The 71,776-nt window shown below is 32.9% G+C and overlaps 11 protein-coding genes and 1 non-coding gene across 12 annotated transcripts; 4 read left to right on the forward strand and 8 right to left on the reverse strand.

Moving 5' to 3' along the window:
• Positions 1-4,592: 4,592 nt before the first annotated feature.
• Positions 4,593-5,064, reverse strand: LOC122510932 (histone H2B). Its single transcript, XM_043625895.1, has one exon. The coding sequence runs from the start codon at positions 5,000-5,002 to the stop codon at positions 4,631-4,633; it is 372 nt and encodes a 123-aa protein (XP_043481830.1). The 5' UTR covers positions 5,003-5,064; the 3' UTR covers positions 4,593-4,630.
• A 145-nt stretch (positions 5,065-5,209) lies between these two features.
• LOC122510960 (histone H2A-like) lies at positions 5,210-5,699 on the forward strand. The gene has a single exon (XM_043625926.1). It carries the CDS (start codon positions 5,277-5,279, stop codon positions 5,649-5,651), a length of 375 nt encoding a protein of 124 aa, XP_043481861.1. The 5' UTR covers positions 5,210-5,276; the 3' UTR covers positions 5,652-5,699.
• A 3,088-nt stretch (positions 5,700-8,787) lies between these two features.
• Positions 8,788-9,550, reverse strand: LOC122510959 (histone H1B-like). The gene has a single exon (XM_043625925.1). It carries the CDS (start codon positions 9,459-9,461, stop codon positions 8,841-8,843), a length of 621 nt encoding a protein of 206 aa, XP_043481860.1. The 5' UTR covers positions 9,462-9,550; the 3' UTR covers positions 8,788-8,840.
• Positions 9,551-11,663: 2,113 nt separating this feature from the next.
• LOC122510939 (histone H3) lies at positions 11,664-12,134 on the reverse strand. Its single transcript, XM_043625906.1, has one exon. It carries the CDS (start codon positions 12,111-12,113, stop codon positions 11,703-11,705), a length of 411 nt encoding a protein of 136 aa, XP_043481841.1. The 5' UTR covers positions 12,114-12,134; the 3' UTR covers positions 11,664-11,702.
• A 26,578-nt stretch (positions 12,135-38,712) lies between these two features.
• On the reverse strand, positions 38,713-39,338 carry LOC122510935 (histone H1A, sperm-like). Its single transcript, XM_043625901.1, has one exon. The coding sequence runs from the start codon at positions 39,270-39,272 to the stop codon at positions 38,730-38,732; it is 543 nt and encodes a 180-aa protein (XP_043481836.1). The 5' UTR covers positions 39,273-39,338; the 3' UTR covers positions 38,713-38,729.
• A 10,319-nt stretch (positions 39,339-49,657) lies between these two features.
• LOC122510947 (histone H2B) lies at positions 49,658-50,142 on the reverse strand. The gene has a single exon (XM_043625914.1). It carries the CDS (start codon positions 50,073-50,075, stop codon positions 49,704-49,706), a length of 372 nt encoding a protein of 123 aa, XP_043481849.1. The 5' UTR covers positions 50,076-50,142; the 3' UTR covers positions 49,658-49,703.
• Positions 50,143-50,286: 144 nt separating this feature from the next.
• LOC122510946 (histone H2A-like) lies at positions 50,287-50,856 on the forward strand. The gene has a single exon (XM_043625913.1). It carries the CDS (start codon positions 50,363-50,365, stop codon positions 50,735-50,737), a length of 375 nt encoding a protein of 124 aa, XP_043481848.1. The 5' UTR covers positions 50,287-50,362; the 3' UTR covers positions 50,738-50,856.
• A 739-nt stretch (positions 50,857-51,595) lies between these two features.
• Positions 51,596-52,357, reverse strand: LOC122510934 (histone H1B-like). Its single transcript, XM_043625900.1, has one exon. The coding sequence runs from the start codon at positions 52,267-52,269 to the stop codon at positions 51,649-51,651; it is 621 nt and encodes a 206-aa protein (XP_043481835.1). The 5' UTR covers positions 52,270-52,357; the 3' UTR covers positions 51,596-51,648.
• Positions 52,358-54,598: 2,241 nt separating this feature from the next.
• On the reverse strand, positions 54,599-55,098 carry LOC122510940 (histone H3). Its single transcript, XM_043625907.1, has one exon. The coding sequence runs from the start codon at positions 55,046-55,048 to the stop codon at positions 54,638-54,640; it is 411 nt and encodes a 136-aa protein (XP_043481842.1). The 5' UTR covers positions 55,049-55,098; the 3' UTR covers positions 54,599-54,637.
• A 3,318-nt stretch (positions 55,099-58,416) lies between these two features.
• LOC122510970 lies at positions 58,417-58,536 on the forward strand. The gene has a single exon (XR_006302477.1). It is a non-coding gene; the product is annotated as a 5S ribosomal RNA (ribosomal RNA).
• A 419-nt stretch (positions 58,537-58,955) lies between these two features.
• Positions 58,956-59,484, reverse strand: LOC122510938 (histone H2B-like). The gene has a single exon (XM_043625905.1). It carries the CDS (start codon positions 59,467-59,469, stop codon positions 58,999-59,001), a length of 471 nt encoding a protein of 156 aa, XP_043481840.1. The 5' UTR covers positions 59,470-59,484; the 3' UTR covers positions 58,956-58,998.
• Positions 59,485-59,572: 88 nt separating this feature from the next.
• On the forward strand, positions 59,573-60,176 carry LOC122510945 (histone H2A-like). The gene has a single exon (XM_043625911.1). It carries the CDS (start codon positions 59,645-59,647, stop codon positions 60,017-60,019), a length of 375 nt encoding a protein of 124 aa, XP_043481846.1. The 5' UTR covers positions 59,573-59,644; the 3' UTR covers positions 60,020-60,176.
• Positions 60,177-71,776: the final 11,600 nt, after the last annotated feature.

A 71,776-nucleotide genomic window follows, 5' to 3' on the forward strand; every position in this document is an offset into this window, starting at 1 on the left:
GATTACAATACTCCTCTCAACCTTAAAAAATGTGTACCTAAAAAAACATTACTGTCAAAAATTTAAAAAAATAGATCAATAAACGTCCATTCAATTGTAACAAATGAAAGGCGAAATAATCTTTTAAACTCATAAAAAAACATAATCACAAATATTACTTTTAAGTGAACAAAACTAAATCCTATACATAAACTAGATTTGCCAAAATTTCACTTTAATTAGAAGAGATAGACCAATACAATATTAGGCGGAGGAGTTGCACTTCATTACTCATAAGAAAAGACCTTAAATTAAACAAATAATTCTATCGGAAATAGAACAGTTTCAGAACTTAGAAACTGTTATTATAAAAATCCCTTTACCAAACAATCAAAGGCTTTTTGCATATCTCTTACGCTGCTACGGAAACAGATTAAATTTTAATCAAGAAATTGATAATTATTTCAAATTCTCAATTAGACGATCCTGACAACTTTTTTAAATGACAGGTGACTTAAATGCTAAACACACTATTGGTTAAATGAAAAATTTCAACACAAGAGGAACTTTTTTACGAAAATGGATAGATGACAATGAAATAAATTATAAACTAAAATTATACACTCCAAGTCTCCCCTCCTTCCCCCGAGGAAATTCATATCTTGACTTAGGAATATTAGACTCCAGACTTAAGGTACAAAAATACAATAACACAGACAAACTTGAAACTTTACAATATGACAGCGATCACAACGCAATTCTATTGAATGTTTCTTACAACACACAAATAGATTTTATTTTAGAAAAAGCTACACATAACCACAATTTTAATTATAGACGAGCAAATTGGGAAAAATTTGAAAATAATTTAGACCAAATTTCTGACATTAGAATACCATCCAATAAAAATCTATCAAATGATGAAATTGATAATTATTTAAAGGATATTAATGAATGTATAACAATAGCAATGAGTAACTCATTACCAAAAATTAAAAGTAAAAACTCTATGGAAATTTACCAAACACCCGTTATAAAAAGAATTCAAAAAGCAAAAAGTAAATAATAACACAAATAAATATTATCTATAGAAATTTTCAAAATCAGAATAAAATAAGAGAATTAAACTCTCTAAAAAACAAACTAATAGCATTAAAAGCTCTCCTCAAACAAGAATTCATTAAATCCATAAATAATTATTGGTCAGAAAAAATAAAAAATATTCCTGCAAACGATCCAAAAAACATGTTTCCTCAAGTGAATAAATTATTCAGAACCAAAGGTAAAGTTGCCATACCCCAACTTAAAATTGATAATCAAAATGCAACCCTACTACTAGAGTCGGGAATACCTGCACAAAACTTACCAATGACAACAATAACAAATACATAATTTCCATAATAAAGATAAACTCAAAATAATCGGTACACACTTTAAAAATACACACACAAAATTTTCCAACTACGGAAGAGAAGGACTAAATAAAATCATTAAACAAAAAATTACCACTTTAGAACAAGAAATTGAAAATGATAAAATAAATAATAACTCAATAGTTAACTTTGATAATAACTTGAAAGCAAATGACATTCAGTTACTTGACGAAAAACTTCCAAATTATTTTACATCAGGATACAAATTATCAAAAATTTTTAGAAACTTAAATAATAAAAAATCATCAGGCATTGATGGAATTCCTAATATTGTATTAAAGCATTTAACACCAAAAATAATAGAGAATTATTGCATTCTTTTCAATAATATACTTAACAACAGTCATTTTCCAACTGACTGGAAAAAGTCAAAAATTATTCCTATCCCCCAAGAAATAGGAAAAAACAGTATACAACCGAGTGACTTTAGACCTATAAGCCTTCTTCCCAATATAAGTAAGTTTTCGAAAAAATTGTTAAAGACCCTTTAATACAAATATGTAGAGAGAAAACATTATCCCTGAACAACAATATGGCTTTAGACACAAGCACTCCACAATCCATGCTATTAACAAATTAACGTCAGACATTTCTCAAGCTCTTAACAATAAAAAATGTGTAGGAGCTTGTTTTAATTGATCTTGAAAAGGCCTTTGACACTGTTTGGGACAGATGGATTAATATTTAAGTTATTAAAAATTCTTTCCCTAAACATCTAATAAAATTATTAAAAAATATGATAACAAACAAAAGTTTTATAGTAACGGACGGTACCACAACATTAATAAGAGAGGTTCTTAGTTAAAAACGGTTTACAACAAGGAACAGTTCTATCTCCGATATTATTTAACATCTTTATTACGAAATACTAAAATGTATGACATAAATATAAGATGAAAACAAAAAAGGTATCGCATTTGCAGACGATATGATAATATACGTCGTTGGAAAAAAAGGTCTCAGAAATACAAGAGAAACATTACAACAACTTTTTGAAAATGTACAATATTACCTTTACACGTGGAAATTAAAAGTTAACGTCTCCAAATGCGAACTATTTTGTTTAGAGGTCCCCCTCTCCGAAGCCAATCGAAACGTAAAAAAATGCTGGAAAAACTTTTCAAATAAAAGAAAGAAAAGATGATGGCGAACCAGTGCCCTAATAAGAAAATTGTAAAATATTTAGGACCTAAACATAGACCAAACACTCTACTTTATAAAACACATAGACACATCAAATAGAAACATGCAAAACACGTTTTCAATAAATTTAAGAAAATTAATGTATAGTAAACATTTAAATTATAAATAAAAATCAACTGTTACATGTTATTCATAAGACCCATATTACTATATGCATGTCCTATTTGGTACAATTTAAGTGCATCCATTGTAGAAAGAATAAGAGTATTCGAAAGAAAATGCCTAAGAGTATGTCTAGGAAAATATAGATCAGCTGAGTCGAATTTCCAAAAATACATATCGAGTAAAGTTATTTACAACCTAGCTAATATTAATAAAATTGACACACAAATAATTAAAATAACAAGGAATTATTTTGCGAGTATAAGAAATGTAACTGACAATAGCTTAATTTATTCTATGTACTATCCAAATGACAACTATTTTGAAAACGTAATAAAAACCAATTTTGTCCCTCCAGAAGCGTTTCCTTACCTGGACAAAAATGGTTATATACAGGACACCCACGGTGCCCCAGTAATATACCATTACAAAAGAAATGCTAGGAAGAAATCGTTTCTGTACGACAAACACTTAGACACTACTATACCAAATGATGAATGGCGATATACCACTTTCATCACAAACAAGGAAATTAAAGACAAACACAGACAAAACATCAAAAAATATTTTTGGTTAGACGAATAGCTAAATTAAAATCCCATTCTTAAAATCAAAAACAAAAAATTAAATTTATAACTATTAAGATATTGTAAATAGTTATTATTCTAAGTAAAACTGTAAATAAGAATTAGAAACAATATAAATCTACCCTTATACTTCTAATTATTGTAAATATTATCCATTATGTAAAATATGTATTAACTATTAGCCAACCAATTATATTAATTGTATCTTATTAAAAGAAAATCATCGATTAACATTGTAAATATTCTTAGTTCATAAATTAGTTTAATTATTTATCTCATTTTTTTCTTATTCATTGTTATTGTTAAATTTAATTATTATAATATAGTTTATTCAGGTTATTTTCTTTCATTATTATCCATAAAATAAAAACAAAAATAGCGAAATGATCAGTTTTCTTAAGCCCTTTCTGATCGATAAAAAGCAAATTGAATATTTCTCCTGGGAATTAGAAAAAATATCTTTAATATAGAATAAAAATATTAACTAATATATGCATTCGTGGGCATAAAATATTGTACGCGACTTCGAGAGCTTTGTATTAGCCAGTAAGTCCTTTATAATAATGTAAAAATGATTTCATCGTTTATTGTGAAACCTTGTATTATTATTAATTTTGGCAATAAATAAACAATTACAAATGCAAATGCAAACCAGTTCTCGTCCGATCACTGAAGTTAAGCATCTTTGGGCGCGGTTAGTACTTGGATGGGTGACCGCTTGGGAATACCGCGTGCTGTTGGCTTTTTTTTCTTTTTCTATTTTTAATAAAATAGTTACAATAAATAATTTTCTTTCCGAAGCCTTTTTTACGTGTCTCCAACAGGACTTGTGTAAGAAAACGAAATTTTCCTGGTTTTTTCGAACTCTTAGAAATTTTTTAAAAATAGTGTCAGAAAGTAAAATATTATTTCTATGATTATATGCATTTCAAAAATTTTAAGACCTTACATCTCAAAAAGAGAATACAACATTACATTTTTTCTTAGAACAGCTAACATCAAATTTCTTTTATAAAATTAAATACATTAATCACTAAGTTATCAGGTGGGAAAAATTGAAAAAAGAGAAAGTATACAGTGTAAGAAATGTCAGACATTGGGTCATGTATAGCTTCGAATTGTTTCTTAGAATATATATGTGTAAAATGTATCGATAACCATGCACCGGGCGAATGTAAACATCCGGAACCCACGAATTAGTACTAAGAAAAATGACAACACTTTGCATACACAAACTGTGTTGTTGTAGAACCAAATAATTCTTTCGTAAAAATATTTGTTGGCCCTGAAAAGGGCCGATTGTTTTTCGAGAAAGGTGGACAGAATTTACTTGGAGCTGGTGTACTTGGTGACAGCCTTGGTGCCCTCAGAGACGGCGTGCTTGGCGAGTTCACCAGGAAGGAGAAGCCTGACGGCAGTTTGGATCTCCCGGGAGGTGATGGTGGACCTCTTGTTGTAGTGGGCCAAGCGGGAAGATTCGGCAGCGATGCGCTCGAAGATGTCGTTCACGAACGAATTCATGATGCTCATGGCCTTGCTGGAGACTCCAGTGTCGGGGTGCACTTGCTTCAACACTTTATAGATGTAGATGGCATAGCTTTCCTTCCTCTTGCGCTTCTTTTTCTTGTCGGTCTTGGTAATGTTCTTTTGCGCCTTGCCGGCTTTCTTGACAGCTTTACCACTTGCTTTAGGAGGCATAGTTGTTTTCAGAGAGTGTACGTCTGAACACAAAGGCAATTCAGGGTGAATTGATATTTTCCGCAGGATCGGCATCGTATTTATGTCCGCCTGCAGCCTTTTGATTGGTGCGGGCACTCACTGCGACCATCTGCCACTCACGACAAAGAGAGGGAAGCGCAATGGAGGGCGTGGCCTGTGGGGAGAGCGTAAATAGGCGGATTTCTCGCGCATAACATCATTCGCTTTGTATTCTTCGTTGTGTGTACTGCGTTAATTCAAAACTAAATCAAAAATGTCAGGACGTGGCAAAGGTGGCAAAACCAAGGGAAAGTCAAAGACCCGCTCCAACCGGGCTGGACTCCAGTTCCCAGTCGGTCGTATCCATCGTCTCTTGCGCAAAGGAAACTACGCCGAGCGAGTTGGTGCTGGTGCTCCAGTTTACCTAGCCGCAGTTATGGAATACTTGGCTGCTGAAGTCTTGGAGTTGGCCGGAAACGCAGCTCGTGACAACAAAAAATCCAGAATCATCCCTCGTCATCTTCAACTCGCCATCAGAAATGACGAAGAATTGAACAAACTTCTTTCTGGAGTCACCATCGCCCAGGGTGGTGTTCTCCCTAACATCCAAGCTGTTCTTTTGCCGAAGAAGACAGAAAAGAAAGCTTAAACTTTCCATATACTCACCCTCACACAAAACAATCGGCCCTTTTCAGGGCCAACAAATATTTTTACGTTTGAATTGTATGTTCTTTGCATTAATATTTAAAAGCAGAACCAACATTTTTTATATATAAATAGAATATAGTAACTATTATTGAACGTGTGAGTTTTTTTTACTTTTAGTACGAAAGTTTTCAGGCCCAGGATGCAAAAAGTTTGTTTACCAAGTGCAAAATTTTCCTTTAGTATGTCATATACATTTATGTATTTTAGTGTATCTCAGAACATGATTTGGAACAAAGTGGGGAACTGTGAAAAATGACTGATATTACAGTAATTTTTAACTGATTTTCAGTTAAATTCTATTGATTCAAATCGCGAGAATAGAGTCGGCGCCGAAATGTCGAATATTCGACATTCGAACTAGGCGAAAAAATGCAAACAGTTCGGTTCGAATTATTTTGCACAGCTCTAATGCACACATTTATAATTTTCTGATTTACTACAGAAACTGAAAAAGACTTTAGTTGCTGCAAGAAAACATAACATCTAAATACACGTTATTTTTGAGCAGTAATAAATTAGCACAAACGCGCTGAAAAACATTTTTTTTTCAATGTAGGAAATATTGGTTGTAGTGTTGCAGACAATTTTCCTGACAATTTACTGACTAAGGGTGGCCGCAAGTCAGGGAAAAACTGAAAATCAGGGAATTTTTTTAGTCAGGGAATTTTGAAAATAAAATTTTGCGGCCACCCTGCTGACATTAAAATGACTTTACCTGACAAAATTTTTTTTACAGGAATATATGAATGTTTACAGAAAATGGGTAAAATTTATGAATTTGAATAATTTCTAAAAATTGCAATAATTGTATTCTCCAAGAATTCTAAAATATTATTTTTGTATGTATTTGAAGTTTTGGAAATATGTAATTGAAAATACTGAAAATATTGAATTTTAAAAAATTAAAAGCTAATTTTCATTAATTTTCATTTTTAAATTTACCTTTAAATATTTTCTATTAAAATTTTTGATATTTCAATTATTTTCAAAATTTGCAATTCAAATTCTTCAAAAATTTTAAATAAATACTTGAAATAAATTAATATTTTTTCAAAATTTCAACTACTCAAAAAGGTTTTTATTATAGAAATATTTGAAAAATTTAATTATGTTAAAAAATGATTCAAAAACAATTTCTTAAATATTTGTTTATAGTTATTTTTCGCATTATAAAAATCAAAATAAGTTGGACTTTTTTAAGTATTAAAAATTGTTGTACTTTGTTGCAATGTTTGGAAGAAAAGTCGAAAAAATTCACATTTTATTAATTTCCCTGACGTTACTGACAAAAAATTCGTTTCCCTGACTTTACTGACAAAAATTTTGTTTCACTGACATTTGACATATTCAACATAAGGACATAATACTTTTTTGCATTCTTTGTGCAGGGTGTCTACTATTTTTCAGTTTTTGAATTCCCGGTTATTTCCCGGTTTAAGATATTAACGTTTTTTTCACTACAATTATATGATGAAGCAAATAACACCTTCAATATTAATGTATTAAGTGATAATTTAATATTAATCATAATAAACAAGTATAAAACAAAATTTTAAAGAAACTAAAAATTTGTTTTTGTTTATAAAATAACACCGTTTCATTGTCAATAAATAATTACACTTGAAAAGTATACAGAATTTTACATATATAATTTATTTAAATTCAGGGATGGCAACCGAAACCGTTAACTGAAAAAATAGAAATTTTTAAAAAACCGAAAACTAGAAAGACGAACAAATTAGCAGATTACAAATAATTAATTAAAAAAATTTTCTTAAATTAATTATTTCGATGGGTTCTAAATGAAAACACATTATTCGCGAGAGAAATTATAAAACACGTAACTCACGAAAACAAATAGAAAAAGCGTTATTCATCTGAAATCGTTTTTAGGCTAATTTTTAAAAATTTTGTTATTCATTTTAAGTGAATATAAAATGCCAAATAAAGAATTTTTATTATTTAAAGTTAATTTAGCTTTAATAAAACAATTTTATTAACTTACATTTTTGCAATTAGTTAACACTTTAAAAATAATAAAAATTAAAAATTGTCACACAGCCTTAAAAAATCTGTCATTTTAAATAAGCATATTTTCTATTTGTTTTCGTGAGTTACGTGTTTTATAAACGCTCTCGCGAATAATGTGTTTTCATTTAGCAGCCATCGAATTTGTGATCAGCCTGTAAAAATACACTAATATACCAATTTTTAGCTAATTAGGTCAAATAATGTAAAAGTTAGGGAGAAAAAACGTTTTTTCAAAAAATTTTTAGAATTTTTTTTTTCCTTGACAACGCTATGGCCATTTTATAAAATATAAAACAAATTTATAAACAAATTATGAGTAATTATTATACATATTTAATTCTAAATAATTAAAATGCACACAAATATTTTCATTCATATATTGTCCGAGGAAAACAACCGAAAAACCGAAAGCTTTAACCCAAAAATCCGAAATTTTTAAGAAATCGTAACTGTAATTATTTACATTAAAAACCGAAACCCAAATACAGAAGCCCTAATTCTTTGAAAAAAACCGTAACAGAAATACCGAAACCGAATTTTTTTTAGAAGAATACAGAAAAGTCAAAACCGAAACCGATAAAATTTCGGTTGCCATCCCTTTTTAAATTTAATACCGTACAGGATTTAACAATTGAACGTCATTCTAAGTAAATCTTTTAAACATTTTAGTAACACTTTATAAATAAAACAGAAATTTTAATTTTATAATTTCAAACACAAGAAAAATTATTTCCTCTAATACTCAATGCTTATAGGTAAAATTCTCCGAGCAAAAGATTTATTTTTCTTGTAAATTTTTTAATGACCTGATATATCGACCAATGACAGTTGTTCCCTTACATAGCACACGATTTGATAAAAATTTTATTTAGATATTTCGTTTCCCGGTTAGTAGACACCCTGTTTGTGTTATAATCGATATGAAAAACGAAATTTAAAATTGCAAAAACTTTAAAATAAATTATTTTCAACTTGATAAATGGAGATACCATTCTGAATAATTATGTTTGAGACAAAGAAAATTCTTTCGTAAAAAGTAATTGGTGGCCCTGAAAAGGGCCGTTTGTTTTCAATCATCCACTATCAATTTCTTTTCACTTTACTTCTTGGCAACCCTCTTTGCCGCGGGCTTCTTCGCTTTGGGTGCCGCAGCTTTCTTGGGCGAAGCTTTGGCCGCCTTCTTGGGAGCAGCCTTGGTCACCTTGGGTTTGGCGGTGGTGGACTTGGCCTTCGGTGGCTTGGCCGCAACCTTCGGGGTCTTCTTCTTCTCGGCGACGGCTTTCTTGGTCTTGGCTGCCACGGCCTTCTTTGGAGAAGCTGCTTTCTTGGCCTTTGGTGCTGCAGCAGCTTTGGGTTTGGCGGCAGTCTTGGTCTTGGGCTTGGCTTTGGCCTTGCCCTCGGCCTTGGCGACGTTCAACTTGAAGGACCCTGCAGCGCCCTTGCCCTTGGTCTGGATCAGAGCCTTGCTGGCGACTGCAGCCTTCAGGTACTTTCTGATGAAGGGAGCCTGCTTCTCGACATCGACTTTGTAGGTGGCAGCGATGTACTTCTTGATGGCTTGGAGCGAAGAGCCGCCTCTCTCCTTCAAAGTGGCGATGGCCGCGTTCACCATCTCAGACGCTGGTGGGTGACTGGCCTTGGCACGGGGCTTCTGCGCCTTGGCTGCTTTCTTCGGAGTTGCCACTGCAGGTACAGCTGGGGATTCTACCTTGTCTGCCATTGTACTAAAGTTTTTTTTGGAAAACTACAAAAAGTGTTCAATAACTTGGAGATGCTTTCAACACAAGCGTTCAAACAGTAATAAACACAATTCCCTGCGCTCATCGACATAGTAAAACGCACGGACGGTGAAGAAAGGCCCCAGCGCTCGTTGGCTTTCTCTCGTTTGAATTCTAGGTAACTTGGGTACACCATTCAAAACTTTATTCACCTTTTTGATCTTTAATTGTTTTTCTCCACTTGCAAATAGATTTGATTTCTATTATACGATTATTCTAGTTGTCTAATATTAAGAAAAAGCATTATACTGTCATTGTGTTTTTCTGTAAAAATGAGCAATTTTCAAGACTCTGCTTTTAGTGATCATTCTCAACAAGTTCAGAAAATTATAAAAAACAATGAAACAAATTGAATTGTTAAAAAATTAACCTTTTAATTTAATGCTCTATTTATCTCCCTCTTCGGATAAAAAACTTTTTGTACTTTAAGTTATAAATTGAAGGAGGTACGGTTGCTTCAGTTCGGGTATGAGTTCTTACTTTCGGCACATAATGCAGTGGGATAGAGTGCATTGTCTAGATCAATAATAAAAAGTTTTTAATAATTTTTCAACATCATTTATGTATAATTTATTAAATTTTTAGAATAATTTATTATATTATTGAAATTTACTATGAATGATTAATTTTAAAACAGTCAAATGTATGTTTTCGTGACGTATAACTGAATTATCAGTTTTGTACTTTCTTGTATACCTGTACTATGCTTGAAAAAAGTTTAAATTTTTTTTTTAGTTTTTATACTTTGTACAATTAAAAACTAATAGGTAAAAACCTTACATTTATTATTTGAATGTTCAATAATTCTATAAATTTGTAAAAGAATAACTTTTATATTTAAAATAATTATGGCGACGGGCCAGTAATATTTCACCAAGTTGTAGTCCACAACGTTGATCAAAGAAAAAAATTGTTCACTAAGTAAATTATTTATAAATAACGCAGCCATATCACCACAAAAATATTTATAAAAATAAATTCATGTTTATATTTTGATGATAATTGTTTTACCATTAAATTATAAACAATATTTAAATTTATTGAATAGATTTCTTTCAATGATCAAAGTCGTGGACTTCAACTTCTTTATTTCAAGCCATATGAATTTACGCTGTTTATATCTTTTCTAATATTATTGACAATGTTAAATTACGTTTTACATCATGGAAATTTAGAAAGTAAAGAAATATTTAATAAATTTGCTATTTGAATCCAAAATTGTGGAAAGAATTCAAATTTTTATTTTTATTATTTTCTTATGGAATTGTTTTTTAACTTTTATTTCATTGTTTTGAACAATCAGTCATATGGATTAAATAATTTTTAGCTTTTTCAAAGAATAATATTACTAAAAAATAAGAAAAAAGTTGAAGAAAATTGAAGTTTGGCTAGAACTTGAAATTTGATCCTAAGTATTGAATATAATATAAAAAAAGAATTTTATTGTCTTTTCTCAAGTTGAAATAAATCCACATATTTTTTATTGAGAAATAAAAACAATTAGTGAAATTTCAATAACTTGGAGTGAAAATAACTGTAAAACATTGAAATTTCCATAGATCTTAATTATTACTGATTGGATGCTGTGAAAATTTCATGAGTTCAAAAATAACGAAATATTTATCGAAAAGCACATTTAATTATATTGTATAACTTTTCTAAATTCAATTTTGTGGGCAAGTACGAACTTTTTGTTTCCAATTTCTAAAATTGAAATCAATAATATTGGTAAAGTAGTCAAAAATGTAAATTTGTAGTCAAAAGTCCAAAGGCATGAATATCTTATTTTTAGCTAAAAATTATTCAGAATGTCCGTTACAAATTAAATTAGTAATGATTTTATTAATCAAATAGTCAATTAACCTGTAGTTTTTGTCAAAATAGTCAGAACTTTTAGTAACTTTTCAGCCTATTGGCCCAGAAACGGACTTGGTTTACATTATAGTAACTAATTAAACCAGTCTTTGAATATGTTAATTATTACATTGAGTTTATTAATATAAAATATCCAACCGACGACATTTTTCTATAAAATACTCGCAGAACAATAAGAAATAATAATAATTAATAATAATATATATTTTTATTTGTACGACTACCTTAGAGAATCAAAAATATTTCAACGTAAAAAAATTTGTTGGCCCTGAAAAGGGCCGATTGTTTGTTCTTGAAGGTGAAAGAAATTAAGCACGTTCTCCTCGGATGCGACGAGCCAATTGTATGTCCTTTGGCATGATGGTGACTCTCTTGGCGTGGATGGCGCACAAGTTGGTGTCTTCGAAGAGACCGACGAGGTAGGCCTCGCTGGCCTCCTGGAGGGCCATCACGGCGGAGCTCTGGAAGCGCAGGTCGGTCTTGAAGTCCTGAGCAATTTCACGGACCAAGCGTTGGAAGGGCAGTTTGCGGATGAGGAGCTCGGTGCTCTTCTGGTAGCGACGGATCTCACGGAGAGCGACGGTTCCGGGCCTGTAGCGATGGGGCTTCTTCACTCCACCGGTTGCAGGCGCACTCTTACGAGCGGCCTTGGTGGCGAGTTGCTTCCTTGGTGCTTTACCACCAGTGGATTTGCGCGCGGTTTGTTTAGTACGAGCCATTGCTTACGACTTTAAAGTACAAAGGACGACTGGAAAATGGTTTCGGCGATATGAACGCACATATTTATAGCTTTCAGAAGCTCTTGCACCAGTTAGTCAAGAGGAAGGGGACACTGACATCCTGATTGGTCGGTCAGATCGTGGAGGGGAGCAGTGGAACTCCAGAGGGAATAAAACAGCGCACTTTCGCCGGCTTAGCATCATTCCGAGTTTGTTCTCTGTTCTGTTTGAACGTACTTAATTAATTCTCTGCCAAAATGACTGGTCGCGGAAAGGGAGGAAAGGGATTGGGAAAAGGAGGAGCAAAGCGCCATCGTAAAGTGTTGCGTGATAACATCCAAGGTATCACCAAGCCCGCCATCCGTCGTTTGGCTCGTCGTGGTGGAGTGAAACGTATCTCAGGATTGATTTACGAAGAGACCCGTGGTGTCTTGAAAGTGTTCCTTGAGAACGTGATCCGTGACGCCGTCACTTACACCGAACACGCCAAGAGGAAGACCGTCACCGCCATGGACGTCGTCTATGCTCTCAAACGTCAAGGCCGCACCCTTTACGGTTTCGGCGGTTAATTTTCATATTCATCATCGTCATCATTCAAAACAATCGGCCCTTTTCAGGGCCAACAAATGGTTTTACGTTTGAATTCAAAGTTCTCTGCATTCTTTTTAATTTGTTTTTATTTCATTAGACAGGCCTCGAACTGAGTACATAAATTAAGGAAAAGTACGTAATTTTGACCATTTCGAATAAAAATCAAAATATGTATACAGATTGTGAATAAATATTTAATTATGCCTTCTCTATTTTTATTCACATTCACTTTCCGATCAATCCGCTGACGGTGATCATTTTCAGAAACAGTGATTGGTCGAAAACGAAAGTCATATTTTGTTAATAAAGGGTTCATACCACTATGCATGCCTCAAAATTTAGCTTTTTTGTAGAATTTTTTTACGATCCATGTGAATTTTATTGATCTAGGTATTTTTTTTCTTTTAACAAAGACACTCTTTAACTATATAGAAAACGTCGTTTTATTAAAAAAAATATTGTTTAATTATTTAAAATTTAACAATAGAATACACAACATGAAAAAATGTGAATTGAGTTACTGATAATATAAAAATTTACTGATTCAACTAGTAACTATGTAAGTACATAGCCTTTGTACGCGTTCAAATATCACCTAAAATAATATATTTAAAGTGCTGAGATCTTTCTAAAATTTTACACAACATTTTTGAGATATTCTATACTTTTAAAATCCGTAAAAAAATTTAATTTGTTAAAGTTGACAAAGTGTTATGAACCCTTAAAGAATTTCAAAAACTTCTTAATTTACAGTTCTTAAGTAAAATTTTATCATAAGAACATATAAAATATTATTTCAATTTTAAGATTTTCTAAACTAATAAAAATATGTTGATTGAAATCCATGTAATTATTTAAACTTTATCATTCTATTTTGCGATTTAAAGTTGGCACTTTAAATAAAAAAATTACAAATTTTGGTACGTAAATTGTTCACTAATTTTTCCTTTCTTGGTACGTAAAGTACGTAATTTTCAATGCCAAAGGCAGTTCGAGGCCTGCATTAGAGTATCTTTTCTTTTTAAACACTATAATTCCGTCCCTTATTTTCATAATTTATATAAGATTTCGATAATTTCCCAAGTAAAGAAAATCTGCAGATATTCTTGGTCGTTTGAAAGGCTGTAGACAACAATATTATTTATTGAAAACTAATAGATTTATGATTATCCTACTCAGAAAAATTAATAACTTGAGAAGTTGATGTTAAATCGATATCTTGGAACACACCCTTACAATGAAAAAATATCCTTAGGATATCCTGAATAAATGTAGGATATCCAAAGGTTATCACCATGTTATCCTAGCGTATCTAAAGGTAATCCGTGGGACATCCAAACTTACGATTTGTAGGATATATCTATGATTTCAGTGCGATATCCCTCAGGTTATCATGATGATATTTTCAGGATATATAGAGGACATCCTCATGATTAATTTTATTTGATTCTGTACTTATATAATTTATATTAGAATTTAAATGCGTTAATTTGTATTCTACAGTATATGCTTGTGATAAAACAGATTCTATTTAATATCATAAGTTTCTAGGAGATTTAGAACTAAAATGTTCAGATATTGGTGTAATCTTTATATCATGATGCTCATTATATTAAAGCTGCAGGTCTTGCGTCTTTGTTCTGTAACATGATTGCATTATAATCCTTATTTTTGTGATTCTTTTGGTTTAAATTTTTTTTCGTGATCTGTATAATTATCTACTGTTTGTATTATATACATATGACGCTCCACGAGAAAAGGGACCTTATTTACTCTTGCCATAAGGTCCCTTTTCTCGTGGAGTGTCACATATATATATATTGTATTTGTTGTAAATCAATTGTTGTTCTCATGGTTCTCCTGGGACAAAATAAAGAAATTCTAATTCTAATGATATCTCTAGAATATTATCGGGATTTGTAGAAGACAGGATATCCTAAGGATATAATAAAAATATCTCTAGAATGCCCTTTCTCGTGGAGCTAAAATATTATAAACTGGGTCAAAAAAGTGTAACACCTTTTCATCAATTAAATCAATTGTTACTCGGGGGTTTTTGGAGTCGCTGATTATGAATTTGAAGTTAGATTTTCAAAATACAAAATGTCGGACAAAAATTTCAAAACTAATTGGATTCGCTTGAATCTCGTTACTTGGGGGTTTTTGGGGTCACTGATTCCGAATAAAGAGTCGGATTTTCAAAATTTAAACTACTGAATCCAACATTGCAATGAATTTGATATTTTATGAATCTAAAAATTATTATTATTAAAACGATTATTATTATTTCCTTTTTTAAAACAATGCACGTAGAACCTTGCAAGTTACTTCTAATTTTGCAATAATACTTAGCTTGATACATTGCAATATTATGAAAAACTGCAAGTTTGTAGGTTTTTGCAGCCTTTTGATTGGTGCAGAAACTCACTGTGACCATCTGCCACTCACGGCACAGAGAGGGGAGCGCACTGGTGGGGGACTCTACTGAATCGAACGTAAATAGGCGAATTTCAGGTGCAGAACATCATTTTCCTCGAATATTTCGTTGTGTGTACTTCGTTAACTTACAAACAAATCAAAAATGTCAGGATGCGGCAAAGGTGATTTGTTTGTTTTTAAATTTCTCCCAAGAAACTCTCATATAACACACACTTTTCACTTTGTACACATCACTGATTTTAACACTTTTGTCTAATGTCACTAAGAACAAGGGATTGTAGTTTTGGGGATCACTTTTTTGTTTCATTTTAATTACTTCTGCTTTAATTCCTTGTTCAAGCAGCGATGATTTAACGTTTTCATCTGCAAAAAAGGCTAGTCCTCGTAGTACCATTTTGACAGGTTTCTCTTCCTTTTTCTCAAAAGTGTAGTAAGGTATTTCTTTGGCTTTCAATAATTGTTGAATTTTCATATGATCTTCTTCTGCATCAGGTAAAATAGTAATTTTGGTAGATTCCTTATTTCTAGTAAACACAGGGTCGCCTGAGGTTACTTCGTGTATGAGGTTGATAAAGAATCCTATGTCATCAATTGTGGTTTGAATTATAATTGGTGGAATTTTTTTGTTTTCTTGGTAATTTTATTTTTAGTTTCACTTTCAGTTTCAGAAGGTTTGTTATCAGATTTGTTTACTTCATCCTGGTCCATTTTTTCATTTTCTACTTTATGACTACTTCATAACGATTGCTCGTTTTGATTTGATTATTCTCCACATTGCTCCTGTCATAGGGTTTGAATTTCTTAATATTTGGATTTTCCCAGTCTCGGACTAGGAGTCTATCATATTTATAGCAAATTTGACACCCGCCAAACGCCTTTTCAAATTTACTGTACATTTCATCCATATGCATGCATAGAGAAAGGTAGATTATGCGATTGCATAATTTTTTAAATTCAAGTAGAAACATTATAATATTATGTTAATTCATGTTTTAAACCTTTTACAATATGTTTCTAGAGCGCATAATATTGCATAATTTTTTACTTACTGCATAATTGTACTCTTTTTGCATAATGATCGCATAATAGGCTCAAAATTTTCAAAATAGTGCCTTTTTTAACTAAAAACCATGAAAATTTTTTTCAGTTTCTTTATTTTTAAAATATTTTTTAAGATTAAATAATAAATAAGTTTTTAAACTGTTAACTAACTTGTTAAATGTTATTGAAAAATTAAGTAAATCTTAAATTTTAAAAAAAGCAGTAAGTGCTATATATGATGAGTAACATCGTTTCCGGTCATTTTCTCGAAAGGCCGTGTCCCGAATTTCTAATTTATCAAATGTCTAAAATCTCGAATACTTTTATACAAAATTTTATATAGAGATGTTTCCGTTGTTAAAATTTTTTTCGGAATCTTAAAGAAACCACAGCAAAGATTTGTTTAGTGTTTGCCTCATTCAATTTTGTTTGGTCGTTCAAAAGTTATTTAATTATTATTTAATACCTGTTTTGTTTATAAAAATTTGTATAAACATAATATAAACAATTGTTTTGTTTTTTTTGCTGAATTAAGTGTGGTGGAAACATTTCTTTTTATGTGTAGATTAAAATTCCTGAATTTTATTGCAATTGGTTTACTTACTCCAAAAAAACTAAATTCTTAATAACTAAATTCTTACTTGGAGTCGCACATATATATCCATTTCATAATAAAAAACAAAAAAAAATTTAGGTACATAAATCTTCGGGAAGAAGGTATTTGTGATTTTAGACATTCGAAATAGAGCCTTTCGGGAAGTTGGTTTCGAGAAATAACCAGTAACCGTTTCAAATCAAAATTTTTTTTTAAATGCAACATAATTTTGTAAAATGAACATTTTTTAGCGCATAATTGAAGCAGAATTCTTTTTCATTGCATAATTCTGCATAATCATGCTCATTTTAGCGCATAATTATCGCAGAATTCATCTTTTTAGTCGCAGAATTATACACAATTTAAGCGCACAATTCCGCATAATTGTGCACAATTTAAGCGCATAATTAGAGGGACTCAAAATGCATAATCTACCTTTCTCTACGCATGCATAGCAGAAAGGTGATGATCGATCAATACTTTCCGCATTTTTTTGCATTTGAAGAAAATATTTATTGTTCATAAATTACAGTTTTCGCTTTACAAAGAAAGTTTTTATAAGTTTTATAAGATACGTTTGAATACACAGTTCACTTGGAACTTTAACTTCATTAGATATATAATCTTATTTCTTGTAGTTGTTTTATTTTTGGATCAGTAATGATCATTAGATGTAAAATAAAACTTGGTATCTAGAGTTTTTCGTGGTCGCTGATTACAAATCTGAGGTCAGATTTTCAAAACTTAAAATGGCAATATAAGAATATTTTATAAATTTAACAATTCTTTAATTGTTTAAACAAATAATTGTTGTTATGTACTAACTTTTTACAAAAAATATCTAGAAATGTGCAGCTTTTTCCTAATTTTGCAATTAACTAAGCTGCATTTTGAATTTTTTTAATCTGAGCTCAGATTCGTAATCAGCGACCCCAAAAACCCCTAGATACCAAGTTTCATTACAATCAAACAATTTTTTAAAAATTCATCTGCCATCTTAGATCCGCCATTTTGAATTTTTTAAATCTGACCTCAGATTCGTAATCAGCGACCCCAAAAACCCCTAGGTACCAAATTGTAGAAAAATCCAACAGTGTGAAAAATTTGTGCATTTGGAAACAATTTTATGGGTGAAAATAGGTACGCAGGAGGGTTAATTGGTTCAACATTACAAATAGTATGAATTTGACTATTCTTATCTTTAGGCGTAGCTTTACATATCATTCTTAAGCATTTATTTTGTATTATTTGTAGTGTGTTTATGTTTGTATCACAGGTACTAGACCAATAATGGCTACACGGGGAAAAGAGAAACGTTGATCTAACAAACTGAGCCTACTTCACAGCAATAACATTGAATTAACACAAGTCCACCTGTTAAATCAACATACCACGATAAGTTTGCTTGACCAGAAATATGTCTGCTTGCGCATGCGCAGCGCGTGTGTAATTATGACTGATCAGCTAGGTTATGGCCGTATATGAAAATTGACTGATCAGCTGCGTTTATTTTTATATAGTCGTAAATGTTTTTAATGATTGCGGAAATTATCTTTCATAATGGATTTGCCAAGAGATTCATGTTTTAAATAATTATTTCTCAAATATTATTTATTTTGATGTATAAAATGATATAGTACGTTAATTCAACGGCTAATGGTAAAATGAATCAACACACCATCGCCTGACAGTTACTTTCGGAATCAAACTCACTTACGAGGTGACATTGATACAACATACATTATACTACAGATGTCGTGTATGTTGAAACAGCACCGAAAAACTGTTCATCCAATCTGAAATCGGTATTAACCCAACGTTTCTCTTTTCCCCGTGTAGAGGGTATAACTAGGGTTGCCACCTCATCGCGGCTCTCGGCCCGGAGAATTTTTCTTGACTAGTGACAAGGGGGGGAGGAGAATTAATATAGCGGGAAATTCAAATTTACTAAAAATTCAATTTATTTAAATGATATTGAAAATTAAAATTACAACTTACTTTAGCTTCCAAGAATATTTTTCATTACATACTTGCAACTTTTTTTAACAATTCTTTTTGTTCAGGTTGCGATAAAAATTTCTCAAATTCTTCACAGCTCATGTTAAAATTTAATTTAGTTAAAAGTTCTGCTTTCACTAAGTTTACTCTCATTCGATTTCTTAAATCTGTCCAGACATTTCCCATGACAGAGAAAATTCTTTCTGTATAAGCATTGCTAATAGGAATAGACAAGATTTTTCCTACAATCTTTGGCAGTTCTAGAAATTTGTCAGTCGCAGATAAAATTTTAGCCCATTTTAAATCTAACGGCAAATCAACTTTTTGGACTGATTCTAGTACTTGTGAAACAAGTTCAATTTCGTCGTAGAGAACATCTTGATTAATTGTAATTTTAGCAGCTTCGGCAGCACGCATGAAATCTTGAAATGATAGCGATGCCTGTTTTAAATTTAATACTGTGAAATGTTGAAAAGGCGTGTTATCGTAATCATAAAATTTTTTTATATAAATTATTGTTCTTTCGTAAACAGACAACGCTTCCCATTTAAATTTTTTTAATTCAGATGAACTCAAATGAGGCAAACTTTTGTTGACTTTCTCCCCAAAATATTCGTCTTTTAGACGATTTTCTAGGCCTCTCTTCAATGCAAACATGATTTCGTGTAATTGAGTACTCATTATACTCGTATTTTCCAGAGATTTAATATTAGTCGTTAACAATTGCATGAAATGGTGCACAAAATACAAATAACATTCCGCAAGGGTTAAGGGTGCGTTCAAATCATCATTTAATTCGTCTTGCTGGTCTTTTATAAACTTCCAAATAGTTTTATCGATGTCGCGTTCATCCAGTTGGGTAAAATATTGTTTTATTGCTGGCCATTTTTTTATTATTCTCTCCACTGCTGGTAAAAGAGATAGCCATCTAGTGATCACGTGCCTAAGAATGCCTTCGTATTCCATTTCAAAATCTTCAAAGCATTCCTTTAGCTTATCGATGCGTTTTGCACTGTCGGAAAATTCGGCCCAAATTTTAAGAACCAACGTTTCGACATCGTAAGATAAGATCTTGACACCGTGTCTTCCAGCGTTATGAATAACGTGTGCATTGCAATTACTTTTTAATATCTTTGAATTTTCAGAAACAAGTTTCTGATAAACAGAATTATGGATCCCATAATTTACATTTGCGTTATCAGCCGAGAAAGAACTCACATTTTCAATTTTTAGGTTATACTTTTCTAAGCATTTCGAAATTTGGTTAAAAATTGATTGTGAAGATTCTTCAGAGTCTTCGTAAAATTCTATGACTTTGTCCCTCGTTTTGTCCTTGACTCCATGTTGAACATCAAAATAACGAATCGCGATGGGATAGAGTTTTCTGTTTCCTTTATTGGATGCATCTGTTGCAATAGAGAAGTAGACTGGATTTTTACTGCCAATTTTAATTTCATTTAAAGTAATCTCGATTGATTTAATAGCCAAAACATTTTCAATTATTGCCTCAGATTTTGTCCTTCCACATTTTTGCATTTTGTCTATAGAACTGTCAGGATATAACTTAGGTAATAATTTCATTCCGCAGGATGACAAATTCCATGATAAACATTGACAACTTCAGTTTTTGCCACATTCAATTGCTGTGTTGAACCTGAGAAAAATCAAACATAAATAATACAATTGTAATAATGGCTGAAAAAGAAAAAGAAATAAATATATTATACCTTTTGAAGGCATAAACTCAGTTAAAAGTGAGTTAGTAGCAATTGTATTGCTTGTCTTTTTGTGGTTTTCACTATTATAATGTTTTTTGACTGCTTTTTCTCCAAAGTGCTTTACAGTAAATTTCACATTACAATTTGAACACTGAGCAGTGAAATCATCGAGTTTGACAAGCCATTTTTTGTAAATTTCAATGTTCATCCAATTGTCCTGAAAATGGACAAAATAGGCTTTTTTCTTTCTTGCTGGTTCTTCCGACATTTTCTTTATTTTTACATGTGTAAATCTAATCAAATTCAGAACCTATTAAACTTGTTTTTATTTACAACAAATCACCTGAAATCACCACTGCTCGGAAGTATTTAAGCTATGTTTGTTTTTTTAGCTATTAAACACGCCGAACCCTGAGTATGAAGCTACATTCATAACGCAACGCAACATCATGCTGATTCCACAATTATAAAGGTTAAGTCCCATGTTGGCGTTAAACGTCAAAGCGGCGACGTCAAAGCGTAAATGCATGAGACTGAAAGAAACTAATTCGTTCACTCACATACTTTTATGCCGACGCTTTTGCGCTACTTTTATGCTTCTACTATACAATAAAGAATAGGGAGAATAGTTACTAATTCAGTCATGATGTGTTATCGTTTCAATATTGTAACGTTAATTTTAAATAATCACGTTATAAAAACCGAATTTAGTTTTCGCCGAAACTTATTCAGTTATAATTCTTGATTAATTATTATAAATTAAATGCGGTAGCCAGAATCGAACTCAACATTTTACTTTATTATTATCTTGTTGAATTGTATAGAATCAATATAATACAAAAATGTTGAGTTGTATAAAAATCATATTGTTTATCTCAAGAGAATTCCACACGTTTTGGTTGATTAGAAAACACAATGTTATTTATTGTTATTTAATTATCAACTGACCGAAAATGTGTCAACAATTAATATTAATCGGCACAAATCTACTGTCAACTGGCAACCACCTGTCATAGATGTTGGGCCTGTAATCATGCTGCTGGGGCGAACCCAAGGTGCGCATGACATATATACGGGACCGAAGCAGGATGTCAATTAACCTAATTTCGACAGTTCGTGCCTGGCTGCCGATTAAATTATACGGTTTCACCGCGGTTGACCATTTTCATTGTCCAAATCCAGTGTCCATCTTCCTCGTTATCTTGGGAATATCACCGGTGTACGGTGTGACCGAGAAATAGTATCGAGAAGGAAGACCTCATGGCAAGCCGATAGGACGCCGCCATTTTCGGTCGACCGTCGCAATCACCGGCGTGTGGAAGTTCTCAGTTCTCTTCACAAAGTTCAAAGTTTAAAATAAAAAGAAGAGTGATTTAAAAGAAAATAATCTGCTTGTGTGTTCTTATAATTTTCTTTATTCATTTGTTTTATTTGTGTGTTAAATTCAACTTGTCTCTCTCCTCTGTGTGCGGTACTCGCGCCCTATTATTTCAATATAAAACGTAACTTCGTAAATAAAATATTGAGCTCGGTAAGAGCTAGTCCGGGAAAGTTCTTTGTTTTGTTACAGCATCGTGATCCGGGTAGTTTACCTACCTGGCGCCGGGGAAGTTCCCTAAAACGGGTCATCGATGGTGTATTATAAGTTCGAAGTGTGGAATTTATAATTCGGCAATTTGGAAGCAGTAAATTGCCATTTTTGTAACGATTCGCGGGTAAGATCCGCAAGTAAACGTAAAGATCGTTACAATATCCAAGATAACACCTAGAAATTTTGCTTGAGTTTTTGGAATTATTTTGTGTTTAGCGACTGTAAATTCCGGTATACTTTGTTTCCTAGTCATATGACTGAAGAAAATCAATTCAGTTTTACTTGAATTGACTTTTAATTTCCATTTATCAAAATATTCGAGCAAAACTTGTACGTATTCTTGGAGTTTTGTCACAGCTACTTACTATCGGTGCAAAATGTAAAGTCAGTTGGCTTTGACCACTTATATCTTGAGTAAAAAAAATCGCATAATATAGAAACAACTTGGAATCAGTAGCTACAACATTTCTACGTTACTGTAGAAAATAAAGGAAATATAAAAAAATTATTTCGAGAGTTATTAATTTTTGAAACAGAAAAGTACATGTTTTTTGGCATCATTTTCACAGGGTCCACTTTCGGACATTGTAGAACGTTCATTAAGAATCATATCGGGTTCATAAATTATTTTTAGACTTATTGAACCTTTCTGAACAATAATATCTAAACTATTAACAATTATTATAATAACTATTGAGATTTTTAAACGAAATAGTAGTCATGTTATCTTTGTTGGAAATTAAGGTATGAAGATAAGACAAAGCACATGTTACGGAGAATACGACACTTATTACGATTCATCAACGAAAGTTTAAAAAAAAAAATATTTCAAGAAGTTATTTGCAAAACTATTTTCAGTTTTTTGCTTTATTGCACCATTAGCGGTAAGGTGCACACCATCATAAACCATTTTCCATAGGCGTCGACATTTTAAATGCGAGAAACTGTATTATTGTAGACATGAGCAGGTAAGTGAGGACTTCAGGTCACTTCTACCCAAACCTACATACAATTTTGAATTTCTTAAGTCAGGAAAAATATTTTGGGTGTTTACACCTCTGTACATCCTTAGAAATGAGATCTTTAAAGTTATAAATCAGTTTCAACCACAGAAAAAAATGACCAAAAAAAAGGTAGTAGTGCTAAACTTGGAGTCTTGGACAAAAAGACTTACAGTAGTATGCACCTGACTGCTAATGGTGCAATAAAGCAAAAAACTGAAAATACTTTTGCAAATAATTACTTAATATAATTTTTTCACAAAATTTCTTTGGTGAATCGTAAGCAGTGTCGTATTTTCCGTAACGCATGCCTTGTCTCATCTTTGTACCTTAATTTTTAACAACGATAAAACAACTACGGTTTCGTTTAATAATCTCAAAAAGTTATTATAATAACGGTTATTTGTTTAAATAACATTATTTAGAAAGATTTAAGGAACATAGAAAAAAATCAGGAACATCATAGGACTCTTATTAAACGAGTAACATGTTGCCAAAGTAGGCCTTATTGAAAATAGTGTCAAAAAACATGTTCTTTTTCCCTTTAAAAATTAATAACTTTAAGAAAAAATTTTTCTTTAGTTTTTAATTTTCTACATTAACGTAGAAATAAATTATTTACTGATTCCATCCAGTTTCAATATTGTGCGATTTTTTTCATTCAAGTTACAAGCCTTCAAAGTCAACTGACTATACTTTTTGAACCGATAGTAAGTAAAGATACATACGCTGCTGTATCATCAGCAAATAATGATAATTTCACATCCTGACATCGAGGTATATCATTCATATAAATTATATAAAGCACCGGGCCTAAAATAGAGCCTTGTGGAACTCCTGCTTCAATAAATTTTTCACTAGAATCTACTTTGTTTGCCGTCACAATAAAAGATCTGTTTTTTAGATAATTTTGAACTATTTTAATAATATAGAGAGGAAAATTGTAATGATGTAATTTGAATATTAGTCCTTTGTGCCACACTGTGTCAAAGTCTTTTTCAATGTCAAGAAGCATTAGTGCTGTTGATTTATTAATATTGGAATTTTTACTAATATGGTTTGTTACCCTAAAAAGCTGTTGTACAGTACTTTTTTTATCGCGAAAGCCAAATTGTGGAGGAATTAATATTTTATTTGCAAATTCGAATTCTTTCATTCTATTATGTATTATTATTTCAAATAACTTACTCAAAGTGGGTAACAGGCTAATTGGCCTATAACTTTGAGGAAAAAGTTTATCTTTTCCATGCTTGTGAAAAGGCAAAATTCTTGCCTTTTTCCAAGTAGATGGAAAATATGAGTTCTCCAAGCATGCATTGAATATGTAAGTAATCTGTACAAAAGCCTTTTTGGGTAATTGTTTAAGAACTATATTTTGTATGTTATCAAGACCCGGTGCTTTCTTTGGTTTGGTTCTAGCTATAGCTTTTCTAATTTCCCTAGGAGAAGTTAACAATATATCATTTACATTTATTTGCTTAGTCCTAATTTCTTGATATTTTCTGTTGATGAGTTTTTCGGTAACAGAATCGCTCATATCTTGAGTAAGTTTGTGAACTTTTTCAAAATTATCAGCTAATGCTTCTACCCTCTCTTCATTGCTCATGAGTAGACCGTTCATGCCATGAAGAATAGGTATTATATATTTTCGGTTTTCTTTGTGAGGCATTTTGCCATTTTCCACAAGGAATTATCTTTAATGTTTAGTGATTTTAATTTTTCACTCTATTTTTCATTTGTATAGCAAAAAAGTTTTCTTTTAATAGTATTAGTTAATTTATTTTTAATTTTCTTTATTTCGGAGCTTCTAGTTAATTGATAGATTTTTCTAAGTTTATTTCTAATCGCGATTAATTCTTTAATTTCATCAGTAATAAATGTGATTTTATGTTTAGTTTTTACTTTGGGAACAGACGTTGATATAGTGTTCTGTATAATACCTACAAACTCATCAACAGCGTCGTTAATCTGTACAATATTGTGTAGGTTGTTTTTAAGTTTTAGGTTAAAATTTACATTTTTTTTGAATTTTTTCCAGTCTGCTTTCTTATAATTTAAAAAATTTTGTTCTTCGGTTGCTATGTTATTTAGTTTGTCTAACAAGATAAGAACAGGTAGGTGGTCTGAATCTAGTTCTTCTAGCGTATTTGTTGTAATGTTAAAGCTACAATTTTTACTGATTCCTATGTCTACAGTACTTGGCGCTGTATCATTATAGGGATACAGTGTGAAATTCTCTGGAAAGTGAATATTGAAAAGTTTTTTACTGACAAAGTCAAACAAAATTTTTCCATTATTATTATTTCTGCGACAGTTCCATATAGTGTTTTTGGCATTAAAATCACCATATAGAAGTACTTTGTTACCCGTACTAAAAATTAATTCTAATTCTTTAACATCAATTTTACCATTTGGTGGTTTATATCCAGAGACAATCACACTACCATCACTAAGCTTGATGCCAACTGTTTCAATGATTTTAGTTTGAATATCAATTTCATGAAAGTTAATAGTATTTTTAACAAGAATCATTACTCCCCCACCTGTTCCTAAATTATTCCTGTCTTTTCTTATACAAATATAACCAGGAATTTTAACTTTACGTTTAGTACTTAGTTTAGTTTCGTTAAGAAGCATGATATCTATATTGTGTGCAAAGATGAAATCTTTTAGTTCTATGATTTTACTATTTAATCCGTTAATATTAAAATGACATAATTTAAGTGTATCGATATTTTTATTAGCCATTGCAAATGTCTATGAAAACTTGTAGCCTGGAGAAATCATCTTTGCAGTCTACTAATCTTTTGTTAAGTTCTTTGACTAGCCGCAACATTTTACTTACATCACAAAGTTTATTTAATTTGTTGATCTCTGACATCAGAGATTGATAGTTCTCGAAGATGTTTTCCTCGTTGGTCCTCTGCTTCGTTGGCATTGTCCACGCTGGTTTATGGTGTTGAGTTTGGGTTTGAACTGGAACATTTTGGTGTCCGGTCCTCAATGGTGTAAATTCCCGAAGATTCAGGATTTGTGGATTCTGCTGCTTGTTGTCCATTCGTCTTGCGAGTTGTGGTTGAAGGTTATAATTCCTTTTTGCTTCAATTTTTCCCAGATGTTTCAGATACACCGGGCATTTGGAATAATTTGCTGGATGTTCACCTCCACAGTTGGTACACTTTGGTGGTTCTTCACTTTTCTTGTCACAATCTTTTGTTAAATGTCATTTGTCACACTTGACACATCTTGCTTTATTTTTACAAAACATGGTGCCGTGTCCAAAATTTTGACAATTGTGGCACTGAGTCACTTTTCTTGAGTTCTTGTATTTTTCCCACTTCACTTTAACACGGCAAACATATTTGATGGCCCATAATGTCTTTAGGTCTACTTCTTTTTTTAAAGTTATCATATATATTTGATTGCTGTCCGGTTCGGGATCTGCCTTCCTTTTACTAAGGATGGAGACCTTTTCACACGGAATTCCTTTCGTCAGTAGATCTTCTATTATCTCTGGTATTGGCAAAAGAGGAAGTCTCTTTGCTACAATATGCTTGGGACGAGTATGTTTTGGGGCATACGTAAAAAAAGGCACATTTTCTGTTCTTAGTAACTTGGCTAATTCACCAAAGTCTCCTAAGGAAGTTGTAAACACTCGGAGTTTTTTTGGATTATAATCAATCCTGGTTGTTTTGTCTTTGCACACACTTAGTATGGTTTGGATAAACTTGCTGTAATTATCAATTTTACCGGTTATCACTATTGGAGGCATCTTTTTGGGTTTAGGATCAGTATTAGTATTTGATAAAGAGTCTTCTTTTTCTTCCATACTGCTGTCTAATAGGTCCTTTTCTTCGAGCACTCCGAAGCGATTGAAGATTGGTATACCTCCTGCGGTATTGTCATCACCAAGTTTTCGTCTCTTGGGTCCATCCGTTTTCTGCTCTCTACCCATCTTGAAACAAGGCACAGATTGACGCGCGCCACACGCCTTCGTCACTTCACCAAGTTGCACAAGAACAGAAAATATACAATTTCAAGAATCTCCTTCAGCTAATCACAACGCGCGCCTAACGCCTTCTTTGCCACAAGTATAGAGAAAAAGAAAGACAGTTATAATAGCACAAAATATATCAGTAATCAATGATCTAGAAAATCAAGCGATCTATATCCGAAGCGGTCTAATGATCGACTCCTCTTCATGATCTGATCTGATCATGATCTGATCTGATATTTTCCATTTTTCCATTTTAAACAGATTTATTTACGTTGTAAGTATGTGAAGAACTACAATTGCCTAAGAGTTTTGAGATTGTTCAAAGGACCATTTCATATTATAAAATTTTGTCCTAACTAATTTTGTATTGTATTGTGTAGTGTTGATAAGTTCTAAATTTTTTAAATATATTCAATGTGATTTATTTAGTAAAAATGTGTAAAAAACTAAACAATATTGTAATTTCAAGCATAATTAAATAATATGAAATAAGCTTAAAACTAGTTAACAAAATAAAATTGGTAAAAGAAAACAAAAGTAGAATGCTGAGACATTCAATTGCGATCACATTAAGATATCATAAGGTAATTTATAAGTATTTCTAAAGGGGAAATCACTTTTATTATTATAAATAATTAGTTCTTCTTTTAATTCATCTATATTCTTGATATTGTCATAAAAATTTTTTGTTTGTACGTAAATATAGTCTTTAATTAGTTCGATATCACAGATTTCGTGCACAGTCTTATTTGAGGTTTTGGGACCAGCTTTAATTATGTCCCTGAGTATTTTATTTTGAAAGACTTGTAGCCCCCCGTATTGGGTTTCACTTGTATTTGACCAGATCGCCACTGCATATAGAAGGATCGGTCTTACAATTTGCTTGTATAATATTAATTTATTTTTTAGAGAAAGAGTACTTGTCCTACCTATTAAATGATGCAGCATCATAACAATGATATAGGCTTTATTCTTTGTTTCTTTAATATGATAGTTATGTGATAATTTATGATCCAGATAGTAACCCAAATATTTAACATTTCTATTGATCTCGATTTTAACGCCATCAATGATAACATCTTGTTTTTTCTTTTCCTCTTTGATTGCGTTTGAGAAGACTATCAGCTCCGTTTTATCACTGTTTATTTTTAATTTCCATTTTTCATAGTATTCAACCAAAATGTTGAGATACTCTTGTATGTGTTTCAGAGCTAACCATCTTCTCAAACTGGCAACATAGAGAGCAGTGTCGTCGGCAAAGAGTGCCACTTTAACACATTTATGTGTGGGCAGGTCACTCGTGTAATAGATGAAGAGACAAGGCGCAAGAATACCTCCTTGCGGTACTCCGTCCACCACTGATTTTTTCGGATGACTCCGCATTATTTACAGTGACTACAAAAGTTCTATTTTTAAGATAATTTTGAATTATTTTAAGAATGTATAGAGGAAATGTAAAGTTGTTTAATTTGTGTATGAGTGCTTTATGCCAAACGGTGTCAAAGGCTTTTGCCATGTCAAGCAGTACCATTGCAGTATGCTTATTTTTATTAAATTCTGTGCTAATGTAATTTGTTAATCTAAAAAGTTGTTGAGTGGTGCTTCTATTTGGTCGAAAACCATATTGCTGGGGCTGAATTATTTTGTTATGTTTTTCAAATTTTGCAATTCTATTGTAGATTATTTTTTCAAAAAGTTTACTAAATGTTGTTAATAAACTGATAGGTCTGTAACTTTGGGGAAAGATTTTATTTTTACCAGTTTTTAATATCGGCAATATATTAGCTTTCTTCCATTTGGCTGAAAAATAAGATTTTTGAAAACAAGAGTTGAAAATATAATTTAATTGCACTATGGCTTTTTTGGGAGGTTTTTTAAAACTATATTTTGTATGTTGTCAAGTCCAGGTGCTTTTCTAGACTTTAATTTCTTGATTACATTGGAGATTTCACGAGGACTTGACAACTCAATGTCATCTACATTTAATTCAGTAGTCAGAACCTTGCAGTAATCTCTCGTGACCGTTCGTCTTGTACTGTCGTCGCTCATGTCTGTCGTGAGAAAATGTACTTGTTCGAAGCAGTTTGCTATTTCCTCAGCTTTTTCTGAGTCGTCAGTTTTTAAACCTGTTTGACCATGTAGAGTGGGTATGGTGTAAGTATTTTCTTTTGAAAAACAGCGCGCCATTTTCCACAGTGATCTGTCAGTGACCTTCAAGGACTCAAGTTTAGTCTTCCAGGAATCATTATTATGTTTGGCAATTTTTCTTTTTATTACATTGGATAAATTATTTCTGATTTTTTTAATATCATGATTTCCAGTTCGATTATAAATTTTTCAAAGGTCATTTCTAGTTTTAATTAAATCTATAATATGGGGAGGAAGCCTGTTTGAGTCCCTGAAGGATCCATGCAGTGGAATGGACTGCGATACAGCACTATTGATGGCACAGGTGAGAGAGTCGACAGTGGAATCTATTTGGGAGACCGTGTTTAAATTGGGATTTATAGTAATTTTTCGATTTAGTATATCACAAAATTTTGTCCAGTTAGCTTTTTTATAATTTAGGAATGTTTTGTTATTGGAAGGAATTGGGACATCTCTTTGGATGTTTATTATTACTGGCATGTGATCTGAGTTAAGATCATTTATGGTATTTACCGTAATTACACTATTAATATTTTTTGTAAGTCCTATGTCAACCGTACTTGGGAGAGAATCATCGTAGGGATAGAGGGTAACATTTTGTGGATGTAAAATTTTATACATATATTTCATGGCAAAATCTAGGATAATTTTCCCTTTTTTGTTTGCACGTTTGCAATTCCAAAAAGTGTTTTTTGCATTTAGATCACCATATAAGAGAACTTTATTTGCACTCTTAAACAATAGTTTTAACTCATCAATGTCAATTTAATTATTTGGGGGAATGTATGTTGCAAAAAATGCTTCATTGTTTATTTTTATTCCCAGGGATTCGAAGCTTTTCGTGTTTGTGGAGAGTTCGGAAAAGTTAATGTGTTTTTTAATTAGTATCATTAAACCCCTACCACGTCCCAGATTATCTCTGTCCTTGCGGACACAATTATATCCATTTATTTTAAATTTCTTTGTACTCGCGAGTTTAGTTTCATTGAGCAGCATTAAGTCGAGATCATGTTCAAGTAAAAATTCAGTTGATTCGGATTTATTGTTAAAAATTCCATTGGGAGATTCGTTTGTTCGTAAGTACATCTGTAAATGACCTTTGATGTTGATTTGTGTTCGTAGGATTGTTAATTATTTTATTATCTTGCTGTCGGTTAGACATTGTCGGAAAGTCTGCTCGTTTAAAAACTTCATTGTTTCTCAGTCGGTTTGCAGTTCTCTTTGTTTGTATCCTGCTGACGTGCTTCAGGTACTCGGGGCACTGTGAATAATTGGCCGGGTGGGGTCCTTTGCAGTTCACACAAGTCGGTGGTGTATCTGTAGTTTTAGTACAGTCCTTAGTTGTGTGTTGATTATCGCACTTGACGCATCTGGGTTTGTTTTGGCAGTAGATCGTCCCATGGCCAAACATTTGGCAGTTTCGGCATTGAGTTACTAATCTCGAGTTTTTATACTTTTCCCACTTCACTTTATCATAGCATATATGCTTTATATTCCAGATGGTTTTCATATCAGTTTCACAATCGAAAGTTAACATGTATATTAGGTTCGCGTACGTTTAAATAGAGCTAGTTTTCTTTTTAAGGATCACTACTTTTTCACAAGTAATACCACTCACTTTTAAATCGTCGATTATTTCTTGTAGAAGGAGTTCCGGGAGACCTTTAGCAATTATATGCTTGTTCCGAAGCCATTTTGGAGTATATGAGAAGAATGTTATCCCTTCTTTAATTTTAAAAAGTCGCCAACAGTATTTGGATGAACAGTTAATTTCCCGGATGAATAACTAAGGTTAACCTCGCTCGTTGCGTACTTGTGTACTAAGCAGGGACCGCCACCGACACGATGTGACACGAAAATGAGTATCGTGTCGGTATCGTGTCGAGAAAAGTATCGTGTCGCGACACGATACGATACCGACACGATACGAAATTAACGTGTCGCACATGTTACATTAAAAATGCTTTTTATCAGCACATGACGCATATACGGCCATCTTGTAAAAACCAAAATATATATATTTTAAGTTGCGCAGTGTACTACCACTGCACTTGCACATGCGCAGTAGTGGAATTTAGTATTCATTGCTGTAATTTGGTATTTATTGCTGCGCAGTAGTCTAAATCAGTATTAATTGATGCGCAGTAGTGTAATTTGGTATTTATTGCTGCGCAGTAGTCTAGTTTAGTATTAATTGCTGCTCAGTATATTCGACCTACATACTGCGCAGCAATAAATACAAAATTACACTATAACGCAGCAATTTATATTAGATTTGACTACTGCGCAGCAATTAATACTAAATTACACTACTGCGCATCAATTAATACTAAATTAGACTACTGCGCATCAATTAATACTAAATTATGTTACTGCGCAGCGATAAATACCAAATTACACTACTGCGCATGTCCAAGTGTTTTGGTAGGTTACTGCGCAGCAATAAGTACTAATTTGCACTACTGCGCATGTCCAAGTGTAGTGATAGGCTACTGCGCAGCAATAAGTACTAATTTGCACTATTGCGCATGTCCAAGTGTGGGAGCAACTACTGCGCAGCAATAAATACTGAATTGCACTTCTGCGCATGTCCGCCATATTGAATTTGTTACTAAGTTATTATATGTAATGTAATTACATAAATTACGTAAGACATTTAGGGGGATGGGGGTCTGCAAATTCTTACAAACAATAAAAAATGGCGCTAATGTATGTAAAATATATTACAAGAGGGGGAGGGGGGGGTAAATTAAAAAAAATTATCTTATGTAATTTATAGATGGCCCCAATATTATTTTGTAATTTTGTATAATATGATTGTCCATATGTGATTTAAGGGTATGTCCAAGTTGTGAAATGTAAACAAACCAAAAGGTAAACAAACCAAACACAAAAATCGCACTTTTGTAATAGACGTTTCTCTTACAAAAATTAACATTTTTACACTTTCTCTACAAAAATGGAAAATTAGAGTTTCAAAGTGTCCAAAAAAATTATTTTTGGCTATGAGCAATAAAAAGCAATTAGTGAAATAACTAATTAAAATGACCAGAAAAATAGCATTTTTGACGCGTCGCGAAAAATAAACTGTTGGAGTATATCAACCGCACGGATGATGAAGAAGTCTTATGTCAGCGATTGGACCTTCAACATGTGGAAAGGGAAATTTTTCCCTTTCCTCCTTGAAATTACAAGAGAAAGGGTAAAAACTTCTTCATCGTCCGTGCGGTTGATATACTCAAACACTTCATTTTTTCGCGATCTGAGACTTTGTTGCTCTCTGCGCAAGCGCAGAGCGTACTAAGAATGCATTGACAGCACCATGTGGAAGTGCACATTTTCTTTTGAATGAAACTTAGTTGTTTTCTCATTTTTTTTCAGCTATGCAAGGCGTAGTAACCAAATAGAATACGTCAGTTCACCATTTTCATAAAGAAAATGTGAATTTATATTTATGTACGAAAATGAGACCTCGTGCAAAAATGCTTCAAAATAGCGCATAGTGAAGCATTTTTGCACGAGGTCTCATTTTCGTACATAAATATAAATTCACATTTTCTTTATGAAAATGGTGAACTGACGTATTCTATTTGGTTACTACGCCTTGCATAGCTGAAAAAAATGAGAAAACAACTAAGTTTCATTCAAAAGAAAATGTGCACTTCCACATGGTGCTGTCAATGCATTCTTAGTACGCTCTGCGCTTGCGCAGAGAGCAACAAAGTCTCAGATTGCGAAAAAATGAAGTGTTTGACTATATCAACCGCACGGACGATGAAGAAGTTTTTACCCTTTCTCTTGTAATTTCAAGGAGGAAAGGGAAAAATTTCCCTTTCCACATGTTGAAGGTCCAATCGCTGACATAAGACTTCTTCATCATCCGTGCGGTTGATATACTCAAACAGCTTATTTTTCGCGACGCGTCAAAAATGCTCTTTTACAGGTCATTTTAATTAGTTATTTTACTAATTGCTTTTTATAGCTCATAGCCAAAAATGATTTTTTTGGACACTTTGAAACTCTAATTTTCCATTTTTGTAGAGAAAGTGTAAAAATGTTAATTTTTGTAAGAGAAACGTCTGTTACAAAAGTTCGATTTTTGTGTTTGGTTTGTTTACCTTTTGGTTTGTTTACATTTCACACCTTGGACTTACCCTTAATTGATTCGGCTATTTATGTAATGCGACACGATACGAAAATCGGATCGTGTCGGCATCGTGTCGCGACACGATACTCTTCTTCGTGGTAGAACCGTATCGTATCGTGACACGATACCGACACGATACCTTTGCTTCGTGACGGTCCCTGGTACTAAGTTATTTATATAAGAAAAATAATTGTCAATCCTCTCTGTGATCACTATCGGGGGAATTTTCGTTTTAGTTATCTTGTCATTGGGGGGTGAGCAGTCTTTCATCTCCTCATCTGTACTAGTTAGTGTATTCAGAACATCATATTTGTTCGTCGTCGGTATATTAGGGTTTATAAAATTCCCTTCGTCAACTCTTTTCCTCTTCGGTCGAGTATCCGCATTTTGCTCTACACTTACTTTAACACTAGTCATTTTTTGTAGATATTACTACACGTGACTCCACTGTTTAACACTGCACATGGCACATCACGAGTCTAATAGCGAAATCTAATCAATGCTTTCAACTCAAGCGCTCAAACCTGAATCCTTGATCAATCTTGATCGTCTTGATCGTAATCAGTCTTGTGAGACTGAAGTCCTGATATTTTCCGCAGGGTCGGCATCGTATTTATGTTCGCCTGCAGTGGCAGTGTAGCCTTTTGATTGGTGCGGGCACTCACTGCGACCATTTGACACTCACGGCACAGAGAGGGGAGCGAACTGGACGAGGAGACTTGCTGAGAGAGCATAAATAGACTGCTTTTCTATTGAAAAATATACTATTTACAGAAAAGACCGCCTCTCCACTAAAGGTGGAGGTGTAGCACTCTGCATTCGAAACTCAATTCAACACAAACCTATCAATACCAGCTCATTTCCCACCGAAACAGTTGGTGCTACTATCTTCCTCGATTCCGGTCCTCTACGCATCTTTGCGCTATACTCCTCAACCAGCCTAAAAGACATATCCAATCTCAAAGACTATTTTTCTTCTGATTCTCCCACAATTGTTGCCGGTGATCTCAACGCTACAAATACAGCTTGGGGATGCATCCGTAACAATAAAAAGGGAAACACTCTCTTAAAAGCCTCAATCCGCCACAATTTTAACATCGAAGCACCCTCAGAACCAACTTACCACCCATCTTGTCCCCGCTACCAACCTAGCATCCTAGATATCTTTCTAACCAAAAATATCACACTGGACAAAGATCCTTGGACACTTCCCGAACTCAGTTCCGACCATTCACCAGTTTACCTTGAATTAACAGGTAACCTATCTTTGTCTTCACCAACAGAATCAAAAATAGATTATACCCACCTAAAATATATCCTCGAAACCTCCTCATTTAAATGCGCCTCCATCAAATCCAAAACCGACTTAGACGCCGCCATTGAATCTCTGACTTCAGAAATACAAACTTCAGTAAAACTTGCCACAACTACTACAGTTACACCAACTCACATAGACAGATCATCCCCCTACATCCTTCACCTTATCAAAAAGAAAAACAAAGCCCGAAAAAACTGGCAAACCTCTCGCCTTCCTCACTACAAACGCCTTCTCAATTCCTTACAAAGAAAATTAAAAGATTCTCTAAATCGCTCCATCAAATCTTCCTTTGAATCATTCATAGCTGAAGCTGAACAACACCCAAAAAGTTGTTGGAAAGTTATCAGATCCCTTCGGAACAGAAAATCTCACACTCCACCTCTCACTAAAGATGGCAATACCTTCACCTTAGATGAAGATAAAGCCAATATTTTCGTTGAATCTCTGAAAAATCAATGCTCCCCCTTTCCAAGCCTCAGAAAATTCACCATCTTTCACAAAAAAGTCTCAAACACGGTTTCCAACTTCACCAGCCTCGACAACAACTTCCCTCCCACCTCTCCCAAGGAAATCCTCAACACAATTCGCCTCTTAAAAACCCGTAAAGCTCCAGGCAGCGATGCCATCAGCAACAAAGTACTCAAAATCCTTCCTCGCAAACATCTAGTCGCCATCAGCAACATAATAAACGCTATGATGCGTTTCCAATATTTTCCACCTACCTGGAAATCCGCTATTGTTATATTCCTACCAAAACCAGGAAAATCTCTCAGTGACCCTTCTAAACATCGTCCAATCAGCCTACTATGCACCCTCAGCAAAGTAGCAGAATCCATTATTCTTTCTCGCCTCGACAAATTCGTTGCACAAAACAATATCCTTCCTGACTTCCAACATGGCTTTCGCAAAGGTCATGGCTCGGCCCACCAACTCTTACGCGTCTCCGAATTTATCGCTGACAACCTCAACAAAAGTAAGCATACCTCCATGCTCCTCCTTGACTGCAAACAAGCATTTGACAGAGTTTGGCACGACGGACTCATCTTCAAACTCATCAAACTCAACTTTCCTCACTACCTCATCGGACTAGTAAAATCCTACCTTACCGACAGAACCATCAGCGCCCGTGTAGGCAAATCTCTCTCAGACCCTCACAGAATCACATCTGGAGTTCCTCAAGGCTCCAAACTCTCTCCCACTCTCTTCAACTTGTACTGCTACGACATCCCTACAAATGAAAAAATCCTTACTGTCCAATATGCCGATGATATCGGCTTCCTAGAAACATCCAAAGTCATCCAACACTGCACTTCCAACCTAAACAAATTTATCCCAACCGTTTTGAACTGGCATTGGAGATGGCGATTCGACATCAACAAAACCAAATCCGAAGCAGTCTTCTTTTCACGCCGAATGCGCACCCCTCCTAGACCCATAGTAAACTCCCTCCCTATTAAGTGGAGCACCTCTGCCAAATACCTCGGTGTCATTTTCGACAAAAATCTCACCTGGTCCAAACACATAACCTCAGTTCGCGGTAAAGCCAACGGCGCCTTCATTTCCCTCAAACCTTTCTTTAGCAACCCTCAGGTCTCTCAATCGACCAAAATCCGTGCCTTTAACGCTATCATCCGTAGCATATGCACTTATGCCATCCCCATCTGGGGCTCTGCTACCCCACCACAGTTAACACGACTTAACAAGACTTACATGCGACTACTCCGTTCTGCCTTGAACTTTCCCTGGTACATCCGAAATCTCCAAATCCTCAAGGAAACAAACCTCCCTTCCATTTTTACTGCCGCTCAAACCTACTCAAAGAACCTTCGTCTCTCTATCGAAAACCACCCAAACCCAACCATCAACTCGCTCATCCAGTACAAGAGCAAAAACACAGATCGTGTTAGAAGGCCTTGCCTTCTCGTCTCTCAATCTTCTTCTTAAACCTCTTTATTTTCGTGCTTCGCTATATGCGTCAACACCCATGTAACTATTTACATCGGGCATTCTTCTTCTTTATTGGTTCATAACCTTTGGTTGATAACCACTGTGATGAGTTTTTAGTCGGTAGGCACCTTTAGGTGAATCCGACACTACCCAAATTCCTCGGGTGTCTTTAGAAGATTTTCTCATCCCAGACCACATACACAAAAAAAAAAAAAAAAAAAAAAAAAAAAAAAAAAAAACGCCAAATTCATTTTTCAGTCGTCCTTCGTACTTTGAAGTCGTAAGCAATGGCTCGTACCAAGCAAACCGCGCGCAAATCCACTGGTGGTAAAGCACCAAGAAAGCAACTCGCCACCAAGGCCGCTCGTAAGAGTGCGCCTGCAACCGGTGGAGTGAAGAAGCCCCATCGCTACAGGCCCGGAACCGTCGCTCTCCGTGAGATCCGTCGCTACCAGAAGAGCACCGAGCTCCTCATCCGCAAACTGCCCTTCCAACGCTTGGTCCGTGAAATCGCTCAGGACTTCAAGACCGACCTGCGCTTCCAGAGCTCCGCCGTGATGGCCCTCCAGGAGGCCAGCGAGGCCTACCTCGTCGGTCTCTTCGAAGACACCAACTTGTGCGCCATCCACGCCAAGAGAGTCACCATCATGCCAAAAGACATCCAATTGGCCCGTCGTATCCGAGGAGAACGTGCTTAATTTTTTTCGACCACACAAAACAATCGGCCCTTTTCAGGGCCAACAAATTTTCTTACGTTGAAATATTTTTAATTCTTATACGAACATGCCTTACTATACTATAAACAACCTTTTTTAATATCAATTAAAAAACCTTTTAGTAGCGTTTAAAATCATACTGCATCTAGTTATTTTTCAATATTACATTCTTCAATTACTCATCGAAAGAGTTTGTTGTTTTGACGAAATCTACAAGTGAATGTAACTAATAGTTCACTATTTTATTATTATTATTAGAATTTTATGAAAAGCACTGGAAAAATATAAAAATAAATAATATTCTGTTTTTCTACAATAATTTATAAGTAACTATTTGTTATATTTTACAATGTTAAATTAATATTACTAATATAGATTGAACTTAAAAAAGTTTCAAATTGAAGTTTTATAGGAAAGTTGATTTGTACACGTTCTGAATAAATTAGCATTTTGAAACATTTTTATTCCTTTTTTGAAAATTACTTATACATATTTTCAAATCATTAGAAATTTTATGAAATTGTTTGTCTTGCAAACAAGTGATTTCCTCTTCAGGCAGTCTAAAAACAATAATATATAAAAAATATAAAAATAATAAACGAGTTTACAAAATATAAATATAATATTATGAAATTACAATGAACACAAAATAAAGAGAGTTTTAAATTTCTTACCGACATAAATCAATGATATAGTTTACATCATCTTTTACAAATCGTCATAAAATTAAAAATAAAATTTGTCAATTTTTACGTAAAACCTATAAACGTTGGAAAACAATAGGAGTTGGAGTCAATAACAAAAATAAAAAAATAGTAAAGTGAAAATAATAATAATAAAATAAATAATAGATTTAAACTACTAATATCATGTCGAGTCATGAGTGACCCTGACAAAATTCAGTGAATTTTGCCAGACATGTGATATACCCGTTGTATTTTTTATTATAGCTGAAATGTTGAAAAAGAGAGAAACAAAATAAATTCCTTCGTAAAAATTTTTGGTGGCCCTGAAAAGGGCCGATTGATATAGACGAGCAGCGAAAATGTCTTTGAAGTAACATTATACACGGAGAGAAAAATCAAGCGTTTGTAGTATGGAGACTTCCTATGCTAATTTTGTATGAACGTCCTGCTAAAGAGGCATGTTTTTATACCTCAGTTGCATGAAACATATACTAAAAAAGCATGGATCTCTTGCAATCGTAGTATACTGACGTCCCATGCGTTAAAGGTAGAACTTTTATGCTGATAACGTAGAAATTTATACAAATACAGCAGAAGTTTTACGCATATTGCGCATGTGCATTCTTTTACGAAATAAGCTTAACTGTCCATACTACAAACGCTTGATTTTTCTCTCCGTGTATCTACTGCTTTGCAACTTTCTTAACCGCAGTCTTCCTGGGCTTCGGAGAAGCTTTCTTGGCAGCTGCAGGTGCCTTGGATTTCTTGGGAGAAGCCTTCGTAACTTTGGGTTTGGCAGCGGTAGATTTGGCCTTTGGCGGTTTGGCCGCGACCTTTGCTGGCTTCTTCTTCTCGGCTACTGCTGGTTTCTTAGCCTTTGGTGCTTTCGGCTTAGCTTTTCCCTCAGACTTGGCGACGTTCAATTTAAAGGAGCCCGCAGCACCTGTTCCCTTCGTTTGAATCAGGGTCTTGTTGGCGACGGCCGCTTTCAGGTACTTCCTGATGAAAGTAGCTTGCCTCTCAACGTCGACTACGTACTTGCCGGCAATGAACTTCTTGATGGCTTGCAGAGACGAACCTCCCTTCTCGTTCAAATGAGTGATGGCTGCAACGACCATCTCTGATGCTGGCGGATGAGCGGCCTTCACACGAGGCTGTTTCGACTTTGCAGCTCCCTCGGAAGGTGCAACTGCAGGCGCAACAGTGGATTCTGCTTTCTCTGCCATTTTGAAATTGAATTTCTAGTTTATATTCAAAATTGAAGACTAACTTTAGGATGCACTCGATGCAACTAGTCAGGCTGTAATGAAAAAATTTCCAGGTTCGCGGTGATATAGTAAAACGCACGAACGGTGAAGAAAGACCCCCATTGCAAATGAACGTCGATTTCTCTGAACTTGGGCAAACTTGGAACTATATTTCAAATTTTTAACAGACAAATAATAATTTGTTTATAAACTTTTAAATCACTAAAATAATGGTTGATAACTGTAATAAGTTTCAGATGTAATTGATTATTTTTTTATGATTTATAGAATGTGGGTGAGTAAATAAACATATTTTTCAAAATTTTGAACATTACTTTGTGACACTGTCATTAGTAAAGATTGATATAATTATACGCAGGGTTGCTACGATTTTCGTTCAATAAAATTCCATGACTTTTTCAGGTTTTCCAGCGCTCATATTTTTTACTTGTTTTATTTCTTTATTTCAATTTATGTATTTATGTACTTTATTCTATTTAGTGATTTGATGAAGTTGGTTTAACCAGTCCATTGAAATGTAAAAAAACAATGAAATATTGTATTTCATTCATTTCTTTTTCCAGAATCGAATAGAAATTATTATAAGTAAATAAAAAGTTCTATGAAAACAGTGAAATGATACTTTTTTGTGTAAAACGAAATTGTAAATTTAATAAAAACACACACACAAAATGTATAGGTACTTGTCTCACAGCCAAATATAAATTTATTTGTTCCGAATAAAATGTCCACACATTACAACAATGACAATTTCATCAAGAAATTCAAACCTTTTTTACTTTTTAATACCGTAAACTGGGGCTATTAGGAACAGATTTCAAATTTAAAGTTTTGCAACTTTTTTGTGTATTGAAATATTGCCTTAATTTTTTCTTTCTTTTCTTGATCTTGGCGAGCACATTGAAGGGTTAAATAATTGTCTTGATCAAAGCTGGAATTTTAAGAAAAAACGACGCATTTTTTCGAAATTACAAAATGGGGCTATTGGGAACAAGGCGGTAAAAACCATTGGAAAAAGTATATTTAAAGTTAAAGAAGTTATTTTTTATTGCTCAAAAGTAAACACATAATATAAAACAAATGTAAAAACAAAACTAGAAGAGCGAATGTGTGTTTTAAACGTTGCTGGTATCATCAGTTGAGGTCGATGATGGAATCACTAGTCGTTACAATTTCGAACTATCTTTGAACACTAGAAACCAAATAAGGTGATAAAAAACAAAATAAATTACGAAAAACTTACATTTTGACAACACACTTTAACAATTCGGAAGAAATAATTGTGTTCCTTAGGGGCCGTACACATAATACGTCACGCGGCTAGGGGGAGGGAGGGGGTCTGAGAATTGTGACTAAGTGTGACATAGGGGAGGGGGGGGTGAACTCATGTGTTACGTCACAATCTTTTAAATTCAAAGATTATAAGAAATTAAATGTGACAATGTCACTTTTTCTAAATAAAACAAGTTAAAAATGCTTTAAACTATTTAATATCTATTATGTACCTGTATTTAACAAATATTGGTTTATTATTTATAATATAATATGATAAATAATATATTCTCTTAATTTGAATCAGTTAAAAATCTTGGTTTTAACTGACAATCAGCAGTGACTGACTTTTTGCTTCTGAATCTGTTAAAAATATAACTGAAAAATTGTCCAAAAAACACCGAAACTTTTCTAAATATGTATATATTAAAGATTTACTTGCATACTTCGAAAAATTTAATTGCAAAGTTTAGCTAAAATTGTGTAAAGATTTAAATTTCTCACTCCAATAAATATTTATCGTCAAATTTTCTTAAAAATATAGCTTGAAACTTTCCTGAACATTTGAATTACATTTTCGACTATAATTTTGTGAAAATTTTTAGGAAAGTTTCGCGCTAAACATTTATTGAAGTAGGATATTTAAATCTTTACACAATTTTCACTAAACTTTGCATTTAAATATTTCGAAGCTTGCGAGTAAATCTTTAATAAATTTTTAGGAAAGTTTCGGTGCTATGCAGGTAGTTAAACGTGACTAAATGAATCAATAAAAAAAATTGTATTGAAACATCAGTTATTTTTAACAAATTGTCAGAAAATAGTATATTGTGCAACAAGTACAGAAAGAAGCTGTTTTCAAAGTCGGAAAATCTTCTTTCGTACGTGTTGCACACAGTACTTTGTGCAACACCTTTTGGTTTTGATAAAAAAAGCTGTTTGGAAACGCTAGTTGACGCCAACATACCTACTGTTTAGCAGGGTTTGGAACGTATGTTACCGCACGTAATATACGTGGTTTTCTACGCGTATATTACTGTAAAAAACAGGTATTCTACAAATAGAAAACAAATACCTATGTATATCACCAAAAAAACCTAAAAGTTTAAGAACTTTGCGGCACTAGTGCAGCAAAGTACTGTTTTGCGCCTACTTTACAGGCATGCAAAGTTCAAGGTTTGTGACGAAGTGTGACATAGGGGGAGGGAGGGGTTAAAAATGGTCAAAAATTGCGTGACGTATTATGTGTATGACCCCTTATATGTATATACCCGCCGTTTGTGAATTTTGGTTTTTGTTTCTAAAATCTTACTGTAAATAAAAAATAAACATATTTATTACTTAGTGAACTCAATAAAGTTTCCCATAAGAAATCCCATTAATAAAAAACAATCATTAGCTGGAATTTAAACCATGTCCTCTATTCATGTATTATTACTCCAAAAAAATTGTGCTTTTGTCTAATTACCCCAGATGTGATAAAAGCAGGGTATAAAACTAAATATATATATATATTAAAATGTTTATTCCTTTCTAAAAAAAGACATGAGCTAAAAGAATCGAATGCACTCGAAAATGTAAATCGAAGGGTGTTTACGACATTCGCTCTCTGAGCGCTCTGAAATTACGAAACGTAACATTTGTGTAGTTAGAAAAAAAGTAGTTAAAACTACCATATTCAGCAGCATTTTAACTACACTTCCTCAGTTAGTGGAACCAAAATGAAGTAGTTGGTTTTATGTAGTTAAAATAACTAACAGATGCTTGTAAATGACTCAACTATAGTGTAGTAGTAATAACTATTGTTAAAAATAGTTAATTTTAGAGGCGCATGAAAAGTCTCCAATTTTTATTTTCCGAATCTTTATTTTATCGAAATTCTTTTTATCTAATAAGAATTAATTATAATTTCTTTTAATCGAAAGAATAATTGTCAAAAACATTATATTTTTACATTCTCATCATATGAGAAAGTATTAGTTTTGGTCGAAAATTGACTTTCGCTAATTTCATGAAATCTCGACGTTTTGGGGTCCTCTGAACCCAAAAAACATGGTCCGGCGATGGTGTCTGTCTGTTCGTCTGTCTGTCTGTCTGTAGACCAAAAATTTTGTTCCCACGATAACTCTTGAAAAACTTATCCGATCGTTTTTCAATTTAACACACTTAAAGTTGGTGCAAAAATGAAGGCCAAGTTCGTTAACCAGCTATTTTCGTCAGAAAATACTTTTTTTTTTTTTTTTTTTTTTTTAAGTTTTTGGGTCAATCAGGTTAGGGAGCTTTCACAAATGATGTCACGTTTTTGGGGTCAGGGGGGGTCTCTACTAAACGTGACACAATGTATTTTTGCAAGTGAAATTGCATGAAATTGCTTGACAGGTTAGGGGGGGTTTAAAATCCCTAAAAATTGCGTGACATCATTTGTGAACGCTCCCTTAACTGTGCTAAAGAATTTGTTATTGATTTTGTAAAATGTTATAACTTTTATAAAAATCCGTATTTATCAACAACTTGATAATAATTTTTTAAAAATATTTTAGCTGCTTCTGCAAATCAAGACCAAAAATTAGAGTTGTGCAAAAAGCTTTAAGCTTGATCGATCTTTTTCGAGCTTTTTATTTTTCGAGCCGAGCCGAGCCTAATCAGTTCGAGTCGAGCCAAGCTGTGTAAAAAGCTCGAATAGTTTCGAGTACTCGAATTTACTCTAGTGCTCAAATTTAATCGAGTCCTCGAATTTACCCGAGAACTCGAATTTTATGAGTTCTTGAAGTCACTCAAGTACTCGAAAATGTTAAGTACTTGATACATCGAGCCGGCTTGGGCTTGGCTCGGATCGACATTTCGAGCTTTTTGCACATCTCTCCAAAAAATATACATTTTAATCCACTTAATCTTGCAATCATCAGCAAACAAAAACATGTGATGAGAATGTAATCCTTAAAGTCGTAGTAACTTTAAGAAAAAAACGTACTATTAAACATATAATAGGAAATAATAACAAGAACACAAATTATGCACAACAATCGCAGACAACCGCGAGCGAAGTAGTAATAGATGTCGCTACAGAAACAGCGGCCGATAAGTTAGATATTTATGTATTATCATAAGAACTCGTTTAGTTATCAGCTGTTCTTCTTGAGTTTTACTTTCTGAGTAATGTTGACCATTTTTATTACCTTCAAGTAATTTATTCTAAAATGTCATACGATCAGCTATACTTAGCTTTTATTGAAGCTTATAAAGATGAGAAAGGTGGAAAGTATTGCCAAGATCATACAAATATTCTGTGGAATGAGATTAAATCTAAATCTGGAGATTGCAAGAAAAAGAAGGAAGAACTTGCTGATATTGAAATAAAACGATTGAAAGAAATTTCATCAAGAAAAAAAGCTAAGCTTTTAAATTATTTTATACCGGTAGGTTTTAATTATTATTTAGGAAAAAAATAAAACTGAACCTATTTGTTCTAATTTTAAAAATACATTAAAAATATTTTAGCTGTTACTCTTTTATTTACTATTATTATAGGTTACATTTTATATAATTTTTAGCGTGATTAATATAAAAAAACGTTTTTATTTATAATTGATTAATTTTTATTAAATTTTTTATTTATTATTTATTATCTTTATTTATTAGCTTTACTGAGATCATAAATTTGATCAGTAGGTTATTTTTATAGGCAAAGCGATGTATGTGAAGTTAGCCCCCCACTTTCAAAAAAATTAAATTTTTTTTAGAGTTCTGACTTCCTCTACAATGGTTCTGGAGTTCCTGATAGTTTTTAGAAATAGTTCCGGCGATTAAATGGTAAAAAATAGGTTTTTTCATAATGGGGGGCTAACTTCACGCAGCCCCCCACTATTGAAAAAATGGATTTATTATTAGAGTTCTGAGTAGCTATAAGAGAGTTCTAGAGTTCCCTACAGTTTATTTCAATAGTTCTCATAATCCAAAATCATAAAAAAAATAATTGAAAATTCCAGAATTTTTCAAAAAAATTAAAATTTTACGAAAAAAGAGTTCTGATCAGAGTTCTGTTAGCCCCCCATCGAGATAGATAAAAAACATTTATAACAATTTTTTCAAAACCGAAAAACTACTGAACTACAAAAGTTTGAAAATTACAAAAAAATTTTTTATCATAAATTAAGGCTATGTCCAAGTTGTGAAATGTAAACAAACCAAAAGGTCACTACACCAGCACTAAAAACGCAATTTTGTGACATCCAATTCTCCCACAAAAAATAACATTTTTACACTTTCTTTACGAAAATGGTAAATTAGAGTATCAAAGTTTCCAAAAAAATCATTTTTGACTATGAGCAATAAAAAGCAATTAGTAAAATAACTAATTAAAATTACCTGTAAAACAGCATTTTTGACGCGTCGCGAAAAATAAACTGTTTGAGTATATCAACCGCACTGACGATGAAGAAGTTCCATGTCAGCGATTGGACCTTCAACATGTGGAAAGGGAAATTTTTCCCTTTCCTCCTTAAAATTACAAGAGAAAGGGTAAAAACTTCTTCATCGTCCGTGCGGTTGATATAGTCAAACAGTTTAATTTTTCGCGACGTGAACTCTGTTGCTCGCTGCGCGTGCGCAGACCGTACCAAGGTCGCAATGACATCACCATGCAAAAAGGCACATTCTCTTTTTGACTGAAACTCAGTGGTATTCTAATTTTTTCGGTTATTCAAAGTTTAGTAACCAAATTCGATACGTTAGTTCACCATTTCTATAAAGAAAATGTGAATTTATCTTTATTTACGCAAATGGGAACAGCGAAAAAATGCTTCACTATTCGGTCTATAATGGGGCATTTTTTCGCTGTTCGCATATGTGTAAATCAATATAAATTCACATTTTCTTTATGGAAATGGCGAAGTAAAGTATCGAATTTGGTAACTACACCTTGCATAGCTGAAAAAAATGAGAAAATAACTCAGTTTCAGTAGAAAACAAAATGTGCATTTTCGCATGGTGCTGTCAATGCATTCTTAGTTTTGGTTTTGAATGATACTCAGTGGTTTTCTCATTTTTTCAGCTATGCAAGGTGTAGTTACCAAATTCCATACTTTAGTTCGCCATTTCCATAAAGAAAATGTGAATTTATATTTATTTACGCAAATGGGAACAGCGAAAAAATGCTTCATTATAGACCGAATAGTGAAGCATTTTTTCGCCGTTCCCATTTCCGTAAATAAATATAAATTCATATTTTCTTTATTGAAATGGTGAACTAAAGTAACGAATTTGGTTACTAAACTTTGAATAACTGAAAAAATGAGAAAACCACTGAGATTCAGTCAAAAAAAAAATGTGCCTTTTTGCATGGCAATGTCATTGCGACCTTGGTACGGTCTGCGCACGCGCAGCGAGCAACAGAGTTCACGTCGCGAAAAATTAAACTGTTTGACTATATCAACCGCACGGACGATGAAGAAGTTTTTACCCTTTCTCTTGTAATTTCAAGGAGGAAAGGGAAAAATTTACCCTTCCACATGTTGAAGGTCCAATCGCTGACATGGAACTTCTTCATCATCCGTGCGGTTGATATACTCAAACAGTTTATTTTTCGCGACGCGTCAAAAATGCTCTTTTACAGGTAATTTTAATTAGTTATTTTACTAATTGCTTTTTATTGCTCATAGTCAAAAATAATTTTTTTGGAAACTTTGATACTCTAATTTACCATTTTCGTAAAGAAAGTGTAAAAATGTTATTTTTTGTGGGAGAATTGGATGTCACAAAATTGCGTTTTTAGTGCTGGTGTAGTGACCTTATGGTTTGTTTACATTTCACAACTTGGACATAGCCTTAAGAGATACTACATATAAATTGTTAAACAGTGTCTAAATTTCCAATATAATAAATAGAAGCAATGGTTTTGCCTGTTTTAATTTTCGCCCTATTTCTAGTAAAATATATACGAATTTTGTTATTAATTTTTTTTCGTTTTCGTACTTAACAGCTTCCAAAGATGTCGATAAGTACACCTTTTCTTAATTCATATCGCCTTGTCAAGAACATTTTACAACTGACAATGAATAAAATATTTAACCAAAAGAGAATTTAAGTTAAGTAATAAGTGCTGTAATTGCTAGTAAAACATTTTATAAATTCCTAAAAAATAAAAGTAAATATGCAAAACCTATCCTCACTTTATGTGAACAATAAGGAAGAAAAGAATAAACAATTACAATGTAAAAGTATGGGGGTCGGTTTCGGACCACCCCCACTATTTTCACAAAATGTTTTGCCAATCACTTATATCAATGGAATCTGTTGTGGCATCGAGAGAGAATGAGTAGGGTAAGTGCGTCAATTGCTGCGGGTGCTTCAGTTTCTGCGGCATTTTAATAATTTAAGTGAATACATTTGTTCAGGGCACAAATAATTTTGAAATTTTTTTTAAAAATTACTTAACGATGTAAGTTTTAAAATAGATATAGGAAGTATATACCAAAACATAATATTTATGTATTTTATTTTAATTAAAAGTTGACGTGTTCAAGGTTTTATTTATTTTCATTGCTAACTTTGCTGGCGGTGCAAAAATACCTACATAAAAAAGGCTTTATTATTGTTTTTAGACTTAAAGTGGTTATTATTATGATGATTTTAGATAAAGAAAGCCTTGTTTTAAAAGAAAAATTAAACTTTACTTTATTTTTGTCTGTTATTATATTTTATTTTTAAGAGTAGTAATTAACACAGAATTTGGGCTTGATTTAATTTCTGCGCCCTCAGAAAATCAACTAAGACTGGTTACAATAGACTATCTATTTTGAAAAAGAGCAAGAAAAAATTATGAAAATGAAAGAAAAAATGAAGATTATGGAGGAAAAACTAAAGAAAATTTAATAAATACATAAATTAATTAAGGAAGAATTCTGTTATTAAGTTTTAACTAAATGTTTCAAAAATGTGATAATTCAGAAATTATTTGTTACTTTTGTTAATATATGATATATATTTATTTTTAATAAATTTATATTCTATTCAATTAAACATTGATTAAAATCATTGTCCCATTTTGATTTCATAGTAGTTTGCGGTATTATACACATAAACACGAAATTATGCGCAGAAACTGACCCACAGGAATTGAATTCGCGCAGCAACTGATGCGCAGCAACTGACTCAAACGCGCAGAATTAAACGCATTGAATATTATTTTTAATTCATTAAATTTATTAAAATAAATTATATTTTAGAGATGTTATTTATTGTAAACATATCTTAATAACACAAACTACAAATTTAATAAGACATAAGTTCAATTTGATCAATATAAAAATTATATTTTATAGTTAAAAGACGTCTTGACCAAAATACCGCAGGAATTAGTACACTTACCCTAATACAGTAGAGTAGGGATTTGCCGCGAAAAACGATGCCGAATTTTGTCGAAATATGACGATGATGTGATGACGAAGCCTGCGAACGATTAGATAAGACTGACCGGCTGAAAAGAAAAGACGCGTTGCGTGAAAAGTATAATTTTGTAAATGTTCCAAGTTTCGAATTTAATAAAAGTCCTTTTTTACATTGTGGAGTGCTTTTAAAACGTGGTGTGTTTTTTATTCCCTATCCTGGTCCCAAAATAATCAATTTAATTTGAATGTTGCGCGTGGAAGTTAAGGTCATACACAATCAAAATTAATTTCGTAAAAATTTTCCTGTATTCAAAAAACACTGTTAGTTGAGTTAGAACTTGGATGGGTGACCGCTTGGAAATACCGCGTAGTGTTGACTGTTTTTTAAATTAAAAACTTCATGCAATAAAATTATATTTACCAATATATAGAGTTTATTGTAATACGTTTACTCGCATTGTTTTATTATAGTGTTCTATAGTACTACATCAAATTAGCATTTACTTTTTAGACAAAACTAAGTAAGGGGCTGTCCATAAATTACGTAACACGTTTAGGGGGGAGGGGGGGTTCGAGAAAATGTTATCATATGTTACATGGGAGGGGGGGGGGTCAATCATCATTGTTACGTAATATTTATAAGGAACTTAATCTCTTTATAATAGATAAATTTTTGAAAAGCTGTCCCTTGCCGCCACTTCAAAATAAGTAAAAATCGAATCATTTCGCGAATCGATTCTTGGGAATAATATACAATTTTTATTGTTAAAAAATCAATGTTATATTTTTGGTTGTTCAGTATGATTAACCTTTAAAGTGCTAAGTGTTGAAAAATCACGCTCAGTGCTAACCCCGGTCTGTCAGACCGCTATTCCCTTTTGACAGTTTTTTAGTCATTTATAATTTTTAAAAGACAACTATTATAAATATTTTTTACTTTTTAACAAAAAAAGTCATTTCTGTATTATGCATTTATTTATTTTATTTATTTTATAAATGCAGTCTATGAGAACTGTCAGTAGAACTAGCTGCGCGTCAAGTTGCGCAGACGTCACTCATGGGAATATACTGGAATATACTTTCACTTAAAGCTAACCCCGGTCTCACAGACCGCTATACTTCAAATATTTATTTATATTACAAAATTTAACGAATAAAAATTTTTGAAAAAGTTGTCTCCTAACAGATTTTCATAAAATATGAAGCTACTAAAAAGTTCAAGTTCTTATTATACATTGAAAAAAAGTTTCAAGCAAAGAAAATTTTAATAGCGGTCTGTCAGACCGGCATAGCACTTTAAAGGTTAATAAAATTATTCCTCTAAATGTTTTTTATATTTAACTTAATTTTGTATTGCTATTTGTACGATATAAATACTAAAAATAACAGTAATAAACAAATCTGTTTCGAAAAACGTTAGTAAAAAAAATATTTTTAAAAATTACGTAACATTGATAGGGGGGGGGGGGTGTAAAACGATTTTGTTATAACTTGTTACATAAGGGGAGGGGGGGTTCAAAATTTCACTAAAAACGTGTTACGTAATTTATGGACGGCCCCTAAAAACTACAAGTGACTTCATGAAAGTTAGTTCTTATACTACACACAAATACCTAAATTCTAGCAGTAAAAAAATGTACAGTAATAATTGTTTAGAACTAAATAATTCTTTCGTAAAAATATTTGTTGGCCCTGAAAAGGGCCGATTGTTTTGTTGAGGGTGGACAAGAATTTACTTTGAGCTGGTGTACTTGGTGACAGCCTTGGTGCCTTCAGAGACGGCGTGCTTGGCGAGTTCACCAGGAAGGAGAAGCCTGACGGCAGTTTGGATCTCCCGGGAGGTGATGGTGGACCTCTTGTTGTAGTGGGCCAAGCGGGAGGATTCGGCAGCGATGCGCTCGAAGATGTCGTTCACGAACGAATTCATGATGCTCATGGCCTTGCTGGAGACTCCAGTGTCGGGGTGCACTTGCTTCAACACTTTGTAGATGTAGATGGCATAGCTCTCCTTCCTCTTGCGCTTCTTCTTCTTGTCGGTCTTGGTAATGTTCTTTTGAGCCTTGCCGGCTTTCTTCACGGCTTTACCACTGGCTTTAGGAGGCATGGTTAGTTTTCAGAGAAAAGTACGTCTGAACTCGAAGAGAACACAAAGCGAATTGACGTTAAGCAGCGGAAACTGCCCTATTTACGTTCTCTTACAGTTGTGCTCCTACATTTTGATTGGTGCGGGGACTCACTGCAACCATCTGCCACTCACGACAAAGAGAGGGGAGCGCAAGTTGTGGGCGTGACCTGTGGAGAGAGCGTAAATAGGCGGATTTCAGGCGCAGAACATCATTCGCTTTGTATTCTTCGTTGTGTTTACTTCGTTAATTCAAAACTAAATCAAAAATGTCAGGACGTGGCAAAGGTGGCAAAACCAAGGGAAAGTCAAAGACCCGCTCCAACCGGGCTGGACTCCAGTTCCCAGTCGGTCGTATCCATCGGCTTTTGCGCAAAGGAAACTACGCCGAGCGTGTGGGTGCAGGTGCTCCAGTTTACCTAGCCGCAGTTATGGAATACTTGGCTGCCGAAGTCTTGGAGTTGGCCGGAAACGCAGCTCGTGACAACAAGAAGTCGAGAATCATCCCCCGTCATCTCCAACTCGCCATCAGGAACGACGAGGAATTGAACAAGCTTCTCTCTGGAGTCACCATCGCCCAGGGTGGTGTTCTCCCCAACATCCAAGCTGTTCTTTTGCCCAAGAAAACCGAAAAGAAAGCTTAAATTTTCTACCCACCTTTCAAACAATCGGCCCTTTTCAGGGCCACCAAATATTTTTACGTTTGAATTCTATGTTCTTTACATTAATATTTAAAGGACAACTAATATTAATAATAATTTAATTATTTGGAAAATACATCAAAAATTGTAACAAAATACTTGAAAAAAATAATTGTTTTTAATTAAATTTTACAAAATTTCAATTATTTTATTTTTCGATATAAAAAATGGTGGAAATAGCACGTAATAACGTACTAGGCCGTAATTGTGTACATTTATTTACCTTATTCGTAATCAGCGACCTCGAAAACAGTTTAATATAATTGTGTGAGACATTTTTTTGATAAGATAATGTATAGTGCCTGAGATTTAATGTAATAAAAGTATCCTTCAAAAAAGTCTAGTTTTGAGCAGCCATATTGGATTTTGGTTTCTGAATTTTTAAAATTTGGATTCAGCGTCGAAAATACCATAAATAACGTATGTGTTAAAAATAGTTATTTTCGGAATTTCTGTAGTACCTACTTTTTAAAATTATTTTTTACAGATTTTAACGAATTAGCAAAAATTCATGGATATTTTCTGAAAAAATGATATTAACATATTTTAATGTCAGTAAAAATATTTCCATCCTAATTTAAAATGTATACTGAAAGGTAAGGTGGAATTGACCATTGCAGTACTTTTTTAAAATTTTGATAAATATAAGAAGTAAATTGAAATTTGTTATATAGATTTTAATTTTAAGCTTTTGTAAAAATAAGCCTATTCGCAAGAGCTATGAATTATTTTCGACTTGACTACTATTCTAAATACTTATATTTGAGACAAAGAAAATTCTTTCGTAAAAAGTAATTGGTGGCCCTGAAAAGGGCCGTTTGTTTTCAATCTTCCACTATCAATTTTATTTCACTTTACTTCTTGGCAACCCTCTTTGCCGCGGGCTTCTTCGCTTTGGGTGCCGCAGCCTTCTTGGGCGAAGCTTTGGCCGCCTTCTTGGGAGCAGCCTTGGTCACCTTGGGTTTGGCGGTGGTGGACTTGGCCTTCGGTGGCTTGGCCGCAACCTTCGGGGTCTTCTTCTTCTCGGCGACGGCTTTCTTGGTCTTGGCTGCCACGGCCTTCTTCGGAGAAGCTGCTTTCTTGGCCTTTGGTGCTGCAGCAGCTTTGGGTTTGGCGGCAGTCTTGGTCTTGGGCTTGGCTTTGGCCTTGCCCTCGGCCTTGGCGACGTTCAACTTGAAGGACCCTGCAGCGCCCTTGCCCTTGGTCTGGATCAGAGCCTTGCTGGCGACTGCAGCCTTCAGGTACTTTCTGATGAAGGGAGCCTGCTTCTCGACATCGACTTTGTAGGTGGCGGCGATGTACTTCTTGATGGCTTGGAGCGAAGAGCCGCCTCTCTCCTTCAAAGTGGCGATGGCCGCGTTCACCATCTCCGACGCTGGCGGGTGACTGGCCTTGGCGCGGGGCTTCTGCGCCTTGGCTGCTTTCTTCGGAGTTGCCACTGCAGGTACAGCTGGGGATTCTACCTTGTCTGCCATTTTACTAAAGTGGTTTTCGAAAAACTACAAAAAATGTTCAATAACTTGGAGATGCTTTCAACTCAAGCGTTCAAACAGTTATAAACACATTTTCCTGCGCTCATCGACATAGTAAAACGCACGGACGGTGAAGAAAGGCCCCAGCGATCGTTGGCTTTCTACCGTTTTAATTCTCGGTAACTTGGGTACACCATACAAAATTTTATTCACCTTTTTGATCTTTAATTATTCTTCTCCACTTGCAAATAGATTGAATTTCAATTATGCGATTATTCTAGTTTTCTAATATTAGGAAAAGCATTACACTGTCATTGGGTTTTTCGTTAAAAATGAGCAATTTTCAAGACTCTGCTTTTAGTGATCATTCTTAACAAGTTCAGAAAATTATAAAAAACAAGTGAACAAATTGATTTGTTTAAAAATTGGCCTTGAAATTTAATGCTCTATTTATCTCCCTTTCTGGATAGAAAAGTTATTTTACTTTGAATTATAAATTGAAGGAGGTACGGTTCCTGCAGTTTGTGTATGAGTTCTTACTTTCGGCACAAAATGCAGACGCATAGTGTGCATTGTCTAGATCAATAATAAAAAGTTTTTAACAATTTTTTCAACATTATTTATATCTAATTTAATAAATTATTTGAATATTTTATTGTGTCATAGAAATTTACTTTGAATGATGGATTTGAAAACAGTCAAATATATATTTCATTGCCGTTTAACGCAGTATTATCATTTTTTTACTTTCTTGTATACCTGTATTATGCTTGAAAAAAGTTGGAAGTTTTTTTTTAGTTTTTATACTGTGTGCAATTAAAAACAAATAAAAACCTTACATTTATTAATTGAATGTTTAATAATAATAATAACTATGAAATTGTAAAAGAATAAAATTTATGTTTAAAATAATTATGGCCCGTATGAATTTACGTTTAGGATTGGTAATATATTTTCGAACGTTATTTACAATGTAAAATTACGTTACGTTACGCAAATTTAGAAAGTAAATAATTATACTAAGGAATAGAAATAAAAACTTTTTGTATGCAAATTTGTTTAAATTGCAAACTAAAAATTGTAGCGATAAAAATATCGCAAATATTGGTTTCGGTGTATGAGCGAAGTTTATATTTACATGTGTGTAATATAAGAAGATGCTACGAATTTTGACGTACTTTGACGAATTCTTATGCGGTTTCCTAAAAAATGTCGTCGTCTTCCGTAAGAAAAAGCATTTTTTTTCGACATGTAACTTGTGTGCGAATTTATATATGGTGAAACGATATCCGTCTATTGGCCTTGATGTAATTTGCGTCACATTTCATTGAACAATTGCGTCTAAATGGAAGGATATTTCTCATAAGGAAATTCATCAAAACATCAATTCAGCATAAGGATGAAAGAGATGTATTTTAATTAACAAATCCTTCAATTATCACGCATATATTTGGACCTTATGACGATGTCGAAGCAATGTTCCCGCCACTGAGCCTTTTTTGATGAAAAATGCAATAGAGGAATAAGCGACAAACAGACAAATTAATACGTAAGATATTCTCGATTAAATAATATAAGGAAATGAATGATAACTAAACTTTTATCAAATTATTTTTATATTTTATAATGTCATTATTTTATGATTTTATGTAATTATATGATTTCGTGTGTTGTGTGTTAGTGATAATGTAAATTTATATCGATCATGACGTCATGATTTATAGTGAATTGTAGAATGTAAATTATTATCTTGGCCCTTTACTTGACTTCTATTAAATAAATGAATGTATTAATTTGTGCCATTATTCGAAAGGGTTTATTTTTCCTTTTCTAATTCCATAATTCAATTAAATATTTATTTTGTCCTCTGTTATTGCTTCCTCATAGAGGAAGAATTGTATTTTAGCAAAATTTTCGATTGCGATTTTTTAACATATTTATAAACTTATTTTCATTATACCTAATCTTTTAGTACTTTATGTACGAATGGGCACTACCTGCATAAGTGTTATAAATAAAAATTTTTATGTCATTTGTCTATATTTTCTAAATTTGAAATAGTGAAGAGTCAGTGATTTAAATAGTAATATTTATAATAATCAAATAACGAATAATTATTCACTTCTAGGTTTTCTCTCTGTTATATTTGATATATTGCATTGAATGTATTATTGAAAATTTAACATAATTATGCAGTATGATTTACTTCTACAAAATTTTGATTAAAAACAGGTTTTTAATTGATACAAAAAAGCGTTTATAAAATAGTAGTAAAATATATGTTTGTATATAAGAATTAAAAATATTTCAACGTAAGAAAATTTGTTGGCCCTGAAAAGGGCCGATTGTGTTTTGAGAGTGGCAAGGAAATTTAAGCGCGTTCTCCTCGGATACGACGGGCCAACTGGATGTCTTTTGGCATGATGGTGACTCTCTTGGCGTGGATGGCGCACAAGTTGGTGTCTTCGAAGAGACCGACGAGGTAGGCCTCGCTGGCCTCCTGGAGGGCCATAACGGCGGAGCTCTGGAAGCGCAGGTCGGTCTTGAAGTCCTGAGCGATTTCACGGACTAAACGTTGGAAGGGCAGTTTGCGGATGAGGAGCTCGGTGCTCTTCTGGTAACGACGGATTTCACGGAGAGCGACGGTTCCGGGCCTGTAGCGATGGGGCTTCTTTACTCCACCGGTTGCAGGCGCACTCTTACGAGCGGCCTTAGTGGCGAGTTGCTTCCTTGGTGCTTTACCACCCGTGGATTTGCGCGCGGTTTGCTTGGTACGAGCCATTGCTTAGAAGTTCAGAGTACGAGGGACAACTGAAAAATAATGCTTCCGGCGGCAAAAACACACATATTTATACCCTTCAAAAGCTCTTTCACCGGTTAGTCAAGGAGAAGGGGATACTGACATCCTGATTGGTCTGTCAGATCGTGGAGGGGAGAAGTGGAGTTCCGGAGGGAATAAAACGGCGACCTTAGACAGCAAAGCATCATTTCGAGTTTGTTCTCTGTTCTGTTTGAACGTACTTACTTAATTCTCTGCAAAAATGACTGGTCGTGGAAAGGGAGGAAAGGGATTGGGAAAAGGAGGAGCAAAGCGCCATCGTAAAGTGTTGCGTGATAACATCCAAGGCATCACCAAGCCCGCCATCCGTCGTTTGGCTCGTCGTGGTGGAGTGAAACGTATCTCAGGATTGATTTACGAAGAGACCCGTGGTGTCTTGAAAGTGTTTCTTGAGAACGTGATCCGTGACGCCGTCACTTACACCGAACACGCCAAGAGGAAGACCGTCACCGCCATGGACGTCGTCTATGCTCTCAAGCGTCAAGGCCGTACTCTTTACGGTTTCGGCGGTTAAATTCACTCACCATCATCAAAAAAACAATCGGCCCTTTTCAGGGCCACCAAATAGTTTTACGTTGGAATTCTTTTTTCAATTCATTTTAATTCCTAGCTACTGCCGTGTCTGTATAAGGCGTTTTTATATTACATTATAAACAATACTGTTTATATTTTTTGGTATAATTATTTCTTACATGTAGGTACATATAGTGTGGGATGGTAGTATGAATATACATATGTATTGTATGTTACCCACTCGAGATTTTTCCAGCTGCGCGTTATAAACAATTTCAAAGGTCCCGAAAATCAGTTTTTCGATGACCATTCTTTCCCACAAAATTATAGATGAAAAAATTGCAGAGCTCAGAAACAAATGTAAAATGATGGGGCATACAGGGCTGCCAGTGACTCACTTTTACTCACTTTTTTCCAGGTCACTCACTATTACTCACTTTTTAAAAAAAAACTCACTTTTCTCACTATTTTTTGTAAAATATCTTATTTCTCAATTTTAAAAAAATAATTTTTATTTAAGGGCAAGTCCAAGTTGAAAAATGTAAACAAACCAAACACTAAAATCGCAATTGTTTGGGAGCCTTTATTCGCATAAAAATTAACATTTTTACACTTTCTATACAAAAATGGTAAATTAGAGTGTCAAAGTTTGCAATGAAACCACATTTGACTATGAGTAGAGAAAGGTAGATTATGCGATTGCATAATTTTTTAAAATCGAGTAGAAACATTATAATATTATGTTAATTCATGTTTTAAACATTTAAAAAAATAAAATATAAGTATCAAATGTTACCAAAAATTTAGATAATATTTTTATAAACTACTTTTAGCTTTTATTGTTGGTTGTGATTGTTATACGATTCAATCATAAGTAGAATATCAGAAAAATATGAAATATAAAATTTTCAGGAAAGTTTTACGCTACATTTTCGCTTATAATAGAGTTGTCGAAAATGTAATTTAAATCATCAGGAAAGTTTGAAGCTAAATTTTTGGTAAAAGTAAAATTTGACTATAAACATTTATTGAAGTGATGGGACATTTAAGGGGACTTCCTGGTTTAGAATAGACAAAAAATACACTTTTTTAAACTTTTATTGTGAAAAAAGTATTACAGTTTTTGCCAAAATTCTTTTTGGACATTGTTACAGATTGCGTGGAAAGAATATTAAAAATTTTTTGAAGTAAATTTAGTTACGTATCGTAGATATAGGTGGCGTCACTTAAAAAGGACCTTTTTGGGGGAGTAACTTTCCGAATGACCAGTAACTCATAAATTAAAAATTCAAACTGGATTCTGTTCATAAGTATTTGTTCTAGGTAACAAACCTAAAAAACGATTTTTTAAATGTATATTTTTTACCTACTAGAGTGAGCTAAGAAACGGACATAAAAATTGCTATAACTTTTTTTCCTTCTCATATTTTTTCAGAATTGTTTTGGGAAAGTAATTTTATGATACTAAGGAACATTTTAAAGCAAAAAAAAATCGATTTTTTTTAAATCCTAAACCAGAAAGTCCCCTTAAATCTTTGCACAATTTTCACTAAACTTTGCAAGTAAATAATTTTTCAAAGATTGCAAGTATGTAAATCTTTAATAAATTTTTAGGAAAGTTTTGGTACTGTGTAGGAATACTCATAGTCAAATATGGTTTCATTGCAGACTTTGACACTCAATTTTGCGATTTTTGTTAAGAAAGTGTAAAAATAAGAAAAATGGATGGTAAAAGTATTAAATATCTGTATTATTTATTAAATTGAGAAGAAAATTGATATTACACGTTAATTATTAATTTCAATTTTCAAAAATATGCCAAAAATAACCTTACTTTTTACTCACTATTTTACTTGAAAATTCACTATTTACTCACTTTTTTCAATCAAAAACTCACTTTTTTCACTAGTTTTAACTTATAAGTACGCTGGCAGCCCTGGGCATAGATTAAAATTGGTTAATTTGTTTACTTGCAAATAAATTCAGGGTGGCCACATGTCAGTAAAGTCAGGGAAATGTCAGGAAAAATTTTTTTGTCAGGGCAATTAAAGAAATTAAGACGGTCATGCAATACATTTTTTGCTGTAAACAAAAAAATTTTTGTCAGGGAAATTCGTTGTTATGTCAGTAAAATGTCAGGGAAATTGATAAAGTCAATCTTGCGGCCACCCTGAAATTTAAACCACTAAAAATGGATGGTTTTTTAGAAATTTTTTTGACGAAACTATTTCAGGTAGGAATTTTTTACATTTATTGCTATTTTAATACATATTTTAAGCTTTATAAATATTAAAAAAAAAGTTGTTTTTAATTAAAAATGGCGGAGATATAAAGATTGGTGTGGATCAGTTTTTCCGGAGCACTCCTTGATGGTGTACATGATTGGCATTTCAATTTTTGTCTGAAACAAGTAAACAAATATTTTTCTTAAAAAGTGATAAATTTTGAACAGAGTGACGAAGCCGTTTTTAAAAAAAAATTTCTTACGCAAATGGAAGCACTTCAAAAATTGACTTCATGTTTTGCGATAAAAATACCGTATAAAAAATTAGATAAAAATTTTTCAAATTATTCAATCGAAAAAATCCCACGTCACTCTTTGAAAAATGTATAAAGGGCACCCCTAGACCATTCGAAAGTGGAAAGTCGTTAAGAAGGCGTCAAACGTATTTTGAGACATCTCAAAATACTCGTTAGAATATAGAATTCAATATTTTGAAAATTTCAGGGTGGTGTATCCCCTTAACAAATTCTTTCAATATTCTTCAAAAATATCATTTCTAAAAGTGCAATTCACAGTTAACGCTCACATCATGTTGTAAAGCACTGGTTCTCGTCTGATCACCAAAGTTAAGCGACATTGAGCGCGGTTAGTACTTGGATGGGTGACCGCTTGGGAATACCGCGTAGTGTTGACTTTTTTTTTAATTAAAATTTATCCAATTAAATTTTATCTGACTAGTTTATTATAATTCGTTTATGTACTTCCGTTGTTTTAATATAGTATTTTTTTTAAACATTAGTGTCTAATATTTATTTTCTTATTGTTTAATATATCAAATTAGAACTTATTTTTTAGCCAAAACTAAGATCTCAATCGACGTAAAAATGTTGGTAGATATGTATCCATAAATAAACTGTTTCTATATTTAATATAAAAAAATGTCTACAACTGGATACTATTAAATTCTCAATTTCTACATGTAATGCAACTTTACGAAAGTTAGTCTACTATAAGACAAATATCTCAATATTCTTTAGTCAAAAGAATATTTCTATACAAGCAAATTAATTGTCATTTAGAACCAAATAATTCTTTCGTCAAAATATTTGTTGGCCCTGAAAAGGGCCGATTGTTTTTCGAGAAAGGTGGACAGAATTTACTTAGAGCTGGTGTACTTGGTGACAGCCTTGGTGCCTTCAGAGACGGCGTGCTTGGCGAGTTCACCAGGAAGGAGAAGCCTGACGGCAGTTTGGATCTCCCGGGAGGTGATGGTGGACCTCTTGTTGTAGTGGGCCAAGCGGGAAGATTCGGCAGCGATGCGCTCGAAGATGTCGTTCACGAACGAATTCATGATGCTCATGGCCTTGCTGGAGACTCCAGTGTCGGGGTGCACTTGCTTCAACACTTTGTAGATGTAGATGGCATAGCTTTCCTTCCTCTTGCGCTTCTTCTTCTTGTCGGTCTTGGTAATATTCTTTTGAGCCTTGCCGGCTTTCTTCACGGCTTTACCACTTGCTTTAGGAGGCATAGTTGTTTTCAGAGAAAATACGTCTGAACACAAAGGCAATTCAGGGTGAATTGATATTTTGCACACTGGCGGCACCGTATTTATGTCCGCCTGCGGCATTTTGATTGGTGCGGGCACTCACTGCGACCATCTGCCACTCACGACAAAGAGAGGGGAGCGTACTTGTGGGCGTGACCTGTGGAGAGAGCGTAAATAGGCGGATTTCTGGCGCAGAACATCATTCGCTTTGTATTCTTCGTTGTGTTTACTTCGTTAATTCAAAACTAAATCGAAAATGTCAGGACGTGGCAAAGGTGGCAAAACCAAGGGAAAGTCAAAGACCCGCTCCAACCGAGCAGGACTCCAGTTCCCAGTCGGTCGTATCCATCGGCTTTTGCGCAAAGGAAACTACGCCGAGCGTGTGGGTGCAGGTGCTCCAGTTTACCTAGCCGCAGTTATGGAATACTTGGCTGCCGAAGTCTTGGAGTTGGCCGGAAACGCAGCTCGTGACAACAAGAAGTCGAGAATCATCCCCCGTCATCTCCAACTCGCCATCAGGAACGACGAGGAATTGAACAAGCTCCTCTCTGGAGTCACCATTGCCCAGGGTGGTGTTCTCCCTAATATTCAAGCTGTTCTCTTGCCCAAAAAGACCGAAAAGAAAGCTTAAATTATCCATCATACTCACCCTCACACAAAACAATCGGCCCTTTTCAGGGCCAACAAATATTTTTACGTTTGAATTCTTTGTTCTTTACATTTAATACTTCTCATATGAAAACTAATATTTTCATATGATATGAAATAAATGCAGTAAGTTTTATTTAGCTATGAAGTCTGACAATTTCATCTGCCTTCCTGACTCACAAAACAGTATGTTGCACATGTTTCATGAATTGTTGGGTACACTTTAGAATTTCTCAAAATAACGTTTTCTCAAATTGCGGACAGTTTATCTCTGAATCTACTGAACCGATTTTAATAAATAATAATTCGTTTTGTTTGTTAGAATGTCCTGTATGAGAATTTACCAGAAAATGGTCAAAAAAGAGACTCGGCAAGCCCCATGCAAAAAATGCCCGTTTTTCGTACCTCGAATTTTGAAACTTTTTTTATACCAAATGGTCATATATATGATGACCAAATAATCCCTGCAAAATTTCAAGATGAGCATATGCCCCGTTTAGGAAATATAGAGGGTCAAAGTTGACCATGTCAAATAATGAAAAAATAGCGATTTAACATTTATACTCGAATAATAAGGTTAAAAAAGAAGTCAAAATAGTTCCTTTAAGATTTTTGGCTTCTAAATACGAATGACATGTTAAAATAAAAAAAATTAAATATGGTGAATCCAATATGGCGGATCTAATATGTCAGGCGAGTGTGTTTAAAAAATCATCGGGTTTACTTGAAACTCGATACACGGGGGTTTTTGGGGTCGCTAATTACGAATTTCATGTCAGATTTCAAAAAATTCAAAATTTTGGACACAATTTAAAGGAATATTTTTCAAAATAAAAAAAATCCTTTTCAAACAATTAACTGTAATGTTTTTAGAGGCGTTGAACACAAAAATTATATAAAGAACTGACATTGAAAATGCATTAAATCTTTCTTGTCACTACTTTAACAACTATTGCCTTTATTGGTCGGATTTTTTTATCTTGCCTTTATTGGTCGGACTATTTTAACTTGCTTTTATTAGTTGGATTATTTTAACTTGCCTTTATTGGTCGGATTATTTTAACTTGCCTTTATTAGTTGGATTATTGCATCTGGCCTTTATTGATTGGATTATTTAACTTAATTTTATTAGTCGGATTATTTCATCTAGCCTTTATTAGTTTGATCAGTACATCTTACCTTTGTTGGTTTGATTATTTCATCTTACCTTTACTGGTAGGAATATTTACTTTTGCTCATACTGGTCGGATTATTTCAACTTACCTTTATTGGTTGGATTATTACATTTTATCTGTATCGTACTTTTTTAATTTTTGAAATCTGACATGATATTCGTAATTAGCGACCCAAAAAAGCTCCGAGTAACAAGTTTTAAGTGAATCCGATGACTTTTTACAAAACTCGTCCTCCATATTGGATCTGCCATTTTAAATTTATTAAATCTGACATTAAATTCATAATTAGCAACCCCAAAAACCCCCGTGTATCGAGTTTCAAGTAAACCCGATGATTTTTTAAAAACACTCGCCTGACATATTAGATCCGCCATATTGGATTCACCATATTTAATTTTTTTTATTTTAACATGTCATTCGTATTTAGAAGCCAAAAATCTTAAAGGAACTATTTTGACTTCTTTTTTAACCTTATTATTCGAGTATAAATGTTAAATCGCTATTTTTCCATTATTTGACATGGTCAACTTTCACCCTCTAAATTTCCTAAATGGGGCATATGCTCACCTTGAAATTTTGCAGGGATTATTTGGTCATCATATATAACCATTTGGTATAAAAAAAGTTTCAAAATTCGAGGTGCGAAAAACGGGCATTTTTTGCCGAGGCTCTTTCAAAAAAACATTTTTGCAGACTAGAAAAATACTGAAAAACATAGTGTATTTTGACAAAAATTATTGAAACATCTGCTATTTTTTGGTAGATTTCTATGCAAGACACCTTCCTTTTTAAAAAACAATTTGGATTTTTTGTTTCCGATTTGTCAATCTTGAGATAAACTGTCCGCAATTGGACAACTAACTTTTTGGAGTTTCGATCTGAATGCTGTCTACAGATTATGATATTAAATAAAAATTAAAAACAAACCATTATTTTTATTCTCCAAATAGGGGCCGTACACATAATACGTCACGCGTCTAGGGGGTGGGAGGGGGTCTGAGAATTGTGACTAAGTGTGACATGGGGGAGGGGGGGGGGGTGAACTCATGTGTTACGTTACAATCTTTTAAATTCAAAGATTATAAGAAATTATATGTGACAATGTCACTTTTTCTAAATAAAACTAGTTAAAAATGCTTTAAACTATTTAATATCTATTATGTTCCTGTTTAACATCTATTGGCATATTATTTATAATATGATAAATAATATATTCTCTTAATTTGAATCAGTTAAAAATCATGGTTTTAACTGACAATCAGTAGTTAAATTTCTCACTCCAATAAATGTCTATCGTCAAATTTTCTTAAAAATATAGCTTGAAACTTTCCTGAACATTTGAATTGCATTTTCGACTATGCTTTCGTGAAAATTTTCCTGAAAATTTAACTTAAATTTTCAGGAAAGTTTCGCGCTAAACATTTATTAAAGTGGGATATTCAAATCTTTACACAATTTTCACTAAACTTTGCATTTAAATATTTCAAAGCTTGCGAGTAAATCTTTAGTAAATTTTTAGGAAAGTTTCGGTGCTATGTAGGTAGTTAAACGTGACTAAATGAATCAATAAAAACAATTGTATTGAAACATGAGTTATTTTCAACTAATTGTCAGAAAAAAATATTACTATTTGAATTAGTGACTGACTTTTTGCTTCTAAATCAGGTATTTTTAACTAATTCAATAATTTAGAGTGTAAGATATAATATATATTGTTCAATGCATAAAATTTACAGTGAAATTTACGTGTGTGACGTGACGTAGGGGGGAGGGGGGGTTCAAGATTTGTGACGAAGTGTAACATAGGGGAAGGGAGGGGTTAAAAATGGTCAAATATCGCGTGACGTATTATGTGTACGGCCCCATATGTACTAATATAGGCAAAAAAGTTTTTTTTTAATATTTATAATAAAAGACCTGAGAAATTTTTTTTTAAATTTAGTCTTTTAAGAACCTTCTAAAGTGTAGTAGTACTTTAATTTTTAACATGCTTTATTGTATATTATTTATAAATCCTTTCCATTTTTGCTTCCTCTCAAAGAAAGCCTTATAGTGATGTAGAATTTCTTAGAATCAATTTTTACAAATTTTCAAGTGTAGTATATATATTTCGTCGAGAGGAACAAATTTATGTCACCGTTTCTTGTGGACAAATTTTCTCTTACACGTTTTGACGGATTTTGATAAAACTTTTAGCAATTTTTTAATTTTTGAGAAAAATTGATTTTTGTATTTTTTGAAATAACTTTTTTCTTTACCAAAATTTTCATTAATTCTTGTCAAAATTATATTTCTGGCATGGAAACGAATCTATTCATGTATAGGGCAAAATTCGCCCCAATTGACCAGGTCAAAAAATGAATTTTCTCCAAACTTTGCTAAAATTACAATTATCAGAAGTGTAAATATAAATTTTTTTTGAATTTGATGAAATCTTTTTTTGAGTTATGGAGTTTCAAAATTTTGATTTTTTAATAGCGCCAGGGGGGGGGAGTGCATTTTTTCAAAATTTTCGTGTTTTTCGCTGAAAACACTACGAAGATCAATACCAAATATGTTTGCTATATTTTTCCTGTAATCCATTTTTGAAAATACATAGGCATACCAATTTTCATCTTTCTAGGTAAAAAACTGTGAGCGCTAGGGGGGGGGACATGCCTTTTTTTGCGAAAAACGGCCAAAATTTGATTGATGTTTTCCGCGAAAAACTCTATGAAGATCAACTCCAATCATTTTCGCCATATATTTTGCGTGTAATCTACGCGTGAAAATACATACGTGTACCAATTTTTAGCTCTCTAGATGAAAAATTTTGAGTGCTAGGGGGAGGGGGGTACATTGTAATTTTCCGTAACCGTTTTAATAAGGTTCCTACCGCGGGAATGTGTTACAATTTCTACTAATACATTTAACAGAGTGTCTATCAACCGCGAAGGAAAACTTAGAAATAGCCAGAAATTTAATTCGACCAGGAAGAATCGGAAATTTTCTTATCTAATTAAAAAAAGTTTTATTATATTAATTCGTTTTTAAAACATTGTTTTTTGCTTTAATTTCTATTGATGTAATATTTTTATTTGTCAAAATTTAAGACCTACTTTCAGCCTACAATATAGGTAATATTTTAGATTTTAGCAGTCGTAACGTGGGGTCTACTTGCGATACAATTAGTTCGAATTAGACTCGACATAACTCCAAAAGCTGGTGGAAAATTATGATTGATTATTAATACATTAATTAAAATATTACAAACGCACAAAGTACTACAAATTGACACATACTGCTCTGTAAATCTGAATAAGTTAAAAATAGTATTTGATAGAAAAAGTCATTTACTGTTTACTGATTCAAATAGTAATGTTTTCCTTATTAAATATTTAATGGTAACTAATTATTAGTTTTTCCCAGTCAAATTAAATTCCCGATTGGTAGTCAACTCTTCAAATATATTAGTAGTTAAACTAAAACCCGTCGAAGACGCACGGGTACGACAGCTAGTTGAATTATAAGACACATATTTTAATTACAATTATTAAGAAACACTATTATTTAAAAAATTACTAAAATTCTTTTCCGAAATTTTTTTTCGAAACGGTTTTTTCATCAGGGGAATGTTGACAATACAAAACAATTTTTTATTTTTTTCTAGGAGGCGCTGAACACAAATTGTTATTTATATTTTATAAACAAATTATTGTTATTGAAAGATTGAATGATTGAAAGATTGAATGATTAAAAGATTGAAAGAATGAATGATTGAATGTTTGAATGCTTGAATGATTGTGATTGATAGACTGAAAGAATGAGAGGTTGAATAATTGAATGATTGAAAGACTGAATAAATAGAAGATTGAAAACTTAAATGTTTGAATGATTGAATGATTGAGAATGAAAGGTTAAAAGATTGAATGATTGAATGATTAAATGATTGGAAGATTGAATGATTAAATGATTGAATTTTTGAATTTTTGAATGATTGAATGCTTGAATGATTAAATGATAAAAATATTGAATGATTGAAAGATTAAATAATTAAAAGATTAAATGATTGGAAGATTGGAAGATTAAAAGATTAAATAATTAAAAAATTGAATGATTGAAAGATTAAATGATTAAAAGATTGAAAGAATGAATGATTGAATGTTTGAATGATTAAAAGATTGAAAGAATGAATGATTGAATGTTTGAATGCTTGAATGATTGTGATTGATAGACTGAAAGAATGAGAGGTTGAATGATTGAATGATTGAAAGACTGAATAAATAGAAGATTGAAAACTTAAATGTTTGAATGATTGAATGATTGAGAATGAAAGGTTAAAAGATTGAATGATTGAATGATTAAATGATTGGAAGATTGAATGATTAAATGATTGAATTTTTGAATTTTTGAATGATTGAATGCTTGAATGATTAAATGATAAAAATATTGAATGATTGAAAGATTAAATAATTAAAAGATTAAATGATTAGAAGATTGAAAGATTAAAAGATTAAATAATTAAAAGATTGAATGATTGAAAGATTGAATGATTAAAAGATTGAAAGAATGAATGATTTAATGTTTGAATGCTTGAATGATTGTGATTGATAGACTGAAAGAATGAGAGGTTGAATGATTGAAAGATTGAATGAATAGAAGATTGAGAACTTAAATGTTTGAATGATTGAATGATTGAGAATGAAAGGTTAAAAGATTGAATGATTGAAAGATTAAATGATTGGAAGATTGAATGATTGAATGAATAGAAGATTGAAAACTTGAATGATTGAATGATTGAGATTGATAAATAATAATGATTAAAAGATTGAATGTTTGAATGCTTGTGATTGATAGACTGAAATATTGAAAGGGTGAATGAATCAGAGCCGGAACAACCATAAAGCACATGAAGCACGTGTTTCAGGGCCCGTACCCTTAAAGGGCCCGCTGCCGAAGACAATATAAGAAAAATTTGTTAATGATTTTTAAGCAAAATTAGTCATTAGGTGTATTAGAAATTCAATAAATTTCGCATCGCATCGGTGCATTTAAATTTTTTACAAATTCACATTATATTGACTTATTATGTAATACACACATCTGGATGTGTATCATTTTGACCTAATTTTTTTTGAAGATTGTTTTATTGTAATATTAGAAATACTGGTATTTTGTACAACTGGTAAAAAAAATTGTTATTTTTTTCAAACAATAGATACCTATAACTAAACTTACAGAGTAATTATCTGTTTTTTTTACATGTTTTATTATAATAAAATATAGTTCTAACTATATATAGTTATATATAGTTCTTAACTATAGTTCTAGAAAATATATGAATAAAGAATAATATTCTAAAATTGAAATTAATATTTAAATGCATAGTATTAGGTTGGCTTGCAAATAAACAATTTGACAGCTTCACTAATTTTATTGCTTCTTATATAAGGGAAGTGTTCCGGTTGTGGGCACCCTTTTGTTTTTTCCTCATAACATTTGTTCATGTGCATATTATACAGATATATGTGTACGAATTTAAAGCTAGATGTCTAAGGTGACTGTCAGTGAAGGAATTAAATTGATTTCTTTAAATAAAAAAGTTTTATTAGAAATTCAGTGAAATGGAAATTTTTCGACAAAAAAATTTTTGTACCCGGTTGTGGGCACCCTTGAAAAATCCGCTAAAAATGGAAAAATATTAAAGGAAATAAACACAAATAAAGAAGAAATGAAAGTTTCTTTATTTTAAGAGACTTTGCCGGGATAAAGAACAAAAATGATGACACGTTTTCACACTATGCTCATCGCTAACAAAAGCATAATGCTTGTATGTGAAGTAGCTGGTACGCATATCATAACGCACTTCTAATGCACTGAACGACTATATTCATCGCATTTAATGGAGTTTGCGGCTGTCACTTTCCTTGGCATATAGTTTAGAAAGATAAGACAGTAGTTCACATCATTGTCAGATGGTAGAGACTCCTTAACATAAAGGTGCCCACAACCGGGAATGACAGTCATTTTTTAAAAAGACCAACACATTTTGTTATGCAGGATTTTGGTTAAACATGAAGGTAAATCACAAAATATAATGACAACACTGCAAAAAAAAAATTAAACCCTTTTTTCTGAATGAATCTACACCCATATGTTGCTCTTCGAAAACAATACAAAATTACTTTTTTATTTATTTAATGCAAATTTTCTTTATTATGCTCACAGTTATTACACAAATGCATATATATATATATATATATATATATATATATATATATATATATATATATATATATATATATATATCTCTGTTTCGTTATCAATACGAAAAGTCCGTATTGTCAACGAACACGACTTGCAATACTTAGATCAGTTAAGTCTGCTTGCCGTTGAAGTTTACGTAGGGGTGCCCACAACCGGAGCGTGCCCACAACCGGCGCACTTCCCCTAATAATTTTCTAAAAGTTATCTTTAAAAGTTATTCTTACATGAAATCTTTTTCATTGAAAATATAATTTTAAGAATATGAAAAATAAATTAAAACTAAAAAAATTTAAGAATATTTTGTGTGAGCATTTTATGTTAATACACGGAAAGAAAAGATCTGGAAGAGATATCCATAAAAATATTGTTGAGCAGAATATTGTTGTGTTATCCAATTCAATGGAAGAGACAACTTTCAGAATGGAAGCACATTCCATATTCAATGGATGAGGGAGCCATATTATATTGTTGACTCAAATATGGATGTGACATCCATAGGCATGGTTGGGCTTACAATTCATGCTATGGATTTTCACATATGGCTGCCTCATCCATATAAACTTTGGTTGGGAGATCCATAGTTAGTTCAAAATTTCGATACATGTTGCGCGCAATTCATTATCATGGCATCCATTTAAAAATGGTCGTCTCAATTTGTCCGTCGCGTCGGTTTCCTGTCACGTCTATATAATCGCGTTGTGAGTTTATTGTGTATAAATAGTGTTACAATTGTCCATTATTTATTATCGTTCTTGTCTATTAGTGTTTATGTAAATTCATTTTCATGAAATATGTGTAGAGTATATAAGGAATATTATATGCTCAAATATTGTAGTTGCGTGTATAGTGTGGTGGATAGCGTTAGTGTTTAGTATGCGTTAGGTCTAGGGTTCGTGTTTCCCCCATCGGTTAATAATTTATTTCGTAAATATGCGGTTATTCAATAAGTGGTGTGTATTAATTAACAAAAATGTGTATAAAATATCTCAAGTGACATTGAATTTAATTAATTGAGTGATTCCAATTTTTTGTTTCCCATTTCCATTACTATGGATCACCCAACCATAGATCTTTTGCTGCTTCAACAATTTACAGCCAGCCATAGAATATGGATGCAGCAACCTTAACTATGGATATCCCGTATTTTTCAATATAATATGGCTGTGATATCCATGTATCTGGATGTGTCAACTATTCCTTTTTCTCCGTGTACCATCATTCAGTATATAAAGTTGAATTTAATTGGAACAAAAAGTAATAAATTAATCAACTCTATTTAAGTAATTTTTTGTCTGTTACAAAAAGCCTAATATGGTGGTTGTGAATATAAATAAGTAGGGGAGAGTCGGCAGTGGCGGGACACGCTTTATGTTTTTAGTATATCACCCATATTTCATGAATATTTAGTCCGCATCTATGAAGGCAGAAAAGTGAAACTACCTTTTGCAAATTTACATAATATATAAATAACATATGTCTTCAAAAATAAATAGCTGTAACCATAGTACAATAATGTCCCGCGACTACCGACATTAAAAAGCGTCGGTAGTGGCGGGACATTACTTTAAATCGCAAATTTTTCAATTACAATGTCTTTTACGGCTTTCAATTTCAAAGCATTTGGGTTCCTTTCTGTCCCTTTTAAATTGTTTACGTTTTTTACCATCTGAAAAATACGCAAGATTATTATTTTTATTATTACAGATTATTTGAAAATACATTCGCAACTTTAAGAATAGGTTATTATTATGAAAAATATTGCCGACAAAACTTAAAAAAATTAATACCGAAGTCATTTAGAAATGTACTATTTTATTAGATTTAAACAAGCAGTGTCCGGACACTGCCGACAATAAGTGTCCCGCCATTGCCGAAACAGTGATTTACGGTAATAACGATCTACAATTTTGTCTATCGCACTATTATGCATAATGTTCTAGGACTTTTGAAGGAATCTTACATACTAATAACTTAAAATATTTGCCGTTCACCAAATTTTGAAAAGTTTAATTTTATAAACACTTTTTCTTACGAAGAATAAAACTTTAAAACTTATACAAATTTTTCAAATATTCGATATCAGACCAAAAATTTAAATTTTGACCCCCTATAGTTTTTACATTTGTTTAAATAAATTAATAATATTTGGTATTTTTAATTGTATCTAATTATCAAATTTGGACCAAGATCACTTGAAGTGGAATGCCATCACATATGTATTACATAATACAAAAGATTATTTTCGGTTCCTTTATTATTTATTACAATCAAACACTGTTTTCTTGATACTTTTAAGATAATGTAGGAAATTAAAATAAATAATTTGGAACATAATTCTTTTATGCAAAAAATTATGGAAAAGGCCCCAAAAATTTTATGTCCTTCAGGCCCGCCAAGGCCTTGATCCGGTGGTAGAATGAATAAATGATTGAAAGATTAAATAATTGAATCTTTACATTATTCAGTGATTGGGAGTAAAAGATTGAAAGATTGAATGATTGGAAGATTAAATAATTGAATGATTGAATGTTTGAATGATTGAAAGATTGAATGATTGGAAGATTGAATAATCGAAAGATTGAATGATTGAAATATTAAATGTTTGAATGATTGGGATTAGTAGACTGAAAGATTGAATGATTAAAAGATTAGGATTAAATGATTGAATGATTGGGATTGAATGATTGAAAGGTTGAATGATTGAAAGATTGAATGATAGAAAGATTAAATAATTGAATGATTCAATGATTGGGATTGATCGATTGAAAGAGTGAATGATTAAAAGATTGAATGATTGCGAGTGATAGATTGAAAGATTAAGATTGAATGATTTAATGATTGAATGTTTGAGGGATTAAGATTGAGATTGAAATATTAAAAGATTGAATGATTGAAAGATTGGGCTTCGTCAATGAAGCAATTGATACATATTTTCGGTAATCTAGACCCCTCTCCCCTCTTGATGCTTTTTCTATTAAGAGTTAACATATAGTGTAATATTTTGCTGACCTCCCCCCTATCCCCTAAAGTATCACATGCTTTATGGATGACCCCTTGAATGACTCAATGTTTAAGGGGAGGTTCTCATTGCGTAAGTCAAAAAAATTAATTTCTTTTTTATTTTATTTTTTGACAGCTATATATATGTAGAATATGTGTGTATACCGATTTTTTCATCCGAAGAATATTTTCGATTTTATAGAGTCTTGAACTCACCGGCGTCCCGAGCACTGAGTAACAAATCTCAGGCAAATCAAATCGATTTTTAAAAATTTTGCAAATCTGACCTCACAATCGTAAAGATTGACCCTAAATATACCTATACCCAGTGAGAAATTTCTCACCGGTCCAATATCGGTCCAATATTGGGAGCCAAGAGACCGATCATCGGTCCAATAAAGGCTCCCAATATTGGACCAATATGGGCTGATGCTTGGGATGTAACGGCATCGCCAATCATCGGTTGTCAATATTGGTCCAATATTGGCCGAATATTGGCAACCAAGAGAAAAAAATTTTTTTAAATAAATTTTTTTTAATTAAATAATAATAATAAAAAATTAATGTTTATAATTTTTGTTTAATATATTTATTTGTTTAATTATTTATTTTTAATAATTCATGTAAATAATAAATAATTTATTATTTATAAATTATAATTATTTAAAAATGCAGCAGCTATTAGAAAATAGCATTCTGCAAAAAAATTCTATCATTGAAAAATCAATGATAGGCGAGAGAAATCCGCGTCTTTAAATAGATTCGCAGATAATAGACAAGAGATATCCGCGTCATTAAACGGATTCGCAGATATACTCTGGTCTCGCGACGAATCTCTCGATACTTATATACACTGGAGTCGCCGTGTCAGTTGCGAGAACGGTTACAGCGTCCCTCTTGCGGCAGAGATAAGAATTGTCACGTAAACTGCTAAATCGCTTTACCGACGGCCTTATTATACCCGCAGTTTACGTGACAATTCTTATCTCTGCCGAAAGAGGGACGCTGTAACCGTTCTCGCAACTGACACGGCGAGTCCAGTGTATATAAGTATCGAGAGATTCGTCGCGAGACCAGAGTATATCTGCGAATCCGTTTAATGACGCGGATATCTCTTGTCTATCATCTGCGAATCTATTTAAAGACGCGGATTTCTCTCGCCTATCATTGATTTTTCAATGATAGAATTTTTTTGCAGAATGCTATTTTCTAATAGCTGCTGCATTTTTAAATAATTATAATTTATAAATAATAAATTATTTATTATTTACATGAATTATTAAAAATAAATAATTAAACAAATAAATATATTAAACAAA

Source organism: Leptopilina heterotoma, unplaced genomic scaffold (genome assembly GCF_015476425.1).
Source record: "Leptopilina heterotoma isolate Lh14 unplaced genomic scaffold, ASM1547642v1 Lhet_78, whole genome shotgun sequence".
NCBI classification, from domain to species: domain Eukaryota; kingdom Metazoa; phylum Arthropoda; class Insecta; order Hymenoptera; family Figitidae; genus Leptopilina; species Leptopilina heterotoma.

Bases quoted from the DNA above. Each gene is read 5' to 3' on its own strand.
- LOC122510940 (XM_043625907.1), bottom strand. From the start codon at position 55,048: ATGGCTCGTACCAAGCAAACCGCGCGCAAATCCACGGGTGGTAAAGCA.
- LOC122510934 (XM_043625900.1), bottom strand. From the start codon at position 52,269: ATGGCAGACAAGGTAGAATCCCCAGCTGTACCTGCAGTGGCAACTCCG.
- LOC122510946 (XM_043625913.1), top strand. From the start codon at position 50,363: ATGTCAGGACGTGGCAAAGGTGGCAAAACCAAGGGAAAGTCAAAGACC.
- LOC122510960 (XM_043625926.1), top strand. From the start codon at position 5,277: ATGTCAGGACGTGGCAAAGGTGGCAAAACCAAGGGAAAGTCAAAGACC.
- LOC122510947 (XM_043625914.1), bottom strand. From the start codon at position 50,075: ATGCCTCCTAAAGCCAGTGGTAAAGCCGTGAAGAAAGCCGGCAAGGCT.
- LOC122510945 (XM_043625911.1), top strand. From the start codon at position 59,645: ATGTCAGGACGTGGCAAAGGTGGCAAAACCAAGGGAAAGTCAAAGACC.
- LOC122510938 (XM_043625905.1), bottom strand. From the start codon at position 59,469: ATGCCGCAGGCGGACATAAATACGGTGCCGCCAGTGTGCAAAATATCA.
- LOC122510959 (XM_043625925.1), bottom strand. From the start codon at position 9,461: ATGGCAGACAAGGTAGAATCCCCAGCTGTACCTGCAGTGGCAACTCCG.
- LOC122510935 (XM_043625901.1), bottom strand. From the start codon at position 39,272: ATGGCAGAGAAAGCAGAATCCACTGTTGCGCCTGCAGTTGCACCTTCC.
- LOC122510932 (XM_043625895.1), bottom strand. From the start codon at position 5,002: ATGCCTCCTAAAGCAAGTGGTAAAGCTGTCAAGAAAGCCGGCAAGGCG.
- LOC122510939 (XM_043625906.1), bottom strand. From the start codon at position 12,113: ATGGCTCGTACTAAACAAACCGCGCGCAAATCCACTGGTGGTAAAGCA.